A 72089-nucleotide genomic window follows, 5' to 3' on the forward strand; every position below is an offset into this window, starting at 1 on the left:
CTGTATCCACCTAACCCAAAGATTATCCTTTTTAGTAGCAATCGTCCAAACATATTTCCCCATAGCTGCGGTATTCCAGTTAATCACATTACGAAATCCCAAGCCTCCAGCCGATTTCGAAAAACAGATACTCTCCGATGCTACTTGACTCAGACCCGAACCATCAGCTATCCCTTTCCAAAGAAAAGATCTACAAATAGCTTCCACCTTCCTCAACACCAGCTTAGGAAAAATCATAATTTGAGCCCAATAAGAATGAATTGAAATCAAAACAAAGTTTATAAGAGTTACTCGCCCCATATAAGAGAGATTCCGCGAGCTCCACAAGCGAATCCGTTGAACCATTTTATCAATGATGATCCCACACTCAGCAGAACTGATTCTTTTGGAGCAAATCGGGATACCTAGATATCTGAAAGGTAAGCGACTTCTCGTGAATCCCGAAACAGCCAACACTCTTCTCACTTCCTCATCTGCCATGCCACTACAGTAAATATCTAATTTTGTAACATTAGGAAAAAGGCCTGAGGTAGTGAGCCCCCTCAGCAGTAATAATATAGACACATAATCACCATGACAGAATAAAAGAAGATCATATGCAAAACACAAGTGATTCAATCGCAATTGCACACACCTATCATGGAATTTAAAACCTGCCATCTTTCCAACCTTAGCCAGAATCCGAGATAGATATTCTATTCCGAGAACAAACAATAACGACGAGATAGATATTCATAAGCTATGTTTGGTAAATGAAAAATAGAGAGGAAAGAAAGGAATACTGACCTTGAGCTACAGCAGCCTTGGCCTAAGCCTAAGGCCCCCAAGTATTGATTTCGATGTAAATATTCTTAAAAAGTTAAATAAAAACAAAATGTAAAGATTCTCTTAAAATGTTTTCCGTGTTTGGAAAAGCCAATGAATTAAAAATCATTAATGATAAAAAAAAGAGAGTAAAAACATAATAAATTTATAAAAATTAAAATTTAGTATACATAACCCAATTGGGGTATTTTATTTTTATGTAATAATTTGTACAAAACAAAATTCGAGTTCCAAGCAAATTAAAATCTAATCTATAGGTATCTTCTTCATTTCATTTGACTTGTGAATATCGTTCTTGAGCCTCTTGACAATCTTCTCGAACTCATTGAAACTTGTAGCAACTTTGTAGGTTTCATTTCCTTCAATGGGTTCTTCTCTTAGTTCGTTGAAGTTTTCCCAATTTTGCTTTGCTAATTCTGTATATCGATGCCGCTCTAAGGCAACTAAGATTAAAGCCTGCATTAACGAATTAATTAGTGATTTATATTTTATAATTAACTTGATAAAAAAAAAGCGTTTCTTTGTTACCTATTATAATCAAGAAATTGAAGGAAAATTAATTGAAATCATAATTAATACCTTAAAGAAGGGTCGACGTGAGTCCAAACAATGTTCTTCCGTGAAGCATTCAAGCTGGAAATAAGCCTTCTCAAAGTCACCCTAACAGTGGATATATTATATTTATGAAGTCAATAATAATAATAAAGAAATAAAAATTAAATAAAATAAAATTTGGTATTTAATATATTAGGATTCATCTTATAGGATTTATTAGGTCTCTTAGAATTTTAATTTTTAATTTAAAATTGTATGATTATCTTGAGACATAGTATTTGGCTATTTGATTTATTTAATATAAAAAAATGTTGTGCACCACTTACCAATTTCAAATTATCTACACAATTATCTCAAATTAAGATATATATATATATATACATATTTCTTCAACATTCAGTATACAATTTTGACATTATTAATTAACTTATGATAACGAGGATCGCATATAACACATGATTATTACAAAAATAAAAATAAATTATAAGTAATATAAGAATGTTAAATAATAGTGTGAATAGAGAGTAGCTAGTACTAATCAAACCTTATTTTAATTTAAAAAATTCCAAAGTTTTATTAATTATCATTCTTAAAGTAAAATATTGGGCCAATCGTTCGAGTAGAAATTAATAAGTAAAAAATTTAAATATTAACATACCTTGTAAATGTACATTTCCACAAGTAACATCTCGATCTCATAAGCTTTATAGAAATTTTGGTTATCACGAGCTTTTAACCTATGTGTTTGAAGTATTTGCACTGCTTTGGCTTCATTTCCACTCATTTCAAAGTTTGCAATTACTCTCTTTTAACACATATAATAAAAGAAGTAATCAATAAGACTCCATAATATATTAGTTAGAATTTAAATATCTTGTGTGGGGTGGGAGGAGAGGTTAAATTTAATAAGGGGGTCGGAGCAAAAATATATAATTATGTTTTTTTAATAATAATATAATATAAAAAAGACACAAGCCTTTTTTTTTAATCTATAACATTATAGATTTGGTATAAGTGTTAGTTGGTTTTCATTTGTATTTATTATGTTTTATTTGGAAAAATCATGACATGTTTGTGGTTGTACTTTTATACCCTCTATAATTTGTGTTGTTGTGTTTCATCATTCATGAGATATTTTAAATAGATAGGATTTTTTCTTTATAAAAAAAGATAAATATATCCCTTCAAAAAACTCAGGAACAACTCAAAGTCACCCTCAAGATCTTGTAACTTAAAATAATATAATTATACTTTAAAAAATAATTACAATAAAAAATATAATTATATTTAAAATATTCTTCTCCTTAATTATTTATCTTTTCTTTATTTCAATTACACCGTTAATCTAGCTAGTGATGATAACAAAATCCGATCAATTTCCAGAAATTCTAAAGAAAAAATAATTAGAAAAAAAGACTCTGATTTTAATTAGAAACAATTAATCTGAGACTGATCATTAAAAAAAAATGAAGAGGGTACAAGACTAACCAACCTTGATCATTGAAAGATCAATGTATTCTCTTTCAAGCAACACATTCAACAAGCACTCAACCGCTCTAAATGCGTAAGGGAAGTTGGCTAGAGCTTCTTCATAGTCAACCAATCTTTGCAAGGCGAATTCTCCGCCTTGCAGGGATGCTAGGGTTAGCGACCTCTCACGTACTGTAGCCTTCTTCTTTCTCCACGGACAATCATCGCAGTTGAAGTAAGTGAACGCTAAATATGCGCTTCCCCCAAATATGACTAATAAAGGTACTGCCGTCGCCACTGCTAGATTTCCGTATCGTGATTTCAAGATGAGAAGATTATTTTTTGTACTTGAACTTGAGATAGAATCCATGGATATAGGTTTCTTATATTTCTCTTAGGTAGTTATTCTACACAGATGATCCATTAATATTTAATTATAGATATTGTTAAGAATAATTGTAATATATAGCAATATTATGATATGCGAATTCTATTTGGAGAGATTTGTTCTTTATTTATTTTAGTTTTTAAAATTTATTTGATGAATAATATTATATATACTTACCTTGGAAACAAGGGAAGGAATTCAAGTTTGAAGTGAGGAAGAGATCAAGAACATAAAGATTCTATGCATGCCTTTTCAGGTTCACCAAAATAAAAGAATCAAGAGGTACCTTGTAAGGTAGGTAACGAAAATTATAGTCGAATTATTATTATTAATTTTTAGTTGAAAGTCCAATTTAAAATTCAAACAACCGGTCGAAAATTTTAGATAACTGGTCAAAATTTTTGGACAATTGATCGAATTTTAGACAAATGTTATTTTGCAAAAAAATATCAAAAGTAGGTCACAATGCAAAATCACTTAAAAAAAGAGACAATTTTCACAAATTTCTCTAATTTAAAATAACACCAAATTCTATGAAAAATTAAATTTATAGCAATTTATCAATAAAGATCTAAAGGCAATTATTTGTTGAGATTAAAAGTGACATTTAACTACATAAAATTAATATTGTAGTGACCAAAAAGTTGTCATAAATAATGACAACTTTTTTTTTCTCTCTAACTTTTAGTAAGTAAATTTCTTGGAGAAATATTGGAATTAGCAAAACATCATAACAAAAATTGATTTTCAAGTGCATTATGCGTATAGGAACCTCTAATTTTAATATTATAATTGTTTTTAGGTTTTTAAATTAAAAAAAAGTATGACTAATTTGTATGTACGTTCATTTCTTGAATATGTACATGCCGATATGGTTATTTATTAAGGTATATATAAGAGCATTTCTTTGTTTTTGGTTATGCAGCAATTGCAGGTCCTGTTGTTATTCTTGAATAATATGTATTCTTTAAGAATGTTTTGAATGGAATCTTAAGACGTTAGTTTCAGCTTGTTAAAATACAAGTTCCCAAATAGAGTTATACATTTAATTACACTTAAAATCAATTACAACAGACCAAGATTCAAAATTGTATGTACCATCATATTACAGCTGAGCAAAATCTCTAACAAACTTTTAGTTACATTCTTTTTTCTTTCAGTTGTAAAATAAAGAAAAAAAAAAGCTAATGCTCTTAGTATATAAGACTTGTCTGTATCAAAAAAAGCCAGAGCTTTTGAGAGAATTTTTTGAGAGTCCTGTGATATGAGAGAAAATAAGAGAAATATTGTGAGGATGAGAGAAGAGCATCTACTCGAGAGAGAAAACTAAGAGATTAAGAAGATCAAGTGAAGGAGATTACCTTTCGAGTTGTGACTAGAATCTCTGATCTTCAAGGCTGTAATTGGATCTGATTGTTGTATAGTGCATGATCGAGCCCCTTGAACTCTGAGGCGAGCTTGAAGAGGATTAGCCCCAAATTGGGGCGAACCTCTATAATCCTTGTGTGTCCAATACATCCTTCCCTTACTCTCTTAAATTTCTGCTATTGATTTCCTTGTTTTCTTCATTTGTCAAGTGCTTGATAATGTGTTGAGATTGTTTGGTAGCTCTGGATTGAATCTCTTGGAGAGCTCTCAAAGACCTTGTTCATCTCTGCAAGAAAAGTAAAGTAATAGGGTAAATAAATTAAAACTGGTTTCCTTTGTCTGATTGAACCAATTCATGGAAATTTTGTTAGCTATACGCGTATTGGTGTAAAGGTCAAAATTGACCTTGTGAACTAACATGTTTAAACTGAGTTGGTGTAGGGATAGGTTAGTAAAATTCCAACACAGCTAATTAATGTTTGATTTGCTTCTACAAATATTATTTAATGTTGTTTCAGTATTCAACATGGTTAATTCTTCTCTATCACAAATTAAACAATCTATAAAAATAATTGAAGGTGGAAAATTAAAGTAGCTTTTGTTGCAGTTAATATTAAAAATTCAGTTCGATTGACAACCATGCTAAAAAATAATATGTATTTCGATTACTTCAAAATAATATTTGATTTTAGTCTAGAAGGAAAATTTGAGTTTCTATGCTTAATGGGGTCCTAATTAAAAAAAATGCTAGGCATTTTAATTATTTGAAAATGTTCTCACTTATAGCTACTACACCCAAAATACCCCTGCCATAATTTTCCTTCCCACTTCATCTTCTCTCTTCTCTTTCCCCTAATTAAATTAAAATGATAGACATTTTAATTATTTCAAAATGATCTCACTTGTAGCTACTACACCCAAAATACCCCTGCCATAATTTTCCTTCCCACTTCCTTTTCTCTATTCTCCCCCCCTCTCTCTCTTTCTCTCTCTCTTGATTCACTCTCTTTCACCTCACCTCACAACACCACCATCCCATGACAGCGACGACACCACCAACAGTAGGAAAACCTCCATAACTTTGGCTATTTTTAGAGATAACATGATACCCAAAGCAACATACATTTTGAGGAGTCTTGGAGTAGAAATTTTTTCTTAAATACTTCAATTAGTGATGTTTTCTTCAATATTTTTGGGCATTTCAAACAGATTTGAGCATTCTTTGTATAAATTGTTGGTTTGTTTTCGAATTTTTTTGGATCTGCATTTTCTGCATTGTTTTGGGTTTTTGTATGCTTAATGGTTGATCGATGCCTGCTCAATGAGGTTGTTCATTAGCATGTTTTTTGTGTGCTCAATGGTTTCTCGACGTCTGCTTGATGCATGCTCGATGGTGTTGTTCATTATCATGGTATTATGTATGCTCGATCGTTTCTTGATGCTTAATCAATGTACGATCGATGGTGTTTGTTTCTTATATGTATGCATGAAAAGGTCTTTCAATTGTTGCTCGATGCATGCTATGCAACCTCACTTGTGTTTCTTATATGTATGTGTGTTGTGTGTGCTCGATTGATGCTTGATGCCTGCTCGATGCAAATTCAATGGTGTTGCTTATATGTATGTTTGTTGTGGTTGCTCGATGGCTGCTCTTGCCTTGCTCGATGGCTGCTGATTTTTTTCAGTTATTGATTCTCCATAAAAAAAAAAAAAAATTATTTCAGGTTCTACTGTTTATGTATTTGTTTCTTACAACGATATTTGGGAAACAGATGGTAGGAAATGATATTTTAAGGATGCTCAATGTACAGTGATACCGATGCAGAATGATGTAACTTACTTGCAACTACTTGACATACTGCATGAGATATTTTAGGTGGATAGAGAGGTGTATGGGTTGAAACTTGAGGTTTCGTACACATGCGGTGACCAACTATTTTCACCGGTTCATGTCATGAATGATCTTGATGTTCGTGCATTCTTAGGAATAACATCTCCAGAATGGGATGCCTTATGTGTGACTCTAGTTAAGAAGAATGTCATATCAGATCTCTCTTTTAGTGTGAACAAGAAAGATATGAATAAGACTAGTGTTGATCCATCTCCTGCTAGGAGCAGTTACAAGCATGTTAATAGTGAGGTGGACAATTTTGTTCTAGTTACTGATCTGATGGCTAGTGTTCAGCTTGATATACTAACTGGAGGTCTGACTGTTGTGCCTGAAGCATATGAGTACAATCCTTATGTGAATGACGATCGAATTGGTAATTGCTTTGAATATATTGAGGACAATTTTGGGGATGATTTAGAAGCGTATTACAGTGCAGATGTGTCAAATGGGGGGTTAGACATTTCGCAAGTCCAACTAGAAGAAGAAGAGGTAGGACCTCCTCTTGCAGATGCACACCTACTAACTCAAGGATGCAAAACATCTACCACAAGCAGTAGCCGTCCTGCTAGAACAGAAGATAACACTAGAGGGAGGGGGAAATTTTTTCAAGAAAATATCACACAATATGGAGTGCCCCAATGTTTACAAAAGAAGATATTAAGGCCTTTGGTAAAATAAATAGCTCATATCCGGTGCACCACTGGGAGAATTACACGTTGGGAAGACTTTTCAGAACAAGATTGATTTGAAAACCAAAGTTGCTCTATTTTTAATGAAGAATAATTTTGAGTTTGCTGTGAAGAAGTCTGGTAATAATGTGTGGTATATCACTTATAAGGATCATGACTGTAGTTGGAGTTGATGCGAATAGCTACATGGCAAACAACACGTCATCATCCCACAAAAAATTTTCCTTTTCCTTGCCCTTATGATATTGTTCATGTCTAGCCAGTACCACTCGTGAGAACATAATATTCATGACAATGAAATCCTGGCGATATGCTCGATGGAAGAACTGACGACACCTACGCAATATATCCTCAGCCACATCAACATGCTACAAATAAAAAATAGATAAAAAATTGTTAAATTCACAAAAATCGAACCCCCATCGAACCCAACTATTGAACCCCCATTGAACCACCCATCAAACCCCATCGAACCCAACTATAAACCCCACATTGAACCCAACTATAAACCTCCATCCACCCACCTATCAAATGTTGGGGTTTTATGCCCTAATTAAAACACAATTTCTTTGTAATCTCATTTATTACCAATAAAAGAATAGAAATCATTTTTGACTTGGTCAATCACTTTTCTCACATATTTTATTTGTTTAATATAAACTTCTATAAAATGCTGAGCATATAGCTAATCATATTTATAGTGACGTAATTACAGTTGAATATAAATATGATTATATGTTCAAAATAAGTTAGTCCTAAGATTAGTCAGTGCACATGATTTACATTGACTTGTCAATCTACGATATGATCTACTTACACATTTCAGTGTTATGTTCTTTCAAGAACATTAGCAAAATAAATAAGATCAGATGTATTTGTTACATCGAACTGGACCGATATTGACAGTTAATATGATAAGTAAACATACCTTTATTATCTATTCTAGTCATATCATATAGTTGACCATAGATTAATTCAATCTCAATTCTGAGTGGTTAGTATTCTAACTGATTGTATTATTTGAGTTCTTTGACTTGTTCGTTACTAGCTTACCCTACGGACTAGCCCATACTTACATCTTGGGAACTCGGCAGTATGATTGAGTGGGAGTGTTAATTATAGATATGAACATCTATAGCTTCTGATGAAGAAGTGAAACGATGGTTTCCTTTTAGTTTGGTTCAAGGTGTTAAATGATAGAAATCTCATTTTAGAAATTAATATTATTTTACTGAAATATCATTTACAAGGAATTAAGTGTTTTAAGGGTAAAATACAATGAGAGGTAAAATTGTATTTTAGTCTCATCTCATTGTAGACCATCTATCGAGGATTGAGTGACAATTATGGTTGTAACAATGAATAATTAATAGCGTATCTATATTTGTTATAGAGCGTTCTATGAATTCAAGAGTGCAATTCAAGGTCTTTAGTGGAGTTACGAGGAATTAATAAGTTAGTAAATTTATTTGTTAGATTTATGATAACTTATTGGAGCTTGATTTCATAGGCCCATGGTCCCCACTGTACCTTGGATAAAATCATATAGATAGTCTCAATTAATTGATTTAGTTATCAATTAGAATTATCAAAGTTGATCTGGTCAATTTTGGATAGTTTCACAGAGTTATGTAATTTTGAAAAGAAAAGAGAAATTATGGCAGATTTATTAATTAAGATAAATTTGTATCTAAATTAATAAATAAGTTTAAATCAAGGTTCAAATTATAAATAATTAATTTGATAAAGGATTTAAATAATTATTTAATTAATTAAATCAATAGAATATAATACAGGCCTTGATTTTAAGTCAAACAGGCTTATAATCAAATGAGAAATTTCACGGTCCTAAAGCCCATGATAATTTGGACCTAGGGCTGATTATTGGCTATTATTTTATTGATTTTTTAATTAAATAAATGACCTAATTGGGTCTATAAAAGGAGTGTTAAGAGAGAAGTCAAAACACAAGTTTCTGATAGGTTTTAGATTCTTTTTAAACATAAGTCCTTTTCTAAGCCTTGTTGATCTTCTCTCTTCTTTTCTCTGTATCTATCTTATGTGTTGAGAATTGCTCACTCTAGTTTAGGTGATTCTAAGGATACTTTGGAAGGTTGTGAAGAAAATTTAAGATCGGTTCAGTTTCTTGGTAATACTCTGCGACAGAAAGGATACAAGGGTCAGAGAAACTGAAGGAATGACTCATTCATTCCACTGCGTATAATGTAAGTATTCTTATAATTATTTCTCTTTGAATTCAATTTTAGAAACATGTTCTAGGTTATCTCATATTAATTTGTTTAATATTAGATCTACATGGGAATAAATAAAGATCCTGTATGAGTTTCCCAACATCGAACCCAACTATATACCCCTCCCCCCCCCCCCCCCCCCATCGGATTACCCATCGAACCCCACATCGAACCACCTATTAAACCCCCTCATGGAAACACACATCGAACCCTTATCGAACCACACATCTGTTGAACTAGACCATTAACACCCCCATCAAATACTGTTGAACCAGACCATAAATACCCCATCGAAGTCCCATCGAACCCCTATTGAACCCCACATGCATGTTTTTGAACAAAAAAAACCAAGACAAAATGTAAGGGAATCATAATTACTTACACCATCATCAAGCCAACTCTGGGGTGTCTTCAACGTTAGAAACCATGTAGGACCATAATTCCCTGTGTGGACATCCTTCTTGTTCTTCTTGGGGATATATATCTAAGCAACCACTTGCATAATGTCCTGTATTGTCTACCTAGTGGCATCTTCAGAGGGTCGAAGACTAAAGGCCCGTCATTGGTTGTATCCACACGAGGTCTCTTTCTTGTTGGGTTGGTGTAGTCTTCAAATTTCTTAGGCCATCGTCTTTTTATCTTGAACTAAATCCTAACAACATTCCTAGGCTCTATAATAGCAACACTCGGGGTCTCAGGATCTGTTGTGACAACTATAGTCAAGGAGTGCATTTATCATCTATCTCGAAATCATTTGATAGAGTAAGTGATTCAATATCTGAATCTAATACATCCTCTGCCGTATCTCTCAGTTGATCTTGTACAAATCTCAAGATCTGTTTGACAACATCCATGATCATTTCCTTGTCCTGTAGGATCGTATCCTGATGACCTTCGACCCTCTCCAACCTCTCAAACACCTCTCGTAGATCAGGTTAGGCAGGGGTTGGTGTTGGTGTTGGGGCCGAGGGTGTGTGGTTGGTGGGGACTGGGGTATCATCTTCGTCAGGGCTAACATAAACAAATATATTGGCTGCCTTGGCAACCACAGCAGCTATCTCGGCCACCTTTTGAAAAATTAGTGGTTGTTTCATCCTTCTTCATCCTCACCTAACCCAAGATATAGTGGAGCATCACCCTCAATCAGGTCGCTATAATAATCCATCTTTGTAGGACGGGGCTAAAACATCTATAACACAACCATCTGCAACCAAAAGAAAACATTAAGTTGGTTTGAATCAAGTAAATAATACTATCTTTTGAGATAATAAAGAAGAACTTATACCCATATTCTTGCACATCGGTGCAAGGTTGTCCTTTGAAATAGGATGCTCCTTATTGCTCGACCAACTAAGCATCCTTAGAAATTGGTTCCATGGTTGATACCATACTCTTGGTCAAAATGTTGGATGGCCTCATACGCCCAATACTGCAAGGCATGAACATAACCATATGAATTATACTTCATTTCTCTTTGTTTCCCCTTAACATTCATCTTCTTCTCGTAGTTTCTCTTCTGATGATGCATGTCTTTTTTACATGAATCCGTAAGCTTATTGAACGACAGCTTCTCCCATGGGTAAGTAAAGAAATACTGAATCTCCTCAACAATCTTTAGTATATCAATCCATACACTTAACTTGCCCTCTTGTGCAAGTAAAACCTGTTCAACCAAGAAACATAGGCCCAACTTGTACACATCTTCAACTTCAGTGCAGTTTTTAAAAGCAGCCTCTAAATGAATTATCTTGATGGTTTCTTCACCATTAAAGTATTCCTTTATTAAGTGCTCACTAGTGAGTTGGTTTTCAACTCAGTCTCTGATGGCCCGGCACTGAAGTTCAACTCTGTCACTAGAGGAAACTCGCTTCTACCAAATCTACACGGTCTAGATCCCAAATGAAAATGTAGCTCGTCCTTTTTCTTACACTGGATCTTGCGTAACATTAACTAATGCAATAGAGAAGCAGAGAGCTGCAACTCCTTAGCCAAGAAAAACTGTTTTAAAGGGGATTCCTTCACCTTATCTATCAAATTGAGCTCCTTAAAGTTGTCCTTAATTGTACTCATATGACCAGTACCCTATACGTGACCAAATTGGGAAAGTGACTAGTCAAGGGTAAAAGGAACTTCAACATTTGCAACAAAAAAAAAAAAAAAATTGGAATAAAATAATTCAAAAATCCATAAATAAAAAAAATGCATGTATGCATCGAACCACCATCGAACACCCATCGAATCCCCATCGAACCATACATTTGAATATTTTCTAACATCAAACCCACTTCGAACTAGAACTTGATTCTATATCATATTACATCTAACCTACACCATCAAACCCCAATCGAACAACCATTGATCATATACCTCTGTCCCTTTATCACCTATCCTATCGAACCCCCATCGAGTATGCATCGAGCCCAATCGAGCAATAACCTGGAACCCTTTATCACCTAACCAATCGAACCCCCATCAAACATGCATCGAGTCTAATCAAGCAATAATCTAGAAGCCTTTATCACCTAACCTATCAAACCCCCATCGAACATGCATTGAGCCCACTCGAATAATAACCTATGTTGGGAGAGAGCGAGATAACATCCCTATAAATTTAGAATCTACACAAAAATTGGATTGACAGAGACAAAATAGAGATTGAGAAAGATTACGCAAACCCAAGTTGGTGAATGATATTCTTCAACCTTGATGAACCTTGAAAACCCTTGTAGAGCCACCACTTTGAGAAAATCCTTAGAACAAAAGCAAAACACAATTCAAAGGCTTATACACATTTCTTAACGCTGTCCTGATACTCTATTTCCTAGCCACCATTGATGCTTGAGTCCTTTTCTATGAGGAAATGAGGATTGAGATTGAATAAGCCTTAAACTCACAAAGTCAAGCACTTTCTTTATGAGTTCTTGGAGAAAACTTGAGATTCTTGGAGCTAGAGAGAGAGAGAGAGAGGTTAAAAGAGATTGGAGAGAGTGATCAAGTCTTGCAAAATTATATTTTGACCCTCATATAGAGTAGGCACCGTCATTAGGTCTAACCAATATAATTAGACTTGTAAATCACGTCATTTAGAGCAATTTACGTAACTTGTATGGACTCCAGTACGTGACGTGTCACTTGCATGTAGGCGATGCATCGCCTGCTAGGGTTTTTGATACCCTAAGCATCAGGTGATGCTACGCCACTTGGGTGGCGATGCATAGCCACCCTATCTATTTTTGGACCCCTCCAGAGGTCCTAAAATTGCTCCAAATGCTACCAAACTTTTTGGGGACCCTTAGATACCTCCATGCATCACTTTGGACCCAAAATCACATTTTTAAAGTGCATACAATTGAAACTCAAATTTCACATCTTCACTATGTGAAATTCACTAAGTTTTTATACTTAGCTTGTATTTTAACACTTATCTTTTGTATTTAACCACTACACCAAAATATCCCTTTTGTGTCAGTCAAATGCGTCAGTCAACGCAGTTGACCGAGAATTAGCATTTGTGGCAGCTGAGCACTGCCAAAAATGCAGGGGCATTTGCGTTAGTGATAACACTGACACTGTTAACGTACTGTTTGCATTAGTGGGCAACTGACGCTAACTACGCGTTTGCGTCAGTGGGGCACTGACGCAAACACGTCGTTAGCGTCAGGTTCCCACTGACGCAAACGGTGCGTGCGGTATTAATCTCAGCTATCGACCCCGAGCCCCTCATTCTCCCAAATTCGAAACTTAGGTTTTCTCCCAAGAACCAGTGGCGCCTCCAACTTCCTAGACCCATTTTGGTGAGTTTTTTTTTTTTTTAATTTTAAGGTTAAATTGATGAATATAATATGTTTACAAACCTTATACATAGTTTTTATTTTTTTGTATAGATTTATGATTTTGAGGATTATATTGTTTGAAAAACCAAAACCCAAAATACATTCTCTTGATTTTTTCTCTGATTGGGTTTGCAGGGGTCATGTATGTGGCTGGGGTTGTGGGGGTAGTGGTGGGTGGCTGGGGTCGCGGAGGTTGAGAGGTGGCTGGCTGGGGACTGGGCGTACAAGGGGGCTGGGATCACATGGGGTGGCTAGGGGCTGGGTACACTGGTCGGGGTTCATAACATTTTATTTTTTATTTTTTTAATATAGCATTTGTGTCAGTGGGACACTGTCACAAGCGTGGCATTTATGACAGTCCCCAACTAACGTAAACGCCTAGCGCGTTTGCGTCAGTGGGGAACTGCCACAAATGCTAGATTTGTGACGGTTCCCCACTGACGCAAATGCCAGCCTGGTTTGCGTCATGAGATTCCATGTCACGTATATATCTGACGCAAAAACTTAATTGTGACTATTAGAAACTGACGCAAATGACATTTTTTGTAGTAGTGAACCAATCATAATAACATGGAACCCTTTATGGCCTAAATTATCAAACCCCATCGAGCATGCAACAATCCCAATCGAGTAATAACCTAGAACCCTTTATGGCCTAACCTATCAAACCCCATCAAGCATGCATTGAACCATCATCAAGCAACATCAGACAACCCAAAAAAATTCCCAGAAATTACTTTGAACATACCCACACTACTCCATTAAAATTTCCCAACCAGATTCATACCCAAAACCAGAAAAAAATGACACAAACAATCCTACAATCTAACACTAAAAACAAATTCAAAGAAATAAAAATTAAGAGGTAAATAATGGTTACCTTTGTAATTTCAAAGGTATGAGCTCCTCCTTAGGTTGGTCCGGTGATGCGAGATCGAGAGGGAGACAATCGAACCCGGAGGCCTTGGGTTTTGGTCGAGATTGAGATGCGAGAAGAACGGGTTGTGGGTTTTTGTGATGCGAGATTGAGAGATGAGAGGGACGGGGCGAGCTTCAGAGGGAGAAATGGAGGGAGGAGGCGACAGGTAGGAGGCCGCATGACGGCGAGAGAGAGGCAAGAGGGAGGAGACGATTTAGTTGTTGTCGCGGGTCGGGCAGGGGGAGATGAATCGAGAGAGAAAGTGTGAGAGAGAATGGAGACTGAAAAATTAGGGACGGGGGGAATTATGGTAAGGGTATTTTGGGTATAGTAAAAATAATTGGTATCATTTAATTAGGACCCCCATTAAGCATAGAAACTCAAATTTCCCTTGTAGAAAAACCTATCGATTTTTTTAGCAAAATTTTAGGAAATTAGAATATACATCTCATTCTCAAAGTTTTTTTTAGTACGGTGTTGTAAATTTTGTTATCATGTACATTGCAATGATATACAATCAACTTTTGTTTTGATGTATGATTTGTGTTGTTTTGAATTCGGATTTGGATTTGCATTAAAATTCTATAGTTTATTAGGTTCTATTGTTATTTTTATTAAATTAAAACATAAGTTTTGAGGCTTAAATGGCTCATATAGAAAATATGAAAGATATTATATTGATGAAAAATATGGTATTAGTTAAAACAATAGGGGCCTGTATTTCATATATTTTCAAGTAGTTAACAGATTTTTTTTTTAAAAAAAAAACTAAAAATAAGATACTGTAATCAGTAACCATTTTAGAAACATATTTTCATACACTAATTTTGGATTTTTATCTTAAGTCTTTTAAAAAATACAATCTTCTAATTGCAAACCAATCAGACTTTAACCTCTTCTCTTGTTCCTTGTTGATGTCCTCCTGAAGCTTCTTCACTACCATTTGAAACTCTTGGAAATTTGTACTGATTTTAAAGATGCCGATTTCTTCCATGCTTTCTCTAAAGGCAGGTTCTACACTAAAATGTGTTCTTAACTCAATAAAATCATTCCAATATTCTTCTGCTTCTTCTGTTTTGGAGGGCTCTAAAGCCATGGAGATAATAGCCTGCAACACAAAATTATATATATAAATATGCATATATTTATATAAATAGTTTAAGAAACATCATTATTATATACAGAGCCGATTTTATTTTCTCCACAATATATATTTCAGCTGGCAGAATAATTTACAGAAAAGAAAAATGTTCATCATCGATTACAGAAATTATTTGATGACAAATTAAGATAGTGCAATCGTAAATAATACCTGATATAGGGGACGACGTGCATCAGAAATCTTTTGTTCAGTTAAGCATTTCCTTATGTTTGCCCCCTTATAGTTACCCTAAAAGTACATCAATTACTAAAAACATCATTAAAAAAGTGACCAATTCCATGTACAAGTAGTTTTATTTTGTATTAATATAAATTTATTTAATATGTTTTTTTGTCTTATTTTAAATTTCACTTACATTTACAAACCTTTTATTACATGTACAATGTAAAGAATTTTTTTTATATATTAAAGAATTTTTTTTAAAAAAGTGGGACCTGCCAAGTAAATGAGACGAATATTTTTTTTCTTCCCTTCCCACTGACTGCTCTCTCTCTTCCCTTTCTCTTTCTTTTTTTTCTTTCTTTTCTTCTCTTCTCTCCATGGGAACACCACCACCACAGAGACCCAACCACTGGCGACCACCATTTTTGACACGCGGTGGCTCATTGGATTCGCCTTGCTCCGACGACCTTAACCACCAAGTGGCGCCGTCCAACTCACCGTCAATTGTTCGGAATAGTCAGTCAAAGTTTTGGTCTGTCAATTTTGACTGTGTTTTCCGGCCTACTCCAACCACCCCTCAATGAGTGGTTGGTACCTTTGGAACCAGCGTGGAGAGAGGAGCAAAATCCACTAAGCCATTCCGGTCAACTCGTCGTTTTTGTCCAGCAAGATTTTGGGTATCTTTGCCACTTTCCGGCGAGTTTGAGCACTTTTTGGACCGATGGTTGGCATGAATGTGATCTACTCGCCAATGTGGTCATTTTGATATATGCCACGCCTACCTTCGTCGACGTTTTCGATACTCCGTTCAATGCCGCCACCAACCACTATTGTGCACCGCTTGGGTGAGGCTCTAGAACTTGAAATTTTAAATATGGTCATATTGTATGTCGTTGGACACAATTTTGAATAAGGAATGCAATGATGATAATCATTTGCTCATTTGATGCACGTAGGAAAAACGTGATATTAAAATTGGACTAAATCACTCGAGGATCATTGTTATGCTTAGGAGCATTGCTTTGGACTCGGATTGAAATTCTAAGGAAGTAGGGACTCAACATGGTTCTCGGACTTATTTTATTTGTATTGAATTGCATTAAACATATTTCAATTTTGATATTTATAAAATGTTTGAAAAATAGAAAACTTAATATGCATGTTTTTCTGGACTGTTCAGAGGTCACTGAGTGCCAAATATATTTTTGTTCACTTATTTATGCAGATTATGATTTTTGGATTTTATTCAAATGTAGCTGTTATGCTGCCAAATTTTCTAAAATATAAAGGGAATATGTTTCTTTCCTTTCATGTTTACCTACATTTGGTTATACTAATGAGAGCCATAGTGATCATGATTTGTGCGTGTTGTTGTTTCACGACCTAGTCTATATGTCATCATAGGTAGATCATGTGTCCACTCACCTGTAGGTGTAAAGACTTAACATTTGTATACAGGAAGTGTTCTGAGCCTCCCCTTGTGGTGGTTCTCAGGCCCAGCTACCCGATTTAGGATGCTTGTTTTTCTATGATGGGTAACAAGAACTAGGGATCTAGTGGACGGTGTGATGTGCACGTGTAGCTATGCTCTTGTGATTATGTGTGGTTTCTCTCTATTTTGGTTTATACATGATGATGTATGTTTTGTTTTTAAAACTAACCATGCAGGGGTTTTATTAAACTTTTTGGGTCCTATGATATTAGTTGCTTTCCTACTAGACTTTATAAGCTCACCCATTATGTCTCTCCCATTCCAGGAACCTAGTGAAGCGAATGTGGATAAGGTGAATTATTGATGGAGCCAATGTGTTTAGCCTAGTTCTATTTAGCATCATAGTCCTATCTTGTGAACATTATATATGTATTTGTTGACCTTGATTTTGGTCAACTGACACGGAGTCAAAAATTCTTGATGTAGAAAGATATGTTGAAATGAGAACAATGACAAAAACAATAAAGCACACAAGAATTTATAGTGGTTCGGCCCCAGAACTGGTAATGACCTACGTCCACTTAAGCTATTATTGATTTGAGATCTCAAAGGAGTGATCAAAGAACTAGGGTTCTCTGAGTTTCACCAGCCTGAGAGATAAATCATACAATTGGAATAGCTATATTTCTCTCTCGAATAAATGATTCTGATTAAGCAAAAGCCAAAAGTCCTTTCCTTGAGCTATTTTCTCATTATTTATAGGCTCAAGAAAGATTACATGAATTAGTTACAGATATTCTTTCCTAATTAATCGGATATTCAGTAAATCATGGGAGATAATCTCGGATATGACGATGATCCGTATAAGATTATCTTGAAATATCTGGAATGTACGACCATGCTGGTCGTGACAAAACTCAGCTCCGCACCTGTTGTGTCTTACTGGTCTCTGCCAGGTGTCAGCCACATGTTAAAAATAGTCTGCCACGTCATCCGCGTCTATTTTTTGGATAACATTTGCCCCCCAAGTTTATTTGTTACGACCAGTAATAAATAAACTTTAAGGAAATGACCCTTCGATTACCCCGCCAGACCTGTCAGAGGAGTTCGTACATCTTCGGGAACAGTAACCTACTCCTGTCCAATCATGGCTTTTCGGTTCCCAAGCAACCTACTGACGGCTATTACCCTTCCCCATGCTTCGAAAAAGAGGAACTAATGATTACTTCCTTTTTAATGTTACGTCCAAAATATATATAGGCTTCCCAGAGTCTTCTTTTCCTTTTTACGCAAGCCATTTCTCCTTCAAGAAAACCTAAAACCAGAACTTCCATTCTATTCTGGAGATCATTTTTCTGCGTTTCAAGATTCAACCCGTCAGTTCGTCCGCGCTCGAAACTCTTTCAAACCTCCACGATTGTTTCTCTGGTAAGTCTCAAAACCTCTACGCTCTTTATTTTTGCCGTACATGTCTTTGTGGATTGACTGTTAAGCTATTATATTCCTGGGTTGAGATGCACTAGGGGATTAATTGGGTGATAGTAGATAGGACGTTGTTTTGTGGTCATTAAAAAGTTACGAGTTAGTTTGATAGTCGAGATCACAATTTTAGGACGTAAAACCGAAGTAAAGATTCGATTTTTATGCCAGTTGAAAAACTAAGTTTTTCCCGCCCTAAAAGGAGTTGAAAAAGCTTTTCAAAAACTTTTTGCTTTCACTTTTTGATCTGTTTTTCAAATTGTTCGTGTGAAAAAAATAATTTTTTGTTAGAATGCTGTTGTATAAAAGTGTGACTTTTGTACACGACCAGCGTTATTCTAACAAACCTTCTAGATTCTCCTTCCTCACCTCCCCATTCTTCTGTTCGCAGATATTCATGCCAGATTTGTGGGGAGGTGAGCGGCCCATAGACGACGATCTTCTCGCACAGCTGCTCGAAGGCGAAGAACAGAAGGCTCAACGTGTTAGCGAGATTCCGTTTTCAAGAACTTCTTCTAGACCTCAACCATCACCACGTCAAATGGCCCGTTCTAAATCTCCAGGCAAGAAAAAACCAAATCCTGAAAACAATCCCAGTCCTTCTGCCCAATCTGATTCGTAGGCTAGGGTTCCCTCGACCAGTGGTCGAGAAAACGCTGCCCCAGACCCTCGTATTCAAGTCAGGGCTCGCCCTCGGCATCAAAACCTTCCTGATGTCGAGTGGTACCTTTCTCCTACCAGCCAAGTGACTCCCCAGATGCTTGCCAATTATATTAGGAAGTATCCTCTTACTGGGGTTAACCTTAAGATCCCTGCTGCTGACCAAAGGGCTAACCTACCAGGGGGCGTCTACAGCGCTTGGTCACGATTCCATATAGAGGCTGGGGCTACCCTTCCTCTACATCCTTTTTACTAGGGGGTGGCAAACTACTTTGGTGTTGCCCCCTTTCAAATTTCCCCAAATGGATATAGAATGCTTGCTGCACTCTATATCCTTTATAAACTCAAAAATTGGCCAGAGCCAACTCCCCACGAGGTCAATTTTCTCTTTGACCTTAAGTCCAACCCTCAACAATATGGGACGGGCTTTTTCCATTTCTGTCATCAGGAGACAAATCCCAGGTTCCTGACTGACACCACCTACATCTCCAACGTGGGGAAATACAATCTGGAGTATTTCCTCACTCCAGACATGACTACGAACAACCTGACCTTCGCTCGAGGAGGTAAATGCTCTTTCCCACTGGTCGCTACTTTTCTTAGCAAGTTCCTTTGCACTTCTCTGAAATTTCCTGTGTTTTTTAGGACCATGGCTTCATCCGAACCCAACACCTGACATGGTGTTGAGGTCCAATACCTTGGCCAGGATGGCTGATGCTGAAAAAAGCGTTAAGTCCCTGGTCACTGAAGAAAACTTGAGGTTGTATGGCCTTCTACCTCCTCGTCAGGAAACGGGGGAACCTGCGGTGGAAAACGCCACTGCTAAGGGGCATCCCGAGCAGCAACCCCTGGCGTCTCCTCCTCAGAGGAGACCGACTGGGGTTACAATCAGGGAACCAACTGGTGCCCCCCAAGTCGAAAGGCCTGCTGCCCTCGAAGTGAAAGGGAAACAAAAGACTACTGAGGCTGTCATAGACTTGGACGAGTCCTCGGACGAAAACGATACTGTAATTTCGCTTTTAAATAGCTTGCCAATTCCCTGTCACTTATTTGAAGAGGACGACAATTTTATGTATACTCCAAATCTAGGGCCAGACTTCTTCGTGCCAGATATTGAGTATACATCTAATAGAGTCAGTAGTGTAGCGACAAGTAGTTGAGCTCGGGTATTAAACTTTGTGACCTTTTTCCTGATTTGCCATGATTTTTATGTACCTTTGTCTGATTGTCTGCATGTTTCTCTTTATATGTAGAGATGGCTTCCCCCAATGTTTTTGATCTATACCAGACCCAGGAGGAGGAGGTTCCCCTGGTTCGACGGAAGAAGTCGGCTAGGAGGCAGAACGGTGAGTCCAGCCAAGCACCTTCGGCCAAGAAGGGTCGAACAGCTGAACCTCCTAAGGATGGGCCCTCTGGCCATCCTTCTGTTCAAACCTCCGCCCCTGCTAAGAAGGAGGCCCCGCCCACTGCTACGAATCCTTCGCTTGCAGCCACGAAAGAACATTCCCAGCAAGCTGAACTTCCTGGGGCCAAACTCTCGAACCGCGTCCTCCGATCAGCAAAGGATCGCCTTGCTCATATTCTGAAGCATGATCGTTGTAGGGAGGCGATGGTTGATGTGACGCCCCACGTCACTGTGGCAGCTTTCTGGAATGACGACTGGCCCTACAAACCAAGACAGGTATTTCCAGCGTGCTTTGTCCTCACTCGCACACTTCCTGGGAAAACTTCCCAGGAGGTCACCCATCCCTAGATTACTCCAGGCCAAGCACGCTTAACCATGGAGTTCTCAAGTGATGGGCTACCGAAAAGAAGATGCACCTTCCTGATATAGGTAGTACCCATCAATCCATTTAAGCCCTCTTCAACTGTGTAGTCCCATACCTACACAGTCTTAGAATCATTACACTTGACCTTCCCTAGGCGGTGTGGGATTGCACAGCTTACCCGGTCTTTCCCCTTACGGATCACGGGATTTTGACTGTCACAGTTGAGGTGGAGAATATGGGGGTTGACCAGATCCTTAACAGGGCTCTTAACGAAGTAGCCAACGTAAGCATTTTTTCCTTCTTTTGGCTTTTGTGTTTTCCTTTCTTTTAATAGATTCTAACTTTTATCCTTTGACTGTAGGCCATGCTGACTGTGACTGCTGCTCGTACTCACGCTAGTGCTAGCATCGAGCAGTCTCGGGTGAAAGCTATCGAGGGGTTTCAGGCGAAGGTCATCGAGGAGCTTCAGGCTGTAGAAGCTCGGCATGCTGGGGAGTTGGAGGTGGTCACCCAGCAGAAGGATGCCTTGGTGGAAAAATTGGCGGAGACTGAAGCTTCTAAGACATCTCTGAAGAAGCAGAGGGACGATTATCAGGAATCCACTCGAGTCCAATATCGCGAAGTCAAGAGACTTAAGGAGGAGCACCTCACTAAGGACAAGACTATCACCGTTCTTGAGAGCCAAGTGGAACAACTTAAGCTAACCAACGCCAAGGATCTAGAGAGGTATAAGAATGCGACACTTCGGTGTTTCTATGCCTTTTGGAGACATAACCAAGGTGTCGACTTCAGTTACCTTCCGGAAGAGGCCAGGAATGCTGAGCTAGCGCGCTGTGCTGCTCGGTTAGCTGCTGAAGAAGAAAGAGCCAGAGTCCCTGCTTCCCCAAGTGTCCAGCCAGCCGCCGAATTGGAGGGAGGAGAAGCCAAAGGAGGTGCTGCTGATAAAACTGCTCCAACAAATCCTCCTGCTCCCCAAGCTCCTTGAAGTTTTTGTTCTTTTTCTTTAATTACACGACCCATGGGTCGTGATTTAAAGATAGAATTTTCCTTTATTAATTTTGTTGCATGGGCAGCATACATTTTTTTTTATTTTAACAATTGCATCCGAGCAGTATTGTTCGTGGTGTAAAAGGATTGCTTGGATATTATAATATTTTTACTTATTATAACATCTGTTCGCATGACCGAACTTAGCATAGTACTTTGACTTGATTTATCAAAATATAAAATTTGAAAAATACTCTAAGTACCGTAGCATGCTTTCACTCATTTTGTTCGTGTGTTTACATACCTCTTGGTATGCTTTGCTATTAGTGTACCTTATATGCCCCCCAAGTGATTGAGGAGCTTTAGGTCCTTGATCACTTGCCTTGACCACGACCTGTTCGAACATTGCTGCTCGGAATAGCTTGTAAAATATAGAATACAGCAAAACAACAAACGTAGTGAACAAATACTTGTAAATAAAATTTACAAAGGTTGGCAAGAATGACTGGCTGCGCACAGTCCCTTATAATTCTCGTATTAAAATGGACTAAACATGTCTTTACGAGTGATCTTAGAAAGATCTTACACTTATAAGCGATTAGTCATATAACATGACTAACCCTTTTTCGAAACTTGTAAAGATTAAAAAATTAATACAAGCCAGTCCTTTAAGAAGGACTTTTCATTGATAATACTTGCGCAGGTGTTCTCCATTCCAATACCGCTGAACGAGATCTCCATTTAAGCGTGCAAGTTTGTATGTGCCTGGATGAAGGACTTCTTCAATCTAGTAAGGTCCTTCCCAGTTTGGTCCGAGTACTCCAGCAGTTGGGTCGCAGGTGTTTAAGAAAAATCGTCGAAGTACTAGATCTCCGACGTTGAATTTTCTTTCTTTCACCTTTGAGTTGAAATACCGGGCGACTTTTGCTGGTACGCAGCTACTCAGAGTTGGGCTTTTTCCCGTTTCTCTTCAAGTGAGTCTAGGGATTCCATCATTAGTTGGATGTTCTGGTCCTGGTCATATGTAATTCATCAATGCGAGGGCGGATCTAACTCGACGGGCAACATAGCTTCATACCCGTACGCTAAGGAGAACGGGGTATAACCTGTCGCTATTCGATGAGAAGTTCTATACGACCAGAGTACTTCAGGCAGTTGTTCTAGCCATGCTCCTTTAGCGTCTTCAAGTCTTTTCTTCAGGGTATCTTTGAGAGTTTTATTTACTGCTTCGACTTGCCCATTTGCCTGTGGATGTGTAACTGAAGAAAAACTTTTGACGATTCCATGTCTTTTGCAGAAGTCCGTGAATAAGTCACTATCGAATTGGGTGCCGTTGTCAGAGACAATCTTCCGAGGCAAACCATATCGGCAAACAATGTTCTTGATGACAAAGTCAAGAACTTTCTTGGTCGTTATGGTAGCGAGCGGCTCAGCTTCGGCCCATTTGGTGAGGTAATCGACTGCTACGACTGTATATTTCACTCCACCCTTCCCTGTTGGCAGGGATCCAATCAAGTCTATACCCCATACTGCGAAAGGCCAAGGACTCTGCATCTGCTTTAACTCATTGGGAGCTGCGCGCGGAATCTTGGAAAACCTCTAACACTTATCGCATTTTCGCACAAACTCCATTGAGGTCTCGTTCATAGTCAGCCAGAAATAACCCTGCCTCAGAATCTTTTTTGACAAGCTCTGCCCCCCAGCGTGGTCCCCACGAAAGCCTTCATGTACTTCCCTCATTAGTTCTTTAGCCTTTTCCGGTGTAATGCATCTGAGCAGTGGCATAGAGTATCCTCTTTGGTAAAGGACACCATCGACCAGTATATACCTAGCAGCCTGTCTTTGAAGAGTTCTGGCTTTGTTTCTATCCGTTGGTAGTACACCATTTGTGAGATACTCCAAGTATGGTGCCATCCATGTATCCTCCATCCGGATTTCCATACTGGTTTCGTCTGCTTGTATGCTCGGCTCGCATAATCTCTCTACTGGAACTATATTCAAAGTGTCAGCGTCTTTCACACTTGCGAGTTCGGCTAAGGCATCTGCGTTTGAATTCTGATATCGGGGAATTTGCTGGAGGGTATACTTTTCGAATTGCGCCAACATATCTTTAGTTTTGTTTAAGTAGGCCACCATTTTGAGGCCCCGTGCTTGATACTCCCTTAAGACTTGATTCACTACCAGCTGTGAATCACTGTAGATATCAAGCACTTTTATATTCATGTCTTTGGCTAACCTTAGTCCTGCGAGGAGTGCTTCATATTCAGCCTTATTGTTCGATGCGGTGAAATCGAAGCTAATAGCGCAGTGAAATTGATGCCTTTGCGGCGTTATCAATGTCACTCCTACTCCTACGTGAGATTTGTTGGAGGACCTGTCCGTGAATAACCTCCACGAAGGAGCTTTGACTTGTGGCTTAGGCACATTAGGTTCTTCACACTGCTCGCCGTCTGGGAGCTCGGTGAATTCAGCAGTAAGGTCAGCCAAGGCTTGTCCTTTTACTGCTGCTCGCGGTGAATATGTGATATCGAACTGCCCAAGTTCGACTGCCCATTTTAACAAGCGTCCAGCTGCCTCTGGCTTTTGCAGAACTTCCCGAAGGGGTTGGTCAGTTAAGACTATGATGGGATGGGCTTGGAAGTAAGGACGTAACTTCCTTGAGGCCAAGATCAGTCAATAGGCTAACCTTTCGATTGGAGGATACCTCAATTCAGCCCCGATTAACCTCTTGCTTGCATAGTAAACCGCCTTTTGTACGCCTCCTTCCTCTCGCACTAACACCGCACTGGCAACAAATTCGGTGATCGCCAGGTAAATGAACAAAGTTTCTCCGTCCATGGGTTTTGATAAAACAGGAGGCTGTGCCATGTGGGCCTTTAAGGCTTGGAAAGCCTGCTCGCAGTCTCCTGTCCATTCGAATTTCTTGTTGCCTCTAAGTAGATTGAAGAAAGGGACGCATTTATCCGTCGACTTAGAAATTAATCTACTTAGTGCGGCAATTCTTCCAGTTAAACTTTGCACATCCTTGATTTTCATTGGCGATTTCATGTCGATCAGGGCTTTTATCTTGTCGGGGTTAGCCTCGATTCCTCTTGAATTGACAATGAACCCCAAAAATTTCCCTGATCCTACTCCAAAGGAACATTTGAGAGGATTTAACTTCATTTGATATTTGTTCAAATGTTAAAACATTCTTATAAATCCTTCACATGTCCTTCTACTGTTTTTGACTTTACCAGCATGTTGTCCACATACACCTCCATGTTTACTCCGATCAACTCCTTAAACATGTGGTTGACCAGTCGCTGGTAAGTCGCACCAGCATTTTTTAGTCCGAAGGGCATTACTTTATAACAGTATAGCCCTGTATCGGTTCGAAAGCTAGTGTGATCCTCGTCAGGGGGATGCATACTGATCTGATTGTATCCTGAGTATGCATCCATGAAGGAGAGGATCTCATGTCCTGCAGTTGCATCGACCAACTAGTCGATCCTTGGGAGTGGGAAGCAGTCCTTTGGGCAGGCTTTATTAAGGTCATAAAATCCACACAGGTTCTCCATTTGCCGTTAGGCTTGGGAACCAATACCGGATTAGAGACCCACGATGGATAAAACACCACCTGATGAACCCATTCTCCTTTAGTCTTTCGACTTCCTCTTTTAAGGCTTTCGATCTATCCTTATCGAGCAGCCTTCTTTTCTATTGCATGGGTGGAAAACTCTTGTCAATGTTCAGGACATGGCTGATAACTGCAGGATCTATCTCATCCATGTCTTTATGTGACCAAGCAAAAACTTCCTGGTTCTTTCCCAAAAATTCCACCAGTGCATGCTTCGTTAATGCTTCTAAGTTTTTTCTGACCTTCACAACTCTGGTTGGGTCTTTTTCGTCAAGTTGGACCTCTTCCAGGTCCTCAACGGGTCCAACATCTTCCTCAAAATCCCCAAAGCGAGGATCTAAATCCGTATCCTCACTTTAGGTAACACCCTATTTGGTGACTCCATCACCGGAATGGGCTTGTGTATCAATAGCCATTTGCAACCTATCTGAGAGAGTGCTCTTCGATGTTCCTTTCTTCGCCTTTGTAACTGAGGCATTGTAGCACTCCCTTGCTTCCCTCTGATTTCCCAACACGCGTCCTAACCCTGCGTCTGTCAGGAATTTCATGGCCAAGTGTCATATTGAGGTGACGGCCCGAAGATCAACCAGTATGGGCCTACCGATCACAGCGTTGTACGCCGAAGGACAATCGACTACTACGAAAGTAGCGAGTAATGTCTTGGTAGCAGGTGCTGTACCTGTTGTAATCGGCAGTCTGATTGACCCCGTAGGGGCAAGTCCCTCACCAGAGAAGCCGTAAATTGTCTGGTTGCAGGGTTCCAAGTCCTTAACGGACAACTTCATGCACTCCAGTGAAGACTTGTACAGGATGTTCACTGAACTTCCTGTATCGACCAATACTCTCTTCACCATCATATTGGCGATTTGAACGTCCACGACCAGTGGATCGGAATGTGGGAATCGAACATAATGGGCGTCGCCATCAGAGAAGGTTATCTCACCGTCCTCTGACTGAGCCTTCTTCGATGCCCTGTCCTCCACAGTCATCATCTCGATGTTCTGGTGGTGACATAGGGTCCGAGCATATCGTTCCCTCGCCTTTCCACTGCTTCTCGTGAGGTGCGGGCCTCTGCAGATGGTGAGTAAAGTGCCAGCTACGGGGTCAGGCTGCAAAGGTGGCGAGCGTTGGCGTGTGGGCGCATGCTCATTGCCATCTGGAGCTTCTCGTTGGGAATTTCCCGAGGCCCGTACATATCTTCTCAAGTGTCCTTGTCTAATAAGGAACTCAATTTTGTCCTTCAGCTGGTTGCATTCATTTGTATCATGTCTGTAGTCGTTATGATAACGACAGAACTTGGTAGTGTCTCTCTTTGACATTTCCTTTCGAATGGGAGCAAGCCTTTTGTAAGGCACACTGGAACTCGTGGCCTGATACACCTCTCACCGAGACTCAATAAGGGCAGTGTAGTTAGTGAACCTAGGTTCATAACGATTACCCTTGGCTCGTTTATTGTCAGAGGTGGAAGGCTCATTATGTGGCCGTTTCCCCCCATTCTTGCCATTGCTTTTGCCGTTGCCGTTGGGTTTTGACCCATTGGCGGCTTTGGCGGGCTCGACAATCCCCTTATCCTTGCCTGGGGGCTTTCCTTCACTGGCTATGGCATCTTCGAGCTTGATGTATCGATCATTTCGATCCAAAAATTCCTGGGTAGTCATGACTCCATGCTTTCTGAGGCTATTCCAAAGAGGCGTGCTGCGCTTAACACCTGCAGTTATGGCCATCATCTTGCCTTCATCTCCCACTGTTTTTGCTCCAGCAGCTGCTCGCATAAAATGCTGGACGTAATCTTTCAGTGGTTCTCCGTCTTGCTGACGTATTTAGACCAGCTGATTTTCCTCAGTTGGGTGCACACGACCCGCATAGAAATGTCCGTAAAATTCCTTTACGAACATCTCCCAAGAAACAATACTTGCAGGAGGGAATTTGACAAACTACTCCTGTGCAGCATCAGAAAGTGTTGCAGGAAAGATCCTGCACCGAGCGTCTTCGGACACTTTCTGAATGTCCATTTGTATCTCAAACTTGTTGACATGAGATACTGGGTGACCATGCCCATCAAAGTTTGGAAGCGTAGGCATCTTAAACTTGCTAGGAGTTTCTGCCATAGCTATCCTTTTAATGAAATGAGTGCCTTTTCTCCTATCGTGATCGATATAAGACGTTCTTCCCCTGACCAGCTGTTGCACTGCCTGGTTGAGGGCATCTATCTGGACTTGCACGACGCTAGGAATCGCCGAGGCCTCTGCCGTTGGAGGAATATACTCATCGTGCCGTTCCTTGCGATCGTTGAGTACATCTCTTAAATCCTCGTCTTTTCTCCGCTGCTCGCTAGTTCCGAGCCAGTTGAAGACGTTATTTTGTCTGGGCTGCCCCCCAGCGTCACGTCTTTCGGGTTGGTCATCCCTAGGTGGTGGGCTTCTGCCCCCACCTCTTCCTTCATTCCTCCGACCGGCATTCCCTCTACCTGAGTCGGCCTCATTATAATCATGGCCATCTCTAAACCTCGACTGGCCATGGTGGGATTGACTGTTCCCTCAGTTGCCTCCTCGGACTGGAATGTCCCGAGCGTTAGAGGGTGGCCTGCATTGGTCGGTGGGTCCCCGTGCATTGTCATGCCGTGGGGGGCCCCGGACCGCAGAGCCTATCTCCAAGTTCCTTCTGTTTCCAGAAGGACACTACCCTCTGCTCAGTGGATTCGACGCTTTGCCCCTACGGCGTCTAGGACTGCGGGGCTGCTGCCCGGTCCTATTCTGCCTTGACTGCGAGGGATTGCTGCGACCAACCTGGGAGGGAGGCTGCGCTTCAGGATCCCTCGGTGGGAGATCATCCCGAGGCATTGTTGGATGCTCGGGCCTTTGCGGGCTCGAGGGCTGAATAGGCAGGCTAGGGTTGGGACCACTTTGAGGTGGCCCATTTGTAGGTTGATCAGGCTGTGATGCAGGTGCAGCTTGACTCCTAGCCAACTGTAAGGCTGCTTCGAGGGCTGCCATGGCCTCCCTCTGGCGACGATCCATCTCCGTCTGCCTTTCGCTCAACTCCAGGCGCTGTCTTTCAATCTCTTGTTGCTGCCGCGCCATGATCTCAGTAGCATTTTCTTGACTGGCCCTCAGATTGGCCAGTTCATCCTGTAGTACCCCCAGGGTATTCCTCAACGTCTTGGAGTCCAATTCTTCCTCATCAAATTCTAGATGTGGCTCATTCTTTGCCACGTTGGGCGGAGGAGGAGGCGGTTGAGATGGCGCCGCACTAGCCGCCTGTCTAGTTTTCTTTGTGGTTTTCGCCATTGATACTTCAACAATATTATATCAAGCTCTCAATAAAAGCACCAGAATGTTGACCCTGATTTTGGTCAACTGACACGGAGTCAAAAATTCTTGATGTAGAAAGATATGTTGAAATGAGAACAATGACAAAAACAGTAAAGCACACAAGAATTTATAGTGGTTCGGCCCCAGAACTGGTAATGACCTACGTCCACTTAAGCTATTATTGATTTGAGATCTCAAAGGAGTGATCAAAGAACTAGGGTTCTCTGAGTTTCACCAGCCTGAGAGATAAATCATACAATTGTAATAGCTATATTTCTCTCTTGAATATATGATTCTGATTAAGCAAAAGCCAAAAGTCATTTCCTTGAGCTATTTTCTCATTATTTATAGGCTCAAGAAAGATTACATGAATTAGTTACAGATATTCTTTCCTAATTAATCGGATATTCAGTAAATCATGGGAGATAATCTCGGATATGACGATGATCCCTATAAGATTATCTTGAAATATCTGGAATGTACGACCACGCTGGTCGTGACAAAACTCAGCTCCGCACTTGTTGTGTCTTACTGGTCGGTAGTCGAACAGAACTCTGCTAGGTGTCAGCCACGTGTTAAAAATAGTCAGCCACGTCATCCGCGTCTATTTTTTGGATAACAGTATTTAATTTGGAACCTAATGGTATGTATATCTCAATTAGTTATGTAAAAGTTAGGAATGAGGAATGCTTGATGCTAATTATTATTTTGGTGTTTTATGACTTATTAAATTTAACTATTTGGTGATTACATAACTGTGAGAATATTATTGTTCAATATATAATGATAGATGATCCTGCTTTTATCATTAATATTTTTATATATAATTATAGGGGTTATTCCATTATTTTTGACTTATAGTTTAGGTACCATTTAGTATAAACCAAAGAATCAATTATAAGAGTTATTTTCCAACAAGGGTCAAAGTTTGACCTTTGACCACCCAAGTTATAAATATTATAAATCTGCCACAGCCTAGGGCTTGGGTCGTGACATATAATAATTTTAGGGGACGACTATAATCCTTCTACTAAAACTATAATATTTGTACATTTTTTTCTTTCTATTTTAGGTATGTGGGGATGTTATGGGCCTGTTTGGCATTGTTTTCTATTTTTTGTTTTCAAAGTTGTGTTCTCAAAAATGAGAATAGAAAACAATTTTTGTAGTTTTAAAAAAACAAGAGGTGTTTGGTTAATGTTTTCTAAAAATTATTTTTTATATTTATTTATTTTTAAATCTTAAATAAAAAATTAACAAATATATTTACAAAGAGAAAAATGTTTTAAAAGTTTGTAATAAATAATGAGATAAAATAATTTGAAAGAAAAAATGATGAAAAATAATGAGTGAGAAAGTAATGAGAGAAAATCTGAAGAAATAGAAATTGGAAAGAGAGAAATTGATCCAAGAAAAAAAATGAGAGAGAAGGCGATGAGAAAGAAACTGAAGAAAGAGAAGTGAGTAGAGAGAAAGTGATGAGAGAGGAAATGGCGAGAGAGAAAAAATGATAAGAGAGAAAGTGAGGATATAGTAAGTGATGAAAAAGAAAATGATGACATAATAAGTGATGCAAGAGAAACTAAGGAGATAATAAGTGATGCAAGAGAAAATAAGGAGATAGAAAATGATAAAAGGGAATATGAAAAGATAGAAAGTGAGAAGAGAGAAAATAACGAGAGAGAAAGTGAGAAGAGAAAAAGTAAGGAGATAGAAAGTGATGAGAAAGAAAATAAAGAGATAGAAAGTGATGAGAGAGAAAGTGATGTTAAAGAAAGTGAAGAGAGAGAAACTAATGAAAGAGAAAATGATGTGATAATAAATGATGTTAGATAATAATAATTAAAAAAGTGATGTGAGAAAAAAAAAGATAGACAAAAAAAATTTGAGAACAATAGAAAATAACTTTTTGTTGTTCTCAAAATTTTCTATTTTTTGTAACTTTGTTTTTAAAAATTGTTTTATGAAAACAACACCAAACACCCCAACTTGTTTTAAAAAAATAGTTTTTAGCTTTTAAAAACAAAAAACAGTTTTTTAGTTAAGGAGTCAAACACCCTCTATAATTCCGATTTTTTTTCTTATATACGCATGTGAAATAGATTGTTTGAACCATCTTTTCAACATTAAAAATTATTCATAATTTCTCGAAAAATTGCTGCACGTAAACCGTCATAAAAATAATATTTGGAATTATAACTATTAAAGTGACAAAAATAGAAAGGATGCACTGGTGTTGCCATTTTAACGAATGTACTATAGAATTTCCCAATAATTTTATATTATATAAAATAAATATAGTTTCAATTAGTATATTTATTTAGTTTTCATTGTTTTTTATAAGCTTTTGCATTGAGTGATATTTAAGTGTTTGTAGAGTATGTTTCAATATCAGCATATTTCTAGGAGGCATTATGGTGTTTAACAGATACTACATATTTTATTTTATTATATTATTATTATTTATATAATTCAGTAGTTCAAAATAACTTAATATACACGACACCTTGTAAATGAGCATTTCCACAAGTAACATCTCGATCTCATAAGCCTCATAAGGGTTTATTTCTTCATCCAATTTTTTCTTCAGAAGTTGCACTGCTCTCTCTTCATTTCCAGTCATTTCAATTTTGGCAACAATCCTCTTTTGACAAAAAAAAAAAAAAAAAATTAGTATAACAAATATATATTTATTTTATTAGTATTTCACATGAGTAAAATATATATAAACTATTATTCTTCTTATTTAATTATATTTTAATAATATGTCAATTTCATTCACACATCTAACTAATAGGAGATGTGTGAGCCCTAATTATAATACCGAAAACTTAATTATGGCAGATAACACAATAATTACAGTCAAGCTAAAATTAGCAGACAATTAATGCAATAATTAGAGTAAAGCTAAAATTATTGTCGAAAGAAAATTAAGTTACAAGTATGCAAAGAATGTGATTCTTGAAAAATATTTGAAAGTAAATTAGAAGATATATATATATATATTTATATATATATATATACTAGGTAGAAGCAACGGCACAATGCCTTATTTGCTTAGTTTTAAAATTATAAATATTGTCTATAATTTTAATAAAAATAGATTCATTATGTTTTTTTAAATATATATACATATATATAATAGAATGAATTATATTTTTATAATAAATATAAATATTTATATCAATAATCTTTATATATATGACATCTAAACACAATGTTGATATAGATATATATTTACATGACTACATGACATATATATAAAATATAATAATATTTAAAAAAATTAATAATAGAAAAAGTTATAGGGTAGACAGTAATATCCATACGTCAACTATTTTTAGTTTATAATATTATATGTTTAATATAATATTAAGTTTAAGTTTAATTAAATTTTATTTAAGTTATTAAATATACGATTTTATCATTTTTAAATAATTATTATTGTAAAATATCTCAAAAATATCATATTTTAATTTTTTTAATTATTTATTTATTTAATTTTATTTAAGTTTAAATCATGTTTATAATCTACTGTTATATATAAGAATATTCAGTTAAATATAAAAATATTAAGTTAATATTAACAGAAAAAAAACCGTTAAAATAAAAAATTTCGATTATCAACACACTTTTTATATAGAAGAGCTATGTCTATAAAAAATATTATATTTTACTTTATTATTGATTGAGCGATGGCTTATCAAAAGTAATAATATACGGTTACTTTTGCACATATATATATATATATATATATAAATATTTCAATATTTTCAGTTAATTTAAGGTTAAATAAGGAGATTAATATGTGTTAGTTATTTGTGTCATCCAGAAGGTTATGAGATTAATGGTGTAATACTCTATAATTTATGTTATTAATATGATATTATATATATCTGTCAATTATAGTTAATTTCACTAAGTTTAATTATTTTATTTAAAAAAGAGTATTTTTAGTTAGGATCATATTTGAATTATTTTCTACATAAATTCTAATTACTTCCATATAAGAAAGAAGAAAAAAAAAACTATCAAAGAGATTTTATACTTCTATGCTAAAAAAAACGACTCACAATTCAATCAAGAGATTTCTTTTAAAATAAGGTGTTCTAATTAATTTTTTTACCAATAATATTTAGACAGTTAATTAATATAAATAACATGTCTAAATATTATTAATTAGTCACAAACTGAGCACTGCATAGGATTTTGATTGGATGTAAAATCAAGTAACTTGAAACATGAATATAAATAAAACAAAAAATAATCGTAATATTCTCTTTATTTTCTGATGTTATCATATCCTTATTCGAGCTGTAGAAAACTCTAATACCATAAATTCATTTCCGTATCTACAGTCATACCTAAATATAATTAATAACGCAAATGAAGAAAAAAAGGAAGATTTTTAGGTTTATAGTACGCAGTAATTAATCAAATTACTAATCATACAGAAAATGTTAAACTAACCTGCATACTTGGAAAATCAAGTTCTTGGAGTTCATTCTCTGAAGAAAGTAATAATTTTTTCAATGTTTTCTCAATTCCATCTAGATTTTGAGCGTTGGCTCGAGCTTCTTGATAGTCCTTCAACCTTTGCAAAGCCATTTCACCGCCTTGCAGAGTGGCTAGGGTTACCGACCTCTTACGTACTCTTGGCGTTCTTTCTTTCCACCAGCCGCCGCTATGCAAGTAAGCGAATGCTAGGTATGCGCCTCCAATGATGGCCAGAGGTCTTGCAACCACTGCATAGTTTGGTGTCGTGGTGAAAAAATCATAAACATTAGGGTAGGTAGCCATGTTTATTGTTTGCCTTATTTCTCTAAGCTTATCATAATTTGATCCACATTAAATTAGATGTGTTTGGGAGGAGTAGATTTTGTGTTATGTTATTTTTTTGGGGGGGTTAAATTGTGTTGATGAAGCAATTATATATATAGATATAGAATATGTGTGCATATGTATGGTCTGAATGATGGTATTCATACCTTGGACACAAGGGAAGGAATTTATATAACTTTCTTAATTACTGAAAAGAAAGAAGGAAGCTGCAAGTGTAACTAGCTTGAATAAAACGATAAATAAATTATTCTGATTTGAACCTTGTAAGATGAGGTAAAGGAGATAGAATCTTTTGCAAATCTAATCAGGACGCAATTCAGTTCAGGTATGCGTTTTATTTAATGTAATGAAATTGAAATTGATATATCACACTACAAGAAACGGGGCTGACGCGTTTCAGAATTGCGTTGGCAAAAAACTTAACTATCACCAATGGCAATTTGCACTGAAAAAAGTAGGTTTTCCTGTCGTAATTACGAAATGCGCGCCGACAAAAGGAACTTTTGTTGGCGCCATGTCTAATTGCGCCGACAAAAGTTTGCACACTTTTTACAACATACTTTTTGCCAACACACTAGGCATTATTGCGCCAACAAAAGTGATTTTTATACGAACCTACTTTTGACGGTGGTATTTTTGTCGGCGCATTACGATATTGCGATGACAAAAGTCTTCTAAACACGCTGGTAAAAGTCATAAACATGCCGATAAAAGATAAAATTGCGCCGGTAAAGTTTTAAGGAATTTAAATACACAAATTTTAAATTTTTTTATAAGTGATTATAGTTTTATAAAGTATCATACATTAATTAATAATTATTTAACATCTAATCAAGGGTATATGGTTGTTAGATTGATCTAAGATCAACAATAATACTAATTAACTTTGTAATTATGAACTAAGATTGTTGTGATCATTGCCGATTATATTTATCTAACCATACGATTATCATTTGTTTTTAAAAATTGGTATCATAGGTCTAATAAACTGTTGTATTACACATAAGTTTATGAATATATACAATCTTGGTCTTAGTCAACATTATTAGTGTTACTAATCATATGATTGAGTATTGTTCTTTTGTTATTATATATATGTACGTTTCATTATTGATAATTTATTGAAACGTTAAATAATTATTCATCTTTTGAGGAATAGAGAAATATTTGATCATACCAATGAACTGTTATTATCATTAACAAGAATTAATATTAATTGTATTGAATGTGTAAGTAGAAAAACTGCTGTGATATATAAATATTGTTGTATGTCATCAAATTTCATTAATTTTTAGATATATTTAGTATTTTATTATTAATTATGAACATTATAAATAGTTCAATTAAACCCTAAGTGTTAAAATAATCAAAATGTTAAGCAGTACTACTAGTTAACCTAGTTTGTTGGTGGTACATGTTTTGATCTCGTTTGATATAATACTCGAAAAGTACGTTAAACATATCAATTTTTAGATATATTTAGTATATATTGTAAAATCCTATTTTGGCTAACATTTTAAAAAAAAATCTATTTTATTATTTAATTAGTATTCTTCGAAATTATATATTGGGTAAGTAAGTGGATTGTATCTCATTTTGGTAAGAATAAATTATTTATTAAGTGCATTTTATATATAGTCAAGTTTCCTTAATTATTTATGGAAACTTTGTCTATAATGAGTATGTGTATTAAAGAATTATTCTCTGTATATTTCCTTAATTTTATATGGTTTAAAATGAGGAAACTGAATGATACTTGTGCCCAAAGGAAGGAAATTTCGAAATATATAAACCAAGTTGAATTTGAAGACCAGGTTCGTCCATTTTCTGATGCTACAGAATGGTTGTCTGTCACATCTGAAATTTTTTGCAGTAAATGAAATGAGAAGTTATTTTGAGTAACTTCCCGATTTTGTCTAATTTAGGCTATTAACGAGATTGACTAGCTTAAAGGATTCTAAAATCTATAAATACTAGACCTAAGCAGCAACCATTCTGTAGCGTCTCAAAATTTTACTTAGCTAGATAGTAATAGTAGTAGCTGTAGAATTTTAGTTTTCGTGGTTATTGGTTCAAGCTGGGATTTAGTTGATAACTTGTAGAGATAGTTATGAATTTTGTAAGTTTAACTTATAGTTTAGAAATATTAATTTTAACATAAGGTTTGATTAATATAACTGGTCCTAGAAATATTATTTAGTATAACCTTAGGTTTAGATAGAATTATTAAGAGCATGACACTTGTCACATGTATGATTATTAAGGATTTAAGCATTTTGGATGAATAAATTAATAAAGGATAGATCTAGAAGGTCTAGAACCTTTCCTCATCTGTTAGGATCACGTTTTTCTCAGTCAAAGTGGCTTTAATCAAATTCAAGTGTGTTGAAAGTGTGCAAAAACGTGTTTGAAATATCAGCGTATGCCGATATATCGCAGCTATAGAGGCTGGTATATCGCCTATGACTGATACGGAAAACAGATTGACTTTGCACGAATGAAAACACGGACCCTCGGGGCATAGGTAGGGGCGATATATCGCCTAGGGTAGGCGATGTATCAGCTCCTGGAGCCATTTTTGAATTTTTCGTAAAATCCTGAACTAGAAACAACCTTCAACAACTTTGACTCGTTCCTGAACGTTTTTGACCAAGTTCTGGGCAACTGTTGAACAAATAATTCAAATTTAAATTATTATTCATTTATTTATTCTTTGAAATAGGAGTTAGTTTTACTCATTGAAATGACCCTTCACTTAGCCATTTTATTCATCATTCAAGCACAGTTCAGAGCCTCCAAGCTGCTAAGTTCATTCTAGAGAGAAACACTAGGGTTTTGGGGTTAAAGCTTTCAAATCTAAAGCTTTTATAAACACTTGGGAAGTAATATTTTGTGTGATTTCAGTGTTTGAGGTAAAGATTAAAGCCCTAAGCTGTTTAAGGTACTTTTAATCTTCATGTTTAGTTCATTTCCATTCTTCTTATTCTTTCCTTTTCTTCAAGTACTAATTCGTTATAATGACTTTTGGTTAGGTATTTGAGTTTCTTGAAACTTAAGGTCTTCGGTAAGTTATTATCTTGATGGTTTAGATTTTCTTTTCATTTTCTTTTCCTTAGAGGACTTATGGTTTCTTATGTTTGTGTTGACCTTGATTTTGGCCAACTGACACGGAGTCAAATATGCTTGATGTGGACAAATATGTTGAAATAAATGTGATGACAAAAACAGTAAAGAACACAAGAATTTATAGTGGTTCGGCCCTAGAATCTAGTAATGACCTACGCCCACTTGAGCTGTTATTGATGTAAGATTCAAAGGAGTGATCAAAGAACTAGAGTTCAATGAGTTTCACCAACCTCTAAAGAACAATACAATATATCGAATGTGAAAGCTCTAGTAATGCTTGTAAAACTCTAATCTCTGATAATTAGAAAGCCAAAAGTGTCTCTTCCTTGAGCTATCTTTCTCTATTTATAGGCTCAAGGAGGATTACATTAATTTGTTACAGATATTCATTCCTAAATAATCGGATACTCAGGAAATCATGTGAGATAATTTTGGATATGGTTATAACTGCATAAGATTTTCTCCAAATATAGAGAGTATACGACCAGGCTGGTCGTATATAAAGATTGAGCGTTGTGCCATAGACATTTCTCTGATCGATAGTCGAACAAGACTCCTGCCAGATATCAGCCACGTGTATCAAACGTTTGCCATGTCATCCATGCTTGTTTTTTGGATAACATTTGCCCCCCAAGTTTGTTTATTGCGACCAGCAATAAAGAAACTTTAGGGAAACAACTGTTCATATGCCCCACGAAATCTGTCAGAATCCTCGTGCTTTCTTGAAAACTGTGACATAATTATGTCTAATCAAGCCCTTTCAGTTTTCAAGAAAACAATTTGACGGCTTATAAACTCCCCCACGTTTCGAAAATGGGAAAGTAATGATTACCACTTTTTGCCATACTTCTGTCTCTATAAGTAACCTCTTTATCTTCCTTATAATTTTTTACTCACCATTCCTATCAAGAACTTCAAGAACTTTGCTTCAGAACCCAGAATTTTGGAACCATTCAGACGCCCAGCCGAAGGTCTTCCCGACTCGAAATTTCTACTTTTTTTTTTAATCTCCATGCTTTGCCCAGGTATTCACTTCGTCTTTTAAACTTTTCATTACGCCATGCATGCTGTTACTATACTCTGTGATTTCCTGCGTTCTTGAGTAGAAATTATGAAGATTTTTGTATAAGCCATCTGATGCTTGGTAAGAGAGTGTATTCCTACTTTATATAAGTTTGGAGCTGGTTCAATAGTAAGGATCATAGGTTTAGGGTGTAAGATCGACGTAAAAATTCAATCTTTAAGCTAGTTAAAAAAACTGGGTTTTTTCCCGCCCTTTAGGAGTAGAAAAAGTTTCTTTTCAGAAAACATTTTATTTCCTTTTTTGATCCGTTTTTCAAACTGCTAGCACCAAACTTAGTGTATGGGTAGGATGCTGCTGGTCAATAGACGCGAGCAACGTTATCCCAGTCCCCCATGTTACTTTGTAGACTATGTGTCTTATCTCCTCCATTGTCTATTTGCAGTTCTTATGCAAGACCCTTGGGGAGGAGAAAGACCCATCAAAGACAACCTCCTAGATCAGCTGCTTGAAGGCGAAGAAAACCCCTCTACTCTGATACCAGATATCCCTTTTTCTCGCCCTAGCCCAAACCCTTCTCTAGTCCCAACCCAGAGAATGGCTCGAACAAAAACAAAAGCTCAAAAAAGGAAAATCCGTAACTCCTCGTGCTAGCCTGCTGCTGATGCCCCCTCGACCAGTGGTCGAGGTGAATATGTTCCTGATGTCAATGTACAAAGGCGTGCCCGTCCTCAACACGCTGATCAGCTGAATGTTGAGTGGCACGTTGTTCCCCAGAGTAAGGTGACGCTGCGGATGATCGCCAACTACTTAAATAAGTACAACTTGACAGGGGTGACCTTAGTCAGACCTTTTATCGACTAGTGGGCCAACCTATCAGGCGGAGCCTACAGCGCCTGGTCGAGGTTTCACATTGAGGCAGGTGCCACTCTGCCTCTTCACTCGTTCTTTCAGGGGGTTGCAAATTATTTCGGAGTAGCCCCCTTTCAAATCACCCCAAATGGATATAGAATGCTGGCCGCACTCTATATCCTTTATAAACTTAGAAAATGGCCAGTACCTACTCCCCACGAGGTCAACTTTCTCTTTGACCTTAAGTCCAACCCTAACCATGAAGGCACGGGGTTTTTTCAATTCTGTCACCAAGAAACCGGGCGCATTTTCTTGTCCGACACTACTCATATTTCCAATGCGGGGAGGTATCACCATGAATACTTCCTTACTCCTGACTTAGCCGCAGACAACCTGGCCTTCACCCGAGGAGGTAAAAATTTTCTGTCACTAGCTTCTTCACTTAGTGTTTTTCTGTCACAATGTCTTGACATCCGATTGTGTTCCAAGCCCATGGTTACGTCCAATCCCAACTCCAGGGATGGAGTCAAGGGCAATACTCTTAGCCAGCATGCCAAATGCTGATAAGAGTGTCAAAAATTTAGTTACCGAGGCTAACCTCAGGTTGGCCGGCCTCTGGAGCCTTCAACCAGCGACGAGAGAACCTTCGGCGGACAATGTCCAAGCCGAAGTGGAACCCGAGCAGCAACCTCAAGCGTCTCCTCTGCGGAGGAGACCAACTGGGGTTACGATCAGGGAACCTTCCGTCCCTCATCGAGCAGAGTAACCCTTGGCCCCCGAGGGCAAGGGAAAACAAAAGGCTGCTGAGTTTACCGAACTTTCCGACGACTCGTCTGAAAAAAACAGTATAATAATCTTGCTTTTAAATCATTTGCCAATTCCCTCTCATCTATTTGATGGGGATGGAAACTTTAGGAATGCTCCCTCTTTAAACTTAGATTTCTTCCAGGAACTAGGTAGTTCAGTAAATAATGTTACGACCAGTAGTTGTAGCGCGGGTACTTTACTTATAATCCTTTTACTTTCATTCTTTTATCCTGCATGACCATTTAGTCTTACTGCTTGTGTTGCTTCCTTTGGTGCAGGTATGGACTCTGAGGACGTCTTTGAGCACTATCAGGCTGCCGCTGCCTCCTCTGTCCCGAAGAAGGACAGCAAGAGGGCTCGAGGGGAAAGCGGCAAGACCCCCTCAAAGAAGGCTCGAACAGAAGATGCTCCTGCCACCGCCCCCTCCAAGGAGAACTCGCCACCTCCGCCCCCTTTCGAGCAGATGACTCCCACACCTGTAAATCCACAGCCTTCTTCTAAGGTTGCTGACAAGGAGATTTTGGACAACTTGCCTGAAGGCTCCCTGCCCAGCCTCGTGGTTGGCTCGGCCAGGGAGAGGATATACAAGCTTTCTAAGCACAGACGCAGCCAGGCCGCCATCACTGAAACTTCCTCAATGGAGGTCGACCAAATCATCAACAGAGGGTTGAATGAGATAGTCAGCGTAAGTTATCTCCTGCTACTTTATCATTCACGTCTGACTTATTTTCCTTACTTTATGTCATTCTTTGTCTTCAGGGGCTGCTATCTTTAACTGCTGGCTGGCGCTGTGCTGGGGCATTGGTTTCTCGGGGAAAGAACTTCAACTCCAGGCTTGCCCAGGCTAAGCAAGCACTTGAGGCCGAGAACAACAAGTTGCTCCAGGAGAACAAGGAGTTGTCCAACCAGCAGGAACAACTGTGCGAGGACAAAGCTACTCGTACCAAAGAGCTTTCGGACACCCAAGATACCCTGAAGAAAACCAACGAATCCAGAGAAAAATTCAGGGAGAGTGCCAGGCTCATCACTCAAGAAAGTAAGCAGCTTAATCTTGATCTGACCGCCAGCAGGCAGGAGATGAGGGAGCTTGAGAAGCGAGTGCAGGAGCTCGAGGAGGAAGGTGCCAAGAATTTGAAGAAGTATAAGGAAGCCACTCACCTTTGCTTCTATGAGTTCTGGAAGCACAACCGGGAGGCCAACTTCAACTACTTGTCCGAGCGGTTGAGGAGGACTCTGATGGCGCAGTGCACCATTCGGCTGTAAGAAGAGGAAAAGGCCAAAGTGCCTGCTGCTGATGCTGAAACTGGTCCTTCGGCCGACCAAGGCACTCTTGCCAATCCTCAAGACCCTCCTACTCCTTAGAATTAATCTTTTCTTTTTATTTCATTTTTATGGCCCATGGGTCGTTTTGTAAAGACAATTTATTTTTATTGCTGCAAGGGCAGTTTTTACTTTTAATTAAACAATTACATCCGAGCAGTGCTACTCGCGGTGTAAAAGAATGCTTTTTGATATTATAATATTTTTGTTTATTATAACATCTGTTCACATGACCGAACTTAGCATAGTACTTTGGTTTGATTTAACAAAATATAAAATTTGAAAAATACTCTAAGTACCGTAGCATGTTTTCACTCATTTTGTTCATGTGTTTACATACCTCTTGGTATGCTTTGCCATCGATGTACCTTATATGCCCCCCAAGTGATCGAGGAGCTTTAGGTCCTTGGTCACTTGCCTTGACCATGACCTGTTCGAACATTACTGCTCGTTAGGAAATTTAACACTTATAATACATCAAAACAACACACGTAATGAACAAATACTTGTAAAAATAAATTTACAAAGGTTGGCAAGAATGACTGGCTGCGCACAGTCCCTTATAATCTCGTATTAAAAATGGACTAAACATGTCTTTACGAGTGATCTTAAAAAGATCTTACACTTATAAGCGATTAGCCATACAACGTGGCTAACCCTTTTTCAAAACTTGTAAAAAGTAAAATTAATACCTGCCAGTCCTTTAAAAAGGACTGTTCATTGATAACACTTGCGCAGGTGTTCTCCATTCCAGTAGCATGGAACGAGATCTCCATTTAAGCGTGCAAGCTTGTAAGTGCCTAGATGAAGGACTTCTTCAATCTGGTAAGGTCCTTCCCAGTTTGGTCCGAGTACTCCAGCAGTTGCGTCGCGGCTGTTTAAGAAAACAGGTCGTAATGCTATGTCTCCGACGTTGAATTTTCTTTCTTTTACTTTTGAGTTAAAGTACTGGACGAATTACTCGGAGTTGGGCTTTTTCCCGTTTCTCTTCAAGTGAGTCTAGGGACTCCATCATCAGCTGGCTATTCTGGTCCTGGTCGTATGTAATTCGTTGATGTGAGGGTGGATCTAACTTGACGGACAACATAGCTTCATACCCGTATGCTAAAGAAAATGGGGTATGACCTGTCGCTGTTCGGTGTGATGTTCTATACGACCAGAGTACTTTAGGCAGTTCTTCTGGCCATGCTCCCTTAGCTCTTCAAGCCTTTTCTTCAGGGTGTCCTTAAGCATTTTATTCATTGCTTCCACTTGCCCATTTTCTTGTGGATGTGCGACTGACGAAAAGATTTTGACGATTCCATGTCTCTCACAGAAGTTTGTGAATAAGTCACTGTCAAATTGGGTGCCGTCGGCTGAGACAAGTTTTTGAGGCAAACCATATCGGCAAACAATGTTCTAGATGACAAAGTCAAGAACTTTCTTGGTCGTTATGGTAGCGAGCGGCTCAGCTTCGACCCATTTGGTGAAGTAATCGACTGCTACGACTACGTACTTCACTCCACCTTTTCTCGTTGGCAGAGATCCAATCAAATCTATTCCCCATACTGCAAAAGGCCAAGGACTCTGCATTTGCTTTAACTCGCTGGGAGCTGCGCGTGGGATTTTGGAAAATCTCTGACACTTATCGCATTTTCACACAAACTCCATTGAATCTTCGTTCATAGTCGGCCTAAAATAACCATGCCTCAGTATCTTCTTTGACAAGCTCTGCCCCCCAGCGTGATCCCCACAGAAGCCTTCATGTACCTCATTCATCAGCTCTTTAGCCTTCTCCAGTGTAATACATCTTAGCAGTGGCATGGAATATCCTCTTCGGTAAAGAACACCATCAACCAGTATGTACCTAGCAGCTTGCATTTGGAGGGTTCTTGCTTTATTTCTATCTGCTGGTAATGCACCATTTGCGAGATACTCTAAATATGGTGCCATCCACGTGTCCTCTATCTGGATTTCCATATTAGTCTCATCTGCTCGTATGCTTGGCTCGCACAATCTTTCTACTGGCACAATATTCAAAGTGTCAGCGTCTTTCGCACTTGCGAGTTTGGCTAAGGAATCTGCGTTCGAATTCTGATCCCAAGGTATTTGTTGGAGGGTATACTTCTTAAACTGAGCTAACAGATCTTTAGTTTTATTTAAGTAGGCCACCATTTTGAGGCCTCGTGCTTGATATTCCCCTAGGACCTGATTCACTACTAGCTGTGAATCGCTGTAAATATCCAGCACCTTTATACTCATATCTTTTGCTAATGTTAACCCAGCGAGGAGTGCTACATATTCAGATTCATTATTTGATGCAGTGAAATCGATGCCCTTCTGGCGTTATCAATATCACTCATGCTCCTGCGTGAGATTCGTTGGACGATCCGCTCGTGAATAACTTCCACGAAGGAGCTTTAACTCATGGCTCAGGTGCACTAGGCTCTTCACACTGTATGTCGTCTGGGAGCTCAGTGAACTCGGCAATAAGATCAGCTAAGGCTTGTCCTTTTATTGCTGCTCGCGGGGAATATGTAATGTCGAACTGCTCGAGTTCGACTGCCCATTTTAATAAACGCCCAGCTGCCTCTGGTTTTTGCAAGACTTGCTGAAGGGGTTGGTCAGTTAAAACTGTAATGGGATGGGCTTGGAAGTAGGGACGTAGCTTCCTTGAGGCCAAGATTAAACAATAGGCTAACCTCTCGATGGGAGGATACCTCAACTCTGCTCTGATTAGCCTCTTGCTTACATAGTAAACTGCCTTTTGTACGCCTTCTTCTTCTCGTACCAGTACCGCACTAGCAGCAACTTCGGTGATTGCCAGGTAGATGAACAAAGTTTCTCCTTTGATAGGATTTGACAAAATAGGAGGTTGTGCCATATGGGTTTTTAGGGCTTGGAAAGCCTACTCGCAGTCTCCTGTCCATTCGAATTTCTTGTTGCCTCTAAGTAGAATGAAGAAAGGGACGCATTTATCCGTCGACTTAGAAATAAATCTACTTAGTGCGGCAATTCTCCCAGTTAAACTTTGCACATCCTTGATCTTTTCTGGCGATTTCATGTCAATCAGGGCTCTTATCTTGTCGGGGTTGGCCTCGATTCCTCTTGTATTAACAATGAACCCCAAAAATTTCCCTGATCTGACTCTGAAGGAACATTTGAGAGGATTTAATTTCATTTGGTATTTGTTCAGAACATTGAAGCACTCTTGTAAATCCTTCACATGTCCTTCCGCTTTTTTTGACTTTACCAGCATGTCGTCCACGTATACCTCCATGTTTACTCCGATCAACTCTTTAAACATGTGGTTGACCAGTCACTGGTAAGTCGCACCAGCGTTTTTCAGTCTGAAGGGCATCACTTTATAACAGTATAACCCTGTATCGGTCCGAAAGCTAGTGTGATCCTCGTCAGGGGGATGCATACTGATCTGATTGTACCCTGAGTATGCGTCCATGAAGGAGAGGATCTCATGTCCTGCAGTTGCATCGACCAGCTGGCGATCCTTGGGAGTGGGAAGCAATCCTTTAGGAAAGCTTTATTGAGGTCTGTGAAATCCACACAGGTTCGCCATTTGCCATTAGGCTTGCGATCTAGTACTGGATTAGAGACCCACAATGGATAAAATGCCACCATGATGAACCCATTCTCCTTTAGTCTTTCGGCTTCTTCTTTTAAGGCTTTCGATCTGTCCTTATCGAGCAGCCTTCTTTTTTGTTGCACGGGTGGAAAACTCTTGTCTACGTTCAGGACATGGCTGATAACTGCAGGATCTATCCCAGCCATGTCTTTGTGTGACCAGGCAAAAACTTCCTGGTTCCCTCGCAAAAATTCCACCAGTGCATACTTCGTGGTTGCTTCTAAGTTTTTCCCAACCTTTATAACTCTAGTCGGGTCTTTCTCGTCAAGTTGGACCTCTTCCAGGTCCTCGACGGGTCCAACATTTTCCTCAAAATCCCCAAAGCGAGGATCTAAATCCCTATCCTCACTTTGGACAACACTCTATTTAGTGACTCTATCATCGGATTGGGCTTGTGTATCAATATCCATCTGCAACCTATTTGGGGGAGTGCACTTTGACGTTCCCTTCTTCGCCTTTGTGATTAAGGCATTGTAGCACTCCCTGGCTTCTCTTTGATTTCCCAACACGCGTCCTACCCCTGCGTGTGTTGGGAATTTCATGGCCAAGTGCCATACTGAGGTGACGGCCCGAAGATCAACCAGTATGGGCCTTCCAATGATAACATTATACGCCGAAGGACAATCGACTACTATAAAAGTAGCGAGCAATGTCCTGGTAGCAGGTGTTGTACCTGCTGTAATTGGAAGTCTGATTGACCCTGCTGGGGCGAGTCCCTCGCCTGAGAAGCTGTAAATTGTCTGGTTGCAGGGTTCTAAGTCCTTAATGGACAACTTCATGCGTTCCAGCGAAGATTTGTATAGGATGTTCACTGAACTTCCTGTATCAACTAGTACTCTTTTCACCATCATATTGGCGATTTGAACGTCCATGACCAGTGGATCGGAATGTGGGAATCAGACATGTTGGGCGTCACTATCATAGAAGGTTATTTCACCTTCTTCTGACCGAGCCTTCTTTGATGTCCTGTCCTCTACAGTCATCATATCGATGTCCTGGTCGTGGCGTGGGTTCGAGCATATCGTTCCCTCGGCTTTCCACTGCTTCCCGCGAGGTGTGGGCCTCCGCAGATGGTGAGTAAAGTGCCAGCTATGGGGTTAGGCTGCAAAGGTGGTGAACTCTGGCGTGTGTGCGCATGCTCGTTGCCACCTAGAGCTTCTTGTTGGGAATTTCTCGAGACCCGTACATATCTTCTCAAGTGTCCTTGTCTAATAAGGAACTCGATTTCATCCTTGAGCTGGTTGCATTCATTTGTATCATGTTCGTAGTCGTTATGGTAACGACAGAACTTGGTAGTGTCTCTCTTTGAAATATCTTTTCGAATGGGAGCAGGTTTCTTATAAGGCACACTGGAACTCGTGGCCTGATACACCTCTCCCTGAGACTCAATAAGGGCAGTGTAGTTAGTGAACCGAGGTTCATAACGATTACCCTTGGCTTGTTTATTGTCAGAGGTAGAAGGCTCATTATGTGGCCGTTTTCCCCCATTCTTGCCATTTCCATTGCCATTCCCGTTGCCTTTCCCGTTGCCGTTGGGTTTTGACCCATTGGAAGCTTTGGCGGGCTCAGCAGTCCCCTTATCCTTGCCTGGGGGCTTTCCGCCGTTGGCTATGGCATCTTCGAGCTTGATGTATCGATCAGCTCGATCCAAAAATTCCTGGGTAGTCCTGACTCCATGCTTTCTGAGGCTGTTCCAAAGAGGCGTGCAGCGCTTAACCCTTGTAGTTATGGCCATCATTTTGCCTTCGTCACCCACTGTTTTTGCTCCAGCAGCTGCTCGCATAAAACGTTGGACGTAATCTTTCAGTGGTTCTCCGTCTTGCTGGCGTATTTTGACCAGCTGGTTTGCCTCAGTTGGGTGCACACGACCCGCATATAATTGTCCGTAAAATTCCTTCACGAACATCTCCCAGGAAACTATACTTGCAGGAGGGAATTTGAAAAACCACTCCTGTGCAACATCAAAAAGTGTTGCAAGGAAGATCCTGCACCGAGCGTCTTCAAACACTTTCTGAATATCCATTTGTATCTCAAATTTGTTTACGTGAGATAATGGGTCACCATCCCGTCAAAGTTTGGAAGTGTAGGCATCTTAAACTTTCTAGGGGTTTCTGCCATAGCTATCCTTTGAACGAAATGAGTGCCCTTTCTCCTATCGTGATCGATATAAGATGTTCTTCCCCTGACCAGTTGTTGCACTGCCTGGTTGAGGGCATCTATCTGGGCTTGCACGGCGCTAGGAATCGCTGGGGCCTCTGCTGTCACTGGGGGAATGTACTCATCGTGCCGTTCCATGCGATCGTTGAGTACATCTCTTAAATCCTCGTCTCTTCTCCGCTGCTCGGTAGCTGCGAGCCGGTCAAAGACATTATTATGCCTGGGCTGCCCCCCAGCGTCACATCTTTCGGGTTGGTCATCTCTAGGTGGCGGGCTTCTGCCCCCACCTCTTTCTTCATTCCTCCAACCGGCGTTACCTCTGCCTGAGTCAGCCTCATTATAATCGTGGCCTTCTCTGAACCTTGATTGGCTACGATGGGATCGACTGTTCCCTCGGTTGCCTTCCCGGGCTGGAACCTCCCGAGCGTTAGAGGGTGGCCTGCGTTGGTCGGTAGGTCCCCGTGCATTATCATGCCGTGGGGGGCCCCGGACTGCAGAGCCTGTCTCTAAGTTCCTTCTGTTTCCAGAAGGACGCTGCCTTTTGCTCGGTTGGTTTGGCTCTTCGCCCCTATGGCATCTAGGACTGCGGGGTTGCTGCCCGGTCCTATTCTGCCTTGACCGCGGGGGATTGTCGCGACCGGCTTGGGAGAGAAGATGTGTTTCATGATCCCTTGGTGGGAGATCATCCTGAGGCATTATTGGCTGCTCGGGCCTTTGGGGCTAGAGGGTTGGATAGGCGGGCTAGGATTAGGACCCCTCTGGGGCGGCCCATTTGTTGGTTGATTGGGCTACGAAGCAGGTGCAGCCTAACTCCTAGCCAGCTGTAGGGCTCCTACGAGGGCTGCCATGGCCTCCCTCTAACGGCGGTCCATCTCTGCCTGCCTTTTTCTTAATTCCAGGTGTTGTTTCTCAATCTCTTGTTGCTGCCGCGCCATAATCTTAGTAGCACTTTCTTGGCTGGCCCTCAGATTGGCCAGTTCGTCCTGCAATACCCCTAGGGTATTCTTCAGCATCTCGGAATCCAGTTCTTCCTCATCAAATTCTAAATGTGGCTTATCCTCTATCACATTGGGAGGAGGACGAGGCGGTTGAGATGGTGCAGCGCTAGCCGCCTGTCCAGTCTTCTTGGTAGTTTTCGCCATTGATATTTCAACAATACTATATCAAGCTCTCAATGAAAGCACCAAAATGTTGACCCTGATTTTGGCCAACTGACACGGAGTCAAATATGCTTGATGTGGAAAAATATGTTGAAATAAATGTGATGAAAAAAACAGTAAAGAACACAAGAATTTATAGTGGTTCGGCCCCAGAATCTGGTAATGACCTACGTCCACTTGAGCTGTTATTGATATAAGATTCAAAGGAGTGATCAAAGAACTAGGGTTCAATGAGTTTCACCAACATCTGAAGAACAATACAATATATCGAATGTGATAGCTCTAGTAATACTTGTAAAACTCTAATGTAGAGTCCAAGAACTTTACTTAGCTAATTGTTTAGTAGTATTATAGTATGTTTAGTATTATCTTGGTTACTGTGGATTTTTGGTTCAGACCGGGAATTATTTGGACACTCATAGTAGTACTTATAGATTTTCTAAGTTTAACCTATAGTTTAAGAATATTAATTTTAACCTAAGGTTGATTAATATGACTGATATTAAGGATTATATTTATTGTACTATAAGGTTTAGATATCAACCAATAGGATTTTAAGCACATTTTATGAATGGTGATTAAGGATTAAGTATTTTTGAGGATTAAATTAAATAAGGGTAAAGTTTGAATGTTATAGGGTCAGTCATCAGCTTTGAATACGTTGAAGGCTTAGTCAAGGCTGTTTACTCCATTCAAACTTAGCTAAAAATGTGTAATTTCGTGTTTAAATATTCAGCGTGTGCCGATATATCGCAGCTATAGGGGGCGATATATCGCAGCATGTAGATACGGAAAACACGAGACGATGCACGGTCGCCTCGGGCATACTGGCCCAGGCGATATATCGCCTACAGGGGGCGATATATCGCCTCCTCCAGCATAAATTCAAACATTTTTGAATTCTTTTCCTTTCAGCCATTCAAACTTCTTCAAAAGTCCAACATCTTTTGAACGAATCTTCAGCCTCTGCTGAACGATTATTCAAATGATTTTTCACCTAAAAAGCCATTATTTTTATTCAAGTAAAATCAAGATACTTTCATTCCCAAACTCTATAAATAGGACCTAGTACCCAGCCATTATTCACCTTTTGCTCTAAGTTCAGAAGCTGCTAGTGCTAAGTGAGTGTGAGAGTGTAAACACCTGGTTTGGGAAATCATAAGCTTAAACATCATAAGCTTATCAAACACTTTGGGAAGTGAGGTTCTATAGTATTTCGGTTGTGGTATAGATTGGTCTTTCAAGTCTTTGAGGTAAACAAAAACTTTAGTTCATTTGCTTTATGTTATTTCCTCTTTCATAACCTTCTACTCAGTCCCCTAACCTCATTCTTATTTTGGTTAGGGAATCCAAGTTCTTAAGCACATAAGTTTCGGCAAGTATGTTTTTCAATGGTTTAGTCTTTCCATCCTTTTCATTTCTTCTTCTTCATAAGACTCACTCTTTCTCATATGGTTTTAGGAGTGTTCCAAAAAGTCCCAACTCAGTCCACATATCCCGGTAACTTTGGTAAGGAAAATAGGCTAGAATCAATATGTTATATGCTTATGTTATCTTATGTTTTATGTTATTAAATGTGTTATGAATATGTATGTTTGTAGGCTTGGGCTTATGCCCTATTTGACTAACAAGACCCCAAAAAGATTATGGGCATATGCCTACTTAGCTAGTAGGACCCCACTAATCTCATGGGCATAAGCTTGTTTAGTCTATGGGACCCCAAGTAATAATGGCCATTATAATAAGTGTATGTATTAAGTGTTATGATATGTCTTTACGTTTATTATGAAATTTATGTTTATGACTATGTGTTAGATTTTCCTTGCTGGGCATTAGGCTCATTCCTTTTTGTTTTATGTGCAGGAAAATAGCTTTAGAGGCGGTAAGATTCGTGACGCTTAGAGGATGTGTATCGATGGTGAATGGAGTCAAGGGGCCGAGCGTTATTCGATTCGAGGATGTAGTCTAATTTTATTTTTTTTTAATGGTTTTACATGTATTTTCCGCATTTTCTATGTAACTCTTTTCACTTTAAGTTATTTTTGTTGTAAAGACAATGGGTACCCATATCCTACTTATTTTTATGAAAGTAACCTTTGTTTCTACAAGTTTATAATAAATTATGGTATTTTCGCAAATGTATGTTTTAGTAAGAATTTGTATGTATAGTTCGATAATGGTCCAAGAGTCTAGATTAGTGGGTCATTACATCTAATCTCTGATAATTAGAAAGCCAAAAGTGTCTCTTCCTTGAGCTGTCTTTCTCTATTTATAGGCTCAAGGAGGATTACATTAATTTGTTATAGATATTCTTTCCTAAATAATCGGATACTTAGGAAATCATGGGAGATAATTTCGGATATGGTTATAACTGCATAAGATTTTCTCCAAATATAGCGAGTATATGACCAGGCTTGTCGTATATAAAGATTGAGCGTTGTGCCATAGACATTTCTCTGGTCGATAGTCGAACAAGACTTCTGCCAGATGTCAGCCACGTGTATCAAACATTTGCCATGTCATCCATGCTTTTTTTTTTTTTTATAACAGTTTGGTTTTAGGAGCTTCCAATCCCGCTCTTGTCTCCAATATCCTGGTTTTTGGTAAGGAAAATTAGGTAGTTAAGTTTATGATTTAGTTTGTGTTTTGTATGTCCTAACATTTTTGGTACAATAAAGGGGTAAGTGTGTCTTGACCTAAGGTGTCCAATGATGTATGATAGACTTATGTTCGATAGGCTTGGTTACCACAATTTTATGACAGACCTAAGTTGATGTCCGGTGTATGACAGACTTTTGTCCGGGGCTTAATTGCCACCCCATTATATAAGCACTTATCTTTTTATTATATCTGACTTGTTATTATGATCTTTGACCTATAGTTAGATTATGACTTATGATCCATAGTTACGCTTATGATTATGACTTATGACCCATAGTTACGATTATGATTATGACTTATGACCCATAGTTACGATTATGAATATGACTTATGACCTATGACTTAGGACTTAGGCTACGATATGACCTAGGATTTTATGATGTTGTATGGTTAGTATAAATAAGATTTTGTAATGACTTGTTGAAATTTATGATATGATTATATAACTAACTCTTGTTTGTATTTTCCTTACTGGGCTTAAAAGCTCACTCCTTGTGATGTTGTTGTGCAGAAAATTGATGATAGAAAGGCCGGTGGTGAGTGGGACCTAGAAGCTTCGTGATGTATTCATGGGGACCATATAGTCGAGGAAGATCAAACGATCCTATTTTGATTAAAGCATATTATTTTAAAGTTTTACTTAAATGTTGCTCATTTTTATGTTAAAGACAATTATTTTTATTTTTGTAAAACCATGGATCCATGTAATTATTTTCAAGTTTTTATTCAATAAAAGAGCAATATTTATGAATTATGATCCAACACTATGTTCTCGGTAATCTATGAGAAATTAGGGTGTTACACATTCTCATCTCTTCACCTTTTTAACGTTTCATGCATTGAAGAGATCTTTTTTTTTTTTATGTAAAGAGTAGCCTTTGTTCAACTATCTCTTTGTTTGTTTGTTTTGCTTTGTGTTGTTTATTCTTAAATAGGTCATAAAGTTTGTGAATGTGACACACAATCTTCGGGAGAAGATTACCATAAGACTCACTTCGAAAGGAAGCGAGTACTCATCAATGTAGAGTCCAAGAACTTTACTTAGCTAATTGTTTAGTAGTATTATAGTATGTTTAGTGTTATCTTTGTTACTATGGATTTTTGGTTCAGACCGGGAATTATTTGGACACTCATAGTAGTACTTATAGATTTTCTAAGTTTAACCTATAGTTTAAGAATATTAAGTATAACCTAAGGTTTGATTATGTGACTGATATTAAGGATTATATTTATTATATTATAAGGTTTAGACATCAACCAATAGGATTTTAAGCACATGTTATGAATGGTAATTAAGGATTAAGTATTTTGGAGGATTAAATTAAATAAGGGTAAAGTTTGAATGATATAGGGTCAGTCAGCAGCTTTGATTACGTTAAAGGCTTAGTCAAGGCTGTTTACTTCATTCAAACTTAGCTAAAAATGTGTAATTTCGTGTTTAAATATTCAGCGTGTGCCGATATATCGCAGCACGTAGATACGGAAAACACGAGACGATGCACGGTCGCCTCGGGCATACTGGCCCAGGCGATATATCGCCTACAGGGGGCGATATCTCGCCTCCTCCAGTATGTTTTCAAATGTTTTTGAATTCATTTCCTTTCAGCCATTCAAACTTCTTCAACAGTCCAGCATCTTTTGAACGAGTCTTCAGCCTCTGCTGAACGATTATTCAAATGATTTTCACCTAAAAAGCCATTATCTTTATTAAAGTAAAATCAAGATATTTTCATTCCCAAACTCTATAAATAGGACCTAGTACCCATCCATTATTCACCATTTGCTCTAAGTTCAGAAGCTGCTAGTGTTAAGTGAGTGTGAGAGTGTAAACACCTGGTTTGGGGAAAAACTATAAGCTTAAACATCATAAGCTTATCAAACACTTTGGGAAGTGAGTTCTATAGTATTTCGGTGGAGGTTAGATTGATCTTGCAAATCTTTGAGGTAACCAAAACTCTAGTTCCTTTCTGTATTATGTTTCCTTTCTCTTAGTCTTCTACTCAATTTCCTAACCTCATTCTTATTTTGGTTAGGGAATCCACGTTCTTAAGCACTTAAGTTGTGGTAAGCATATTTTCTTTTAATGGTTTAGTCTTCCTATTCTCTTTCATTTCATCTCCTTTCTTTAGACTCACTCTTGTTCATTATGGTTTTAGGAGTGTTCCAAAAAGTCCCAACTCAGTCCATTTTATCCCGGTAACTTTGGTAAGGAAAATAGGCTAGAATCTATATGTTTATGTTTATGTTATCTTATGTGTTATGTTATGATATGTTATGAATGTGTTATGAATTTTTTATGCATATGTTTGTTGTAGGCTTGGGCTTATGCCCTATTTGACTAACAAGACCCCAAAAAGATTGTGGGCATATGCCTATTTAGCTGGTAGGACCCCACTAATCTCATGGGCATAAGCTTGTTTAGTCTATGGGACCCCAAGTAATAATGGCCATTATAATAAGTGAATTATGTGTTATGATATGTCTTTACGTTATTATGAAATTATGTTTATGTTTATGACTATGTGTTAGATTTTTCCTTGCTGGGCATTAGGCTCATTCCTTTCTGTTTATGTGCAGGAAAATAAGCTTTAGAGGTGGTAAGATTCGTGACGCTTGGAGGATGTGTATCGATGGTGAATGGAGTCAAGGGGCCGAGCGTTATTCGATTCGAGGATGTAGTCTCATTTTATATTCTTTTTATGGTTTTACATGTATTTTCCGCATTATTAAGTAATGTCTTTTATTTTTAATCATGTTTTGTTTTTAAAGACAATGGGATCCCATAATCCTTCTTAGTATTCTATTTATTTGTAAATAACTCTTATTTTGCAAGTTATTCAATAAATTATGGTATTTTCGTAAAAATGTACGTTTTATGTATAGTTTCGTTAATGGTCCAAATAGTCTAGATTAGTGGGTCATTACAATCAAGTCCATAAGGGATTTCATGTTCTTGGTGTTTATTAAAATCAGATTATAAAAGTGGAATACTTCAAGTTTGCAACAAGGATTTAGAGGGAGTCTAAACTTGTATAAGTCAATTTCTTAATGTATTCTTGAGACTTTACTAATTGATTTTATCTTTGGACATGGCCTCGTGGACTAGGTTTTCAGAACCATTTAAAAAACTTCTTATGTCACGTTACTTTTAGTTTATTTACTTTCTGTTCATATATTATTCTGATTCATCAGCAATCTGTCTTGATACATCAGAATATCTATTTGTTCAAACAATTTTTTAATTATTCTGCATTAATTAAATTGTTTGTTTAATTCAATTGGTAATCTTAAAAAAAATAGAGTTTGAATTGGTATCAGAGCGGTTCACTACACTCTTTTTTCTTTCCGTTTTTTTGTGTTTCTGTTTGCAACATGTCGTTTTTTGTAGAAGGGAGTTCTATAATTCGCCCACCATTGCTTAATGATTAAAACTGTCCTTACTGGAAGGTTCAAATGAAAGCCTTCATCAAATCTCAAAATGAGAAGGCGTGGAGATTTGACTTGACAGGTTGGTCAACACCGACTGAGGTTGACACAAAAACTGGTGAAACAACTGTCAAATATGAGTTAAATTGGTCAATTGTTGATGATTTATTTTCTAGTTACAATTACAAGGGCTTACACACTTTGTTCAATGGTGTTGGTGAAGGGTATATTAAACTTATATCATCTTGTGATTTGGCCAAAGAAGCTCGACAAATCCTTCAAACTCAATTTGAAGGAACTATTGATGTTAAGCATTCTAGGTCCACTATGTTACAAACAAAAATTGAGGATCTTAAAATGTCTAAAACTGAAACTCTTACTGATTTTTATGAGAGATTTTCTGATGTTTCTAATGAATTTTTTTCCTTAGGTGAAAAACCAGATGAATCTGTTTTAGTTCGAAAAATTGTTCGTGTTTTACCTGACATGTTTAGTACTAAGCTAATGACCATGGATGAGGCCAAAGATCTGAATTCAATGAAAGTGGAATAACTAATGGGTTCTCTACGAACCTTTGAACTAAATCAACATATTAGACAAAAAGAAAAGCCAAACAAGGTAAAAGAAAAAGAAAAATCTATTGCTTTGAAAAATTCTGAAAGTGTAAGTTCAGATGATGAAGATGATAATGAGTTGGCCATATTGACTATAAATTTTAAAAAATATATGAAAAAATTGGGCAATAAAAATATTTTTTTCTAAATTCTCAAAAAGGAACACATCTTCTAATATTTTTCTTCCTATCAATAAAAATGAAGTTTAATGCAGGGAATGTGATGGTTTTGGTCATATTCAATCAGAATGTGCAAATACCTTGAAAAAAATAAAAAATGTATGAATGCTACTTGGAGTGATAATGACTCTAAAAGTAGTGATGAAGGTGGTGAAAATGTCGCTTTAACATCTGTGTTCTCTAGTCTTGTTTTTTGTAGGAAAATAAAAAATTTGTTTGTCTAAACAATATTGTTTTGGTAAATAAAGTTACTGATGATACGACAGGCATTGATGATGTTGTTGACACTAATTCTGATGAATCAGAAGTCAATGAAGATTGGCTAAAAGAATTTTACAAAAAAATGTATGATGAATGGATTAAATTATGTGTCGTAAATCGGTCAAATGCAAAATTTATCAAATCTCTTTCTTGTAGAAATGATGAACTCGAATCAAATGCTAAATTTTTTGAAACTGAGATTTTTGATAAAAATGCTGAAATTAACCGTCTGAAATAAAAGTTGATCTTATTAAGAAAAATGTTAAGATGCTTAATCCAGGATCTACAATTTTTGAGGAGGTCCAGAATGCAGGTCAACAAAACAGTGTTGGATTGGGCTCTAAAGGGTTTCAATCAAAGGGAAAAATTGTGTTTGTTCAAGCCCATTCATTACTAGTTTTTTTCTTCTAATCTAACATTGCAGGTTTCTGATTCATCAACATCTCAAAATGTCTCATCAATAAAGAGACATATATGTAAGAATCTTACGTCTTATGAAAGGACTAAGAAATTCATTCCCACTTGCCATTTTTGTGGGGTCAAGGGTCACATTTGAGCAAAGTTTTTTACAATGATGAATTTTTTCAATTCAAATTATTTTCATCATGCAAATTTAAAAAGGGCGCAAAAGAAACATCTTGCGCCTAAACAAAAATAGGTCAAAAAGGATGAGAAGACGATTATGTTGTGAGCTCAATGCTACTCGATAGTGGCTCAATGATAGCTCAATAGGTATAGCATTTATTTCTTGATGGTGCTCGATAGAAACTTGATATGGGCTCGATTGGACCCTAGACAATTTGGTTTAGTAGTTTCTCGATATGTGCCCGATGGGAGTTCGATAGGGCTCGATAATATGCAGATGGTGTAGTTTATGTTAAGATCTCGATGCTGCTTGAATGTGGCCCGATTAGTGCTCGATAGGGGCTTGATGAAATGTTTGGTAATGGTTATGTTCAGTTTAAAAACTTGTTGCTCGATGTATGATTGATAGAAGCTCGATAAAGCTCGATGTAGGTTCGATTACAGCTCGATAGATTTCTTTTTAAAACCTGAAAAAAATTACAATTTTTTTCATCACATGTTTGATTGTTTACATTTTGTATCTTACAATGGTGCTTGGGAAACAGAAGGGAGTGGATTTTTAAGGATGCTCAATGAATTATCGAATGAGAATAACATAACGTACTTGCAACTTCTTGAGATATTGCACAAGGAACTTCGTGTTGATAAAAAGATGTTTAGGTTGAAATTGGAGATTCCTTGCACGTGCGGCGACCAATCGTTTATACCCGTTCATGTTTAAAATGATCTTGGTGTCCGTACATTCATAGGAGTAACAACGAAATAAAGGATTGCCTTGTGTGTCACTCTTATTAAGAAGATTGCCATTTCAGATCCATATTCCACTCTCGGTCCCAGTGTTAATAAAGTTCGTAGTGATGAGGTGGGCACTTTTGTTCTAGAAAAAGATCTTGTGGGAGATCATGCAGGTATTATTGGTGTTGATCCTGTGGGTACTATTGGACCTGAGGGAGATCCTATGGGAGGTCCTGTTGGTGACTTGAGGGACAACCAGTATGAATACGACCCCTATGTGAATGACGATCCAGTAGATGAATTTAATGAGGGGTCGGGGTACAATTCAGAGGCATATTGTAGTGCATAAGTGTCGATTAACAATTCTTATGATTTGCAAGTTGAAAAAGTACAAGAACAGGCAATACATCCTATTGCACGAGCGAACCTACCAAGTCAAGAACTCAGGAAACTTGGAACCAGCTCTAGTCGTCCTAGTGGAACAGAAGGGAACATTCCAATATTTTCAACAAAAGATCATAGAAGATGGAGTGCTCCCATGTTTACGAAAGAAGATATTATGGCCTCTGCTCGATCACATACATCCTATATCGGTGCACCGTTTGGAGAAATACACATTGGGAAGACTTTTGGGAATAAGATTAATTTGAAAACCAAAGTGGCTCTCTTCGCAATGAAGAATAATTTTGAGTTTGTGATGAAGAAGTCTGGTATTGATGTATGGTATATCACATGCAAGGATTTTGATTGTGGTTGGAGATTAAGGGGGAAAAAGTTGTGCGGTCTTCCATGATTGAGATCACTGTTTACAATAGTGTACATATGTGCTCACTAGAAGTGCAACAAAAAGACCATCTCCAAGCAGTACCTTGGGTCATTGGGTACTAGCTACATGGAAAACAACATAAATGAGGATATGAAGATATCCTTTGGGACTGATATGAGTTATATGAAGGCATGGAGGTGCAAAGACAATGCACTCAGTTATGTCAGGGGGATACCTGAAGAATCCTACTCCAAGTTACTGTAATGCCCTGAAATCCCTAATGCGATTTAATGGCTGGATTAGTAGGTTGGGAGGGCTATAATTGTTTAATTATGCCATTAAATGATTATATGCATGTTTATGTGAATTATACTATAATATGATGTTAAATGCATGCATGTGGGTCCACATTTGATTATTAGGGCATTTTGGTAATTTGGCCCGTTGAGGGTATATTTGTGTATTTTGGTGCATATTGTGATTTATGGATGAGATCCCATAATTATGGGGATATATTCAAGCTATTCGACATGAGACGGTCTTAGATTGCAAGTTAGCGGTTTTGTCATAACGGGGTCAATTATTGGGATATTGGATAATGAGAATGTTTATTTGATGATATATTGGGAGTTATTGAGATCAGGAGGAAATTTTGGAAGTTTTGAATATTTTGTCCCCGGGGGTGTTTTTGGGACCCCGAGCATTAGGTTTTATTTGAGGTTGCTTACGCCTGAAGTAGTCTGTCAGAAAGAACCATACGTTAAAAACACTTTTCTCCCTTCCCGTTAGTTCTTTTATTGTTCGTGGCAATTTTGAAGAAATCTTGAGTTCTAGGAGTCGGAATCAAGCGAGGATCAAGGCATAGCGATCCTAGGAAAGATTAGAAGCTTCTTGACCGAAGGATTTGACGAGAAACAACCCAATCAAAGGTAATTCAAGCTTTAAGTTTTGAGTTCTAGAGTTTCTAAGCTTTGATTTGGATTTTGTGTATCGTTGTGTTTTGATTAGTTTGAGCCTCGGGATTTGATGATTTTGGATCATTGGGAAGTTTAGGAACTTTGATTTTTGGATTTGGAGATGTTTAGTTATGTTTTTGGAAGGTTTGAAGTGGGGAAAAATGAGGTTATGGCAGGTTCTCGGGTGGGGGCCGCGACCCTATTCTTAGGGGCCGCGACCCAAGCTCAAAGAAGGAGCAGGTGAAGTTTGGGTGTGCTGGGGGTTGCGGCACTGAGTAGTGGGCGCCGCGGTGCTTGCTCGTGGTGTGGCTGGGGGTCGCGGCTCAAGGTTCTAGGGCCGCGACTCAGGAGGTTCTTTGAGGCCGAAATGGTGTTTTGATCATGGGAACTTAATTTTAGGCCTCGGGACCATTCCTACTACTCGATTTAGTGGGATTCGATGTCTCGGAGGCTAGGTCTTGGTTCGGGAACCTTTGTTGTTCAATTTATTGATGGTATCCTATATTTGGTTATGACTAGGTGACCGCTAAAGGACTAAAATTCAGATCGTTCTCAAGGGTCGTTCTTTTATTCATTCTCGCTCGAATCAGAGGTAAGAAAACTGCACCCTGTGTATATGACATGCGTGGTTGTTACAAAGGCATGTTGGTTGTTAAATGTGGACATTGATTGCATGTTAAATGCTTAGCAAATCTTGCTTACTTGTGTGTGGCACTGACTATTCAGATTCGACATTGGTCGCGTATTACTGACCTAAGAGTCAGGAACGGCATAGGGTCATGAACGCGAAGCCGATAAAAGATTAGATCTAATCGAAATTAGCATTGAATGAATCATATGGGGTATTAATGCTGGACCGACCCTAAGTTCGATGACGATTATAAGCGCTTGTCTAGTCTATGACTAGTTACTCAGAGCCAAGGCCTAAGGCCTAGGTGACTGCTTTGTCACATAGCTAGGGAGTGGAATCCCATGGTTGTGACTCTATGGTCACAAGGTAGGTTATGTTGGTGACTAGTTCATCAAGCACCTATCCTGTTTAAGCTAGTTAAATGATCACTTATTTGTAAAGCCCAGGTGACCCTATCGTCACATGGCTTATGGGAACGGAACCCACCTTAGTGACTTTTGTAATTGTCACCCCTCTATCTTAGACTGAAAGTCCCAAATGATTATTATGATCATTGTTGATATTATATTCATGCAATATTGTGTTTTCTTGCTGGGCTTTGGCTCATGGGTGCTATGTGGTGCAGGTAAAGGGAAAGAAAAGCTCACTCAGCCTTGAGTGGAGAGTTTAGGTGGTGCTGTGTACATATGCGGTCGCTTGACCACCACGGCCAAGGAGTTCTCAGAGGAACTAGGGGGTTTACTCTAGTTTTGCCTCTTAGGTCGGCGGGTTGTAAATTTAAACTGTAATGACCATTTTGAGTTGTAAATAACTGGTAAACGTTTTTATGGGCCCATGAATAGCTTTATGCTTTAAATAAAGTATATCCTTTCCTTTTATTGGTTTTCCACCTTAACCCATTAATAACACCTAGAACCACGTTTTTAACAAAAGAAATCAGTTAGCGAGTTAAATTCACGGTTCATCATTCACCGTAACGGTCTTGGGGTAACCAGGGCGTTATCGTTACCTTCTTACTTGCACATGTTGCAGCAAAAGAATCCAAGTACAATAACCAATTTTGTCACAAAGGAAGATCACTTTCTTTTCTGCTTCTTCTCACTTGGAGTTTGTAGGAGGGGACTTACATCATGTCGTCCTATGATATGTGTGGATGGAACTTTCTTAAAGACGATGTATGGTGGCCACATGTTGTATGTTGTTGCATTGGACGCGAATAGTCACATTTATCCAATTGTGTTCGCATTGGTGGATAGTGAGAATCACAATTCTTGGAAGTATTTCATGGTGAAATTGAAGGAAGCCATTGGAGTAGTTGATAATCTGGCTTTTGTATCAGACATGCATGGTAGCATTATTCATGCTCTTGGGTTTGTCTTCCCTGATGCCTACCATGGTGTATGCTACCATTATATAAGTATGAATGTAATTGCTAAGTTCACGACTGATCACTGCCACACGGAGATGTGGAATGCAGCATATAAATTTTAGAAGTCAAAATTTCAGAAGTTTTATAACAATATAAAGCAAATGGATCCTACCATAGGTCAATATCTCGAGGGTATTGACTTCGATAAGTGGACTCGTGCTTACTCTCTTGGGAATTGATACAATATAATGACAAGCAACTACGCTGAAAGCTTCAACAACAAAACCATAGATGTAAGAACCTTCCTAGTCACTACTTTTGTGGAATTCATTCATTTCACACGTCAGTCATGGTTTGCTAGGCGCCGTGATGAGGTAGAGAAGTGCACATCCAAATTATCACCACTAATGAGGAAATATTTGGCAGGTATTGCAGCTGATGCAAGGTACATGAAAGTCCACACTCTTGGACAGTTCGAATTTTATGTGATATAACCAAATGGTGAGGGTGAGGTGAATTTGATGACCAAATCATGCTCCTGTGGTATGTTTCAGATTATAGGGATACCTTGTGTTCATGTAGTGGTTATATCCATTGATCGCGGTGGTAACATTTACTCACTGTGTTCCCCATTCTACACTACTGAGATGTGGAAGAAGTTGTATAAAGAAGCAATTTACCCAATTGGCAACAAGGACGAGTTGACAATTCTCGAGGACATAAATAATATGCAAGTTGGGGTACCTGTTGAGAAACAACTAGTTGGTCGACCGAAGAAGAAAAAAGTAAGAAGAACGAAGACAAAATGTTATCCATCGACATGCGAAGTGTTGCGCAAAGAGTGTAAGTGTAGTGTGTGTGGTGGTCTTGGCCACAACTGGGCTTCATGCAAAGCTAGACAATAAACTATTTGTATCAATTTCGACGCGTTTTTATTATTAACTTTGCTTGGCTTCCCTTGACTTTTTTGCAAAATTCTGTGTAGCTCGATATAAACTCGATATGTTTCGATAATAACTTGATATAGGATCAATAGAAGCTCGATAACTGCTTGATGACATATGTGTTAAAATGAATTTTAAACCTGCTTGTTTTCTAAGGTCGATGGCTGTTCAATATGAGCTCGATGGCTGCTCGATAATAGCCTATTAAATTACATTTAAAGTCGATTATGTATGTTTCTCGATAATAATTCGATATAGCTCGATAACAGCTCGATAAAACCTTTACAATAATTATATTTCTATAGTTATCACAAAAAAACCCAAAACACAAACATAATATGTAAAGAAACTGTATATATACAATCATCATAAAAAATGAAGAGCCTATCATAATTGCTCTTGTAAAATATGTCCAATAAAAAAATCAAATATGCAAGTATCTGATGGTGTGGATCTAGGGTTTTCATAAGGAAGTCAGTCTCAGTTGATTCATTGGGTAAGTGAAAACCTAGATACTCTAATCCTTTCTTAGCCACTATCTCTTCTTCTTTTCTAGATCTCTATCTCATGTGTTGAGAACCAGCCCACACTAGTTCTAGGTTGATCAAAGGCTTGGTAAGGAAGACTGTGTAGCTGATCTAGTTCAATCTCTTGATAATACTTTGCTACAGAAAGGAATCAAGGGTTAGAGAGATTGAAGGAAGGAGTTGTTCCAGTTCCGTTGCGTATTCGTAAGTTTCTACATCATTGTGTTTATGTTAATTTATGAATCTAATGTTCATATGTATGTCATGTTATTCTATGTTTCTATTATGTATTTGAAAAAATAATAGGAAGCATGCATCTAGATTTAAATTCCAATATCCTACAATTGGCCTCAGAGCCAGGTTGCCTAGATCTAGATGTTAAGAATCCATGATTATATATGTTTGTTGACATGTTTGATTTTAAAAGTTTAATTGGAAGGTACATGAAATTTGATATGAATGTTTTTAATGTTTATGTGTCATATTGCTAATTTAAGTTGTCATTTTTTTATGCATTTTCAGATCTTAATTGGTGTTTGATAAAATGCTCATTGAAAAATTGCACAATTTTTTGTTTTTTGGTAGTTGCCCATTTTTTTAATATAAATGTTTATATATATATATTATATATAAAAAAACTTAACCGTATATATATAATTTAAAAAAATAATAATAAAAAAAAATCTTAACCGTATATATATATGTTTATATAATATAAAAGTTTGTTAAGAATTTTTTTTTTGTTTTTGTTGTGCTAAAGAAATATCTTAGTATCTAATTTTTAAAATTTGAGATATTTTCTTTAATGATAATTAAATTAATTTTATATTTAATTAATTATGTGGTAAGTTTTCAATTGGGTAAAACTTTATGGTAATTAATTAATAAATAAATAAATTTTGATAACTCAATTGATTGTTTTAGATATTGATTGATTTATTTATTTTAGCAATTAATTAATTTATTTTGGTGATAAATGTAATGATACATAAAGATGTGTAACATGTCATATAGGTTTTCATGTTAGACCCATCCAATTAATAAGAAAATTAAAACATCTAGAATCATTATTAAGTTATTTTTTGCATTTGGGCTTTAAATATAAGCTTAATGATGGCCTATTTTTTTTTTTTTTGAAAAATGTGGGAAAAATCAAATAAAACTTTCATAAAATGTTAGGTTTTATTTGGGCCCAATTGAACATGTAAAGTTTAAATTCCTCTCTTGTGGGTGGTTCCGCTTGTGAAGACCCATTTGCTTTGCAGTACTAGATTGAGCCTAATCAATTGAATAACAATTAATAAAACAAATGTTCAAATTCCTGTCTTTTTGGGCTTTGTATGGAAGTTAGAGAGCCTTAGTGGTGGGTCCGACATACTGAACCCAGCTCTCCTCCATGCAAGCTCGAATTGTTAAGGCCCATTTACCTAAGTTGGACTTAATTGTATTAGGTTATTCTTTTTATTTGGACCTAATAATTGATTAGAAACATATTAATTCTAATTTTTGGATTAATTTTCAATGGTAATTTTAGAATTAATGGAAAAATTATAAACTATGATTTGTTGATTATTTTTATAATTTGGCGAACCTTAGTTGGTTTATTGATTATTTTGATAATTTGGAAAACCTAAGTTGATATTTTTTCAAAAAGAATAAAATTCTAAAATATTTAATAATGAGTTTTAAAAATTTTCAATTTGATCTCCACCGTTGATTTAACAAGGTTAGAGTTCAGTGGGGTCTCATGGTGCTTTGATTTCGTCTCCCTACCAAAGGTGTTCACTGGACTTCTTAACATGGTTAAATTTATTAGGATAGATGGTTATAGATGGACCTTCTATAGACTCATCCCTACGGTGACTATAGGTATTAAGTCTATAATAATCGAAACCGTGGGTCAAACTCATAAAGTAAGAAATATTTGTGACTCTCGCCTACCGGGACACATGAGTTTCTGTTACTTTGATCGGATGGAATATGTAGTTAATAAAAGTCTATGACATTTTATTAATTAAGATGTTTCTCTATTTAACTACGTGAATATTTGTGACTCTTGCCTACTAGGACACATGGGTTCATGGCTAGCTAAAGTACCTAAGAAATAGAAGATAAGTGTTTTAGTATTTTGCTTATCTCAAAACATTTGTATGTTATGCTATTTCTAAAATGTTTAATGAATAAATGTTTGTCAAGAAATGCGTTGATTTCTACTTAGTTGATAATAGAAGCTCTAGGCTTCCCACCTCATACTCTCTTTGATCTCTAAAATGTTACTCTATGGTGAGAACCTCGCGAAATGTTTGTCCAACATCAACATGGTGTTGATTTTAGACAACATCGAGTTCGTGATAATCAAAGATATTCCTATTTTTTCCATGCAACGATCACCAAATCCTTCATAGAGGATTGATGATGGTAGTTCGAGCAAATGAAAGAATACTAATACTACTAAACAAGCTCAAGGAGAAGCTGCTTTGAGCTTCTTCTTCGAAGAGAAAGAGAGGAAGAAATTCATACAAAAAGAACAAGAAGTCAACTGGCAAGGCACAAAATGCTGCAAAGCATCTTGGAGCAAGGCCTGATTATAAGTACACAAAAAGGGGAGTGTTTCCAACTGCAAGGAGATTGGGAATTGGAACAAGATTTACCGGAACTCAAGGCATATGGAACCCAAAATAATTAAATTTGTCTTGGATGCATGTGATTTTAGAGGATGATACTTCGGTTTTGGATCACTGAATCACAATCTACTAAACATGCATGTACTTTTTTACACTTTTAGCATTGGGAAAGCCATGAAGGATAAAAATCCACTGCTTGGTATCCATCAAGGGTTGTTCGTATCAAACAAGGCAAAAGGATAAGCTTGAATGAATTTTGGAAATAAATATATTGTTTTAAGACAATGTTTATTTTATACCGATTTTCAATGGAAATTTTAATTTAAGTTTTTCTTATTACATCAACAGCAATTTGTAGTTACTTTCACAAGTAATAAAATCCTATTTCTTTAAATGGATGTGAATTGTGGGGTGGATGTATGAAAAACAGGCTATAGTTATTGCAACTAAACGAACCCTATGTTATAAATAATGAGTTGTTTAAGACAGCTAATTCTAGGACCGTTAAACAACAAAAGGTCAATAACGTTAGAAATGATGTACCTTTGGCATTTTCGCTTTGGTCATATTTGTTATGATAGGATTCAAAGACTAACAAAGGATGGGCCTTTGAGGGAACTCACCTAGGGTGACCTACTTGTTTGTGAATCTAGTCTCAAGGGCAGAATGACAAAGCGTCCATTCTTTGTGATAGGAGAAAGGCCCAAAGAACCACTAGGGCTAGTATGTTCAAATGTCTAGGGACATATGAATGTTTAAGCGAGGGGTGGTTATGAGTATTTCGTCACCTTCATAGACGATTTCTCTAGAGACTCATGTAAGTACCTAAAGCATAGGAATTTTGCGAATTTGTTAAGAAGTTCAAAAAATTCATTGCTGTGGCTTTAAAACCAAATTAGGTAAAACGTTAAAGATCTTGCGATCTGATAGGGGTGGAGGATATTTGGATAATCAGAACCAAGATCATTTAATTGAGCTTGAAGATTTTTCTAAAACAACTGCCCCAAGGACTCCACAACAGAACAATGTTGATGAGCGGTTTGAATCGCACGTTTATGAAAATGTGTGTTCTATGATAAGATATTAAACTCTACCAACTTCTTACCCAGATCTTTTCTGGAGACATACTACCTAGACCGCATGTGATATATTTTTTTAAAAATGTTATGCCGTCTCAAAAGTTGTCTCCAAGACACAACTAGAATTATGAAATGGTCGTGAACCTGGTTTACGTCATTATGGAATTTGGTGGTGTCATGTTTTTGACATGAGGAAAAAGGTAGAAAGCTAGAACAATGAGCTGAGGGTTTGCTTGTTTGATGACTATTCTAAAGGTACTCAGGGTGGTTTGTTTCATAGTCCAGTAGACAAGAAAGTGTTTGGCTCTACAAATGCTACTTTTCTGGATAACGACTACATAATGAATTTCAAGTCTCATAGAAAAATAGTATTAGATGGAAAAACAATAAACTATTGTTCCATCCTTACCGACGCAAGTCGATGAAAACAAGGAACATTTAGAAACCACTAATCTAAGTCAGAAAGTTACGATGCCTCATCATAGTGGGAGGATTTCTCAGAACCCGGTACCTATGATATGGATAGTGAAACCCACAAGTTGGTTGGGAGCACAAGTAACAATGATTCGTTGGCCTTTAAATAGGCAATGGGTAAGTCTGAAAGGGATTTTTGACTCGAAGCCAAATACCAGGTAATAAAGTCTAAGTACTCTTAATTTGTCTGAGATCTTGTAGATGTGCCATTGGACATTAGGCCCATGGGGTACAAGAGGATCTATAAGAAGAAGAGAGGAGCTGATAAAAAGGTCGAGACATTAAAGGCTTGACTCGTGGCAGAGATAGAAATTTGACTTAGAGAAAACTTTTTCTCCGGTAGCCATGTTAAAATTCATTTGGTATACTCTTATGCATAGCCACAACTCTTGATTAAGAGATAAGGAAAATGGACATCAAAGAAGCATTTTTAATGGCTATCTTGATGAGACAATTAACATGCATCAATCAGAAAGATTTAAAGTAGTTGGGCAAGAAATTCGGCAAGTTGAGTAAGTCAATCTATGGACTTAAACAAGCTTCACGCTCCTGGAACTTAAGGTTAAATGGAAACATTAAGACTTGAGTTTTTGAACAAAATGTAGTTGACCCTTGTGTTTGACAACTTAGGGAAAAAGACATTGTGGTGTTTTGAATCCTTTATGTAGATGATATCTTATTCATTGGAAACAATGTCAAGAAATTATCAAACATAAAGAACTGGCTAGAAATGAAATTTCAGATTTTGTTGTAGCAAGTCGTGTTCTTGGTATCCAGAACATCAGGGAAATAAATAACTGAACTTTAGCTCTAACTCAAGCGACCTACTTTAGTGAGGTGCTTGGTCATTACTCTGTAACAAATTCCGAGAAAGGATGTTTAGTGTCTTGACATGGAATTTATTTTTCTAAGCAGCAGTCTCCATAGACTCCTCAAGAGAAAGACAAGATGTAATGAATTCCTTATGCATTTGAAATTAGAAGTCTAAGGCATGCTATATTGTGTGTTGTGATCGAAGATCTTCTATGTAGTGGGAGTGGTGAGCAAGTGTCAGTAAAACCTTGGAAATAAACAATATATGGAAGTCGGTATCTTTGATGGACTAGAGACTATATGTTAGTCTTTTCAAGTGGATCTTTGTACCTGTTAGGCTACACATATTCAGATTTTAGACTGATGTTGATGACAAGAAGTCTACTTCTAAAAAAATGTGTTTACTCTTGGGGGTGGAGCTATGATTTGGAGAAGCGTTAAGCTATCTGCCATTTTAGAATCCATTTTGGAGGCTGAGTACATAGCTGCGTCTATGGCGGCTAAGGAAATAGTCAGGCTAAGGAAGTTCTATATGAATCTCGGTGTTATTCCAGAAATGGATAAACCACTCATTTTGTCTAGTGACAGTAATGAGGCAATGGCGAATTTGAAAGAACCTCGAAGCTACAAAAGAGCAAAGAATATAGAGAGAAAGTACCACATTATCGAGGATGTGTGGCGAAGGTGTGAAGTAAAGGTGATGAAGATAGCATTGTAAGGCAATCTTTCATACCCCTTTACAAAGATATAAGCAGAAAACATAATTGTGAAGCATGTAGAATAGATGGTTTTGAGAAACATGTCCTATTTGTTTTAAAAGGGCAAGTGGGAGTTTGTTGGGTTTTATGCCCTTATAAAACCACGTCGGACATGTAGCACGATTTCATATTATCGGTAAAAGTAGTAGAAATCATTTAGTTTGACAACTGTGTTGCTTGATTGTTTTGTTACATGATTATTGAAATAATACAAACATTTATAAAATCCCGAACATATGGATAGTTACAATTATAGTGACTAGGTCACAGTGGATTATAGTTGTAATTATATGTTCAAAAGAACGAGTCCTAAGATTAGATCAGTGCATTGGATTTTCACTGATTAGGCAATCTACGATATGATCTACTTACACATTCATGGTGTGATGTCTTGTCCAAGGCATCGACCAAGTAGATAAGATCGGATGTATTTAGTTACATCGGACTAGGACCGATATTGATTATTGGTTGATAAATAAGTATCGTTGTTATCAAATCTAATCAATGTCACAACGTTGACCATATGTTAAGTCGATCTTAATTCTGAGTGATAATATTCTGCTAATTATATTATTTAAATTTTTCGACTTGTCCGTTATCAGCTTACCCTACGGTCTAGCCCATACTTACATCTTGGAGATTTATTAGTGTAATTGAGTGGGAGTATTATTCATAGATACGAAATCTATAACTTCTGTATGAGAAGTGAAAAGATGATTTCCTTAATTGCTTTGTTCAAAAGGTTAAATGATTGAGATCTCATTTCTGTGATTAAGTTCACATAAATATCATTTATAAGGAACTTAGAGGGAGTTAAGGATAAAATACTTATGATGGGTAAAACGATAATTTGCACCCAGCTCGTTAGTAAGTCATTGATAGAGGATTGACTGATTGTAATGGTTATAACAATGGATAACATATTAATGATTTTGAAAATACATTCTATGAATTCAAGAGTTCAATTCCAAGTCTATAGTGAAGTCACGCGGAATTAATAAGGTAGTGAAATTATTCGTAAATAAATTCACGGTAACTTATTGGAGCTTAATTTCATGGATCCATGGTCCCTGCATCACCTTTGAGTAAATCATTTAGAATGTCTCAATTAATTGATTTAATTATCAATTAAGATTTTTTAAAGTTGACTAGATCAATTTTGGAAAATTTACAGAGATATGAGATTTAGAAAATAAAAGAGAATTTTTGGTTAAATTTATTAATATTGATAAATTGGTATCAATATAAATAAATAATATTAAATCAAGTTTCAAATTATAATTAGTTAATTTGAATAAGGATTTAATTAATTAATTATAAAATAAATAAATAAAAGGTTTTGAATTTAGGCCCAGCTGGGATTTAAATTCAAAACAAAGAGATTGAGCCCAAGTCCATTTATGGCAGCCCAAGGCTTTTATTTTTGTTTATTATTTTTAATTAATTTAAATTTAAATAAATCTCATTAAGTTGCCTTTATAAGGAATATGATATCTAGGGTTTTCATAAGGAAGTCAATCTCAGTTGATTCATTGGGTAAGTGAAAACCTAGACACTCTAATCCTTTCTTAGCCACTATCTCTTCTTCTTTTCTAGATCTCTATCTCATGTGTTGAGAACCAGCCCACACTAGTTCTAGGTTGATCAAAGGCTTGGTGAGGAAGATTGTGTTGCTGATCTAGTTCAATCTCTTGATAATACTCTGCTACAGAAAGGAATCAAGGGTTAGAGAGATTGAAGGAAGGAGTTGTTCCAGTTCCGCTGCCTATTCGTAAGTTTCTACATCATTGTGTTTATGTTAATTTACGAATCTAATGTTCATATGTATGTCATGTTATTCTATGTTTCTATTATGTGTTTGGAAAAATAATAGGAAGCAGGCATCTAGATTTAAATTCCAAGATCCTACAGTGGATGCCTGTCAAGGTCACACATTCTGATACCACAAGTTTGTCATCCACTTGTTCCTGAACAACTCTATATTTTCATCACAAATGGTTTCCAATGGATAGCCAGAAATGAGATGCTCAATATGCTTGATATCATACACACCACAATCTCCACTGTAAAAAACATATAAACATTAAAATGTATAGTACTACAAATTCCCTTAGAAACTGATATAGTATAAAGATGATGTTATTTACCTTCTCTTGGACTAAGTGAGCTCGTGTCGCTGTAGGTGGCGCCATATGAACTGATGTGTGGCTTCTTTCCTAATCCAGAAATCTTCAACATCAAGCTATCCTTGAGCAATTTACTCTGTAGCAATAGTGAAGGAACACAACATGCACCATGGCTTCATAATTTCCTCCATCGTTGCGTTACTAATCACCGAGATGTCCAAATCATATATGGTGAATGTCCAACTAGAAATGGAAGCCTCAATGGAAAACCAATGAGACTACTGATAGTTATGGCACCAATATACATTTTGACCTCCTGACCAAAACACTGGAAACTGGTGCTCGAGGTCGGTCACCATGGACATGGCATTATCATCCCCAAGGTCGACGTCTTTGTTAGTATTGTTCTTGTATTGATCATATAGGTCAGGTATCACTTGTGAGAGCATCATGTTCATCACAACAACGCTCTGGCTATGTGTAACGACCCGGATTTTCAAGACTCAATAATGCGGAAATATAAATGTTTTCATTTAAAAAAATGTCTCAAAAACCCATAGAAAAAAAACTTTTTAAAAAGTCGTATGGCCATACTTAACATTTAGTTACAAACATGTTTTATAAAGATTAGAGTGAGCCTAGTTTAGGAAAATTACACAACATTTCCAAAAATAAAAAGGCTTCCCAAAAGGTCGGTCCACATGTACATTTGCAAGGAAGACTCCAGCGCTCACTGCTCTGCCCTGCCCTTGCCCTTACCTACAACATGAAACAACTAGGTAAGCGAAAATGTTTAGTAAGATCAACTTTCAAACAAAGCATGTAGAGAATTAGGGTTCCGGACCCTACACAATCAATTTCAAGAATGCTGAAGCATCCTGGCAAACTTATGGTCATGCTTGATAACCAAGGATAAATTAATTCATAACTAGATAAAAATCCTGCACTCAGAAAAATCCCAGAACAAGCAGATATATTATATCACAACTATATCTTATCAACAATTATATCCCTGCACTCAGAAAATCCCAGAGTAAGCAGATATATTATGTCACAACTATATCTCTTCAACAAATATATCCCTGCACTCAGAAAATCCTAGAGTAAGCAGATATATTATATCACAACATAATTCGAGACCAACACTCAAAAATTTCCAACAATTCATGCGTAATGCGCCCTCCAACATAATTGCTAATCGGTAAAAGAGAACCGAGTCCCCACACTAAGATCTAGCCAATAAATATTCTCATCAAGGGTAACTATCGTGTTACCTAGGGCATCACTACTTATTCAAGAGTGTAATCCAATTTACACGGTTTTACGGAGACTTCTATGTTAATCAGTGGTGCTGGTGAGCAGTTGCCCCTAGGGTGTTCAACCTCACTCAATCTTGGCAACCCCTAGTATCTCTAGGCACTCTCACTGAATGGCCAATATTCACGGCTGCTATCCGGGAATAACTTATCAGAGCACTTGCTCGGATTCTAACCGTCCAATGATTAAGTAAGCATGAGGGCCCCTTGGTCCCATTTATCTTGGCGCCCCTAGGTTTAACCAGCTTATCCTCATCTCATGGCCACTCGTCGCGGTAACGAACCAAACATAAATAAAATCAAACAGTGTGACGGGGATCAACCGTCTAGGATATGACGGACTTCTATCGTTCATATTTTCTAAATCAGCACTCACTAGACTAACGTCTCTAAGCAACTTTCTATGACAGCCTATATATATGCATGTATCCCTGTACTAACATACAAGACAATACTCATTTCATGTTGCAGCCATACAATATAAGTTGACTTACTTGGAGTCCTTAGCGCTCAGCAGGTTTCCACCCTCCAACGCTCAGTCCAGTTACGCTTAGCCAATACTGTAGTTATCCATACAGTATACTCGGATTAATTATGACACTCATAATTCATTATTATTATTTTGGGCAGTTTGGTCATTTTAATAAAAGTCATTTGTAAGGATTTATAATCCTTATTTGGTTTTAAACCTATTAAGGAAAGTCATACAAAATATTCGAGACTAAACCCTAAGTCTCGGGGAGACCTATCCTAAGGTCTCGATACCTAGGCTCAGGTATCACAATGGTATTTCCCCACAACCCGCTAAAAATCTTATTCTTTCAAGGTATCGCTATTAACCCGCACTTTCGACTAGTCGGTTAAAATATGTAAGATTTTAGCTGGTATTATATCCAGAAAATACAAATAAATTCCTTAATTATTTTTAAAGAAAATAAACTCTTTAAATTTTCCTTTTATTTTCTTAAGGTTTTAATATCTAAAAACTGTTTTAAGAAAATTGCCTAATTTGTCTTAATTAGGAAAACCATTATAAATTTCTCATCTTGACTAATTAATTTTCCAAAATCAATTAATCAATTTTAATTACTAGAAAAATAATTCATTTAATTATTTTCTCAAAATATAGGGTTTTAAACCATCTTTTAATTTATTAACTATTAATAAATTAAATCTCTTATTTTTAAAAAGAATAAAAACTCTTTAATAAAAATAATTCATTTAAACTCAAAGGGGTAATTTTAGTGAAAATATGATTTCAAGACTTACCATTTTATATCTTGAAATAAACAAAATTTTACTTTTTACCTTATGTTCCAAAATCTCATTTTTTTTACACTAAGTGTGAAAAACCTATTTTTCATATTTTTAACTACATACTTCGTTAGTTTATAACTTGAAATTTACTTACCCAATTGTTACCAAAATTTCCCAATTCCATTTTTGTTATGCCATTTAGGTATTTGTAAAATCTTAGGTCAAAATGAGCATTTTTGATTGGTGAAATCATTTTCCAACAATGAGGTAAAAATGACCTTATTTTCAAGTCCTTATTTTTTTCCAAACT

At 37.5% G+C, this 72089-nt stretch overlaps 2 protein-coding genes across 3 annotated transcripts; both read right to left on the reverse strand.

The window, feature by feature from the left end:
- Window positions 1–985: 985 nt before the first annotated feature.
- Window positions 986–3341, reverse strand: LOC133800755 (uncharacterized). 2 transcript variants are annotated; one of them, XM_062238807.1, is made up of 4 exons: window positions 2873–3339; window positions 2039–2185; window positions 1405–1485; window positions 986–1281 (listed from the first exon to the last, which is right to left on the reverse strand). In XM_062238807.1, exons 1-4 carry the CDS (start codon window positions 3218–3220, stop codon window positions 1072–1074), a joined length of 786 nt encoding a protein of 261 aa, XP_062094791.1. In that variant the 5' UTR covers window positions 3221–3339; the 3' UTR covers window positions 986–1071. The 2 variants fall into 2 exon arrangements, with proteins under 2 accessions (XP_062094791.1, XP_062094792.1); XM_062238808.1 differs by lacking the exon at window positions 2039–2185 and having other exon boundaries at window positions 2873–3341.
- An 11611-nt stretch (window positions 3342–14952) lies between these two features.
- LOC133800888 (uncharacterized) lies at window positions 14953–33681 on the reverse strand. The gene is made up of 4 exons (XM_062238990.1): window positions 33242–33681; window positions 31278–31415; window positions 15503–15580; window positions 14953–15298 (listed from the first exon to the last, which is right to left on the reverse strand). Exons 1-4 carry the CDS (start codon window positions 33569–33571, stop codon window positions 15026–15028), a joined length of 819 nt encoding a protein of 272 aa, XP_062094974.1. The 5' UTR covers window positions 33572–33681; the 3' UTR covers window positions 14953–15025.
- Window positions 33682–72089: the final 38408 nt, after the last annotated feature.

The sequence above is a fragment of the Humulus lupulus genome, chromosome 9 (assembly GCF_963169125.1).
Source record: "Humulus lupulus chromosome 9, drHumLupu1.1, whole genome shotgun sequence".
In the NCBI taxonomy this organism is placed as follows: domain Eukaryota; kingdom Viridiplantae; phylum Streptophyta; class Magnoliopsida; order Rosales; family Cannabaceae; genus Humulus; species Humulus lupulus.

Excerpts from the sequence above, each read along its gene's own strand:
- LOC133800755 (XM_062238807.1), bottom strand. The coding sequence starts at position 3,220 with ATGGATTCTATCTCAAGTTCAAGTACAAAAAATAATCTTCTCATCTTG. Across the intron at positions 2,186-2,872 it reads TTGATCTTTCAATGATCAAG|AGAGTAATTGCAAACTTTGA; the intron begins GTTGGTTAGTCT and ends ATGTGTTAAAAG. Across the intron at positions 1,486-2,038 it reads TGGAAATGTACATTTACAAG|GGTGACTTTGAGAAGGCTTA; the intron begins GTATGTTAATAT and ends ATCCACTGTTAG.
- LOC133800888 (XM_062238990.1), bottom strand. The coding sequence starts at position 33,571 with ATGGCTACCTACCCTAATGTTTATGATTTTTTCACCACGACACCAAAC. Across the intron at positions 31,416-33,241 it reads TTGATTTTCCAAGTATGCAG|AGGATTGTTGCCAAAATTGA; the intron begins GTTAGTTTAACA and ends TTTTGTCAAAAG. Across the intron at positions 15,581-31,277 it reads TGGAAATGCTCATTTACAAG|GGTAACTATAAGGGGGCAAA; the intron begins GTGTCGTGTATA and ends ATGTACTTTTAG.